This window comes from Ochotona princeps, chromosome 17 (assembly GCF_030435755.1).
Source record: "Ochotona princeps isolate mOchPri1 chromosome 17, mOchPri1.hap1, whole genome shotgun sequence".
In the NCBI taxonomy this organism is placed as follows: Eukaryota; Metazoa; Chordata; class Mammalia; order Lagomorpha; family Ochotonidae; genus Ochotona; species Ochotona princeps.
In genome coordinates, this window is record NC_080848.1 from 19,277,175 (window position 1) to 19,343,934 (window position 66,760).

Genomic DNA, 66,760 nt, shown 5'->3' on the forward strand with positions numbered 1-66,760 from the left:
CAGCTCTGGCCGTTGCAGCCACTTGGGGAATGAACCAGTGGACGGAAGATTTTTCTGTCTCTTACTGTCTGCAAATTGCCTTTCCAATAAAAATAAATAAATCTTTAAAAAAAAAAAAGCATTGGATCAGGGTCCATGTACCATGACCTTGTTAGAACTTGATTCTGTTTGCAAAAGACCCTGTTTCTAGCCCAAGTCACACTGACAGGAGTCAGGACCATGTCTGCTTGAGGGACACCCATTGTGAGCACGCACATTTCCCAAACAGGTCACAGGCCGGGGTGTAGCACAGTCTTTATTCGAGCTTGGACTGTCACAGCAGTTCCCAGCGCCGCCCCTGGAGGCAGCCGTGAGCAAAGGCAAGGGGCAGCCCTGCTCGGCAAAGGGATCCTGCTCGCCAGCAAGCAGGTACAGGGCACACACACTCTCCCACGCGGACACACTCACACCTGCTCATTTGCTCCCTGTTTGTTGGAGGGGTCTCATGCATGGGGTATCGGCTGAGCCGAGACGCAGAGGAGCCACTTGTAGGGCAGGGCACAGGGGCGGAAAGCTGCAGGCGTTGTGCAGTTTGGGGCAAAGGGGATGTTGGGATAGGATGCAACAGGGGACTGGCCGGGGGAGCAGGCACAAGGGGGGAAAGAGAAAGCTTTGCTGGGGCAGGGCGAGGAGAGCCGGAGCTAGAGAGGACAGGGCGAGAGAAAAGGGCTATGTCCACTCTCATTAATTAACTTGAACCTCATAGAACCCCGGGGTACAGAACGTCTGGGGGACATCAAAGGGGTCCCCTGTGTCCTAGGAAGGCACTGAAACGGGGAACAGCTCCTAGGAGCCGGAAGTCTCCCCCTCAGCACCCCATGGGGGAGCAGGGATGGGGAGAGGGTGAAAGAGCTTGCATGCGGCTGCTGGGGGCAATGAGACTGGGGAAGCCGGGATGACGCTTCTCCCTGGGGCTGTGCCAGGGCGAGGCTGAGACGCCAGCCTTCTGGCCAGCAGAGGGGCCACGGCAGCCAGGGCTGTCCTTGGATCTCAAGGGCAGTAAGATGGGGGGAGGCCAGCCTCACCCACGCGTCCGCGGCAGGACTGGGGGCAGGAGGAGTGAGGATGTGGGGCCTCCCGCCCCCGGGGGCCAGGGCTACCAGAGCACGGCCCCATCCAGATTCCCGTAGCCGGGCTCGGCCCGCAGCCTCCAGTAGGTGTTGTTGGTCACCCACCACTCCTTGCCGCTGCTGTCCGTCTGCCGCCTGGCGGGGAGAGGGCAGGGCGGCGTCAAGGGGAAGCCAACTAGGTGCAGGAAGGAGGCAGAATGGGGAAAGGGCGGAGCAAGGTGGCACCTGAAGAAGCGAGCCTGGTGGGCAATGTTGTTCTCCTCCATTACTCTGCGCCGGTCCCGCTGCAGCTGTTCAATCCTTCTCTTCTGTGCCTCGGCGGCCTGGATGTTCCCCTCTTCCAAGTACCTGAGAGACAGATGGCGTCAGTTGCGCAGGGACCCCTGGAGGGGGAGGCACCTGCTGTACCGCCTCCCCAGCCTGGGGTGCACAGCCCTGCTGGGGTGCGCTAACCTCTGGTCGGGCCGCAGCCGCGTGTCAGTGGAAGGCAGCGTCCGCTTCAGCTCCGCCGTCAGCTCATTCAGCTCCAAGGCAAACTGAGTGAAGCCGAAGTTTCGCTCATGGTTTGGGGGCATTGAGTCTGGGGGAAGGCAAGTGGCTGGGGCAGGTGGGCTGTCCACAGCTGCCCTCAGCCTCATCCCAGGCCTCCCGACCACTCCGCTTACTGGGTTTCCAGATGCACTGCCCAGCGGGCGGGGGACCCCGGTAGAGCCCCTCGTGCCATTTGCCAAAGAGGCGGTGGAGGACGCGGCCGCTGCGGCTGAACACGGTGCCCTGCACCTCGTGCACGTTGGAGCTCCAGTACTTGGCCTGGGGTAGGCAGGTGAGGCAGGGGCTTAGGGGGTTCCCCTGCCCTGCCCTGCGGGGGTGGGCTGAGGTGGGCTGGGCAAGGCAGGGCCTTGGGGGTTGCCCCGCCCGACCCCGCAGCAGTGGGCTGAGGTGTGCGGGGCTGCACCTTGCAGAAGGTGATCTTGCAGTGGCAGGAACTGTCCTGCGTGTTGCGAATGAGCACCTCCCCGTAGTGCTCGATCCAGCGCTGGCCACTCAGGATGTTGTGGATGCAGGATGTCACCTTGTTCCACTCAAAGTGGTCCCCAAACCTGAGAGGTATGGGACATAGGAAGGAAGGGGTGAGGCAGGGAGTGTCTCCGTGACCCAGTCAGGTTGTGTGGGTGAGGAAGGCTGAGCTCCTGGGCCCTGGTCAGCAGGGCAGGACTTGCCTCTTCATGTATAGTCCCCTGCATGAGGCAGCCATCGGACATGGTGTTCACTTCTCAAATCCCCAACGCCTCAGGAATGGGAGTAAAAATACAGACCAAGCTAGCGCTGTGGCACAGCTAGTGAAACCACCATATAGGTGCTGGTTTGAGCACCAGTTGCTCCACTGCTGAACCAGCTCCCTGTTAATGGGCCTGGGAAAGCAGCAGAAGATGGCTTGGGTCTCTACGCCCACATGGGTGGACCTAGAAGAAGCCCCTGGCTCCTGGGTTTGGCCTGAACCCCCCAGTTGCTGCTACCATTTGGGGAGTAAACCAATGGATGAAAGTCCCTTTCTCTGTGTAACTCTTGTCTTTTGAGTGAATTACACAGGACACCTGCCCCGAGTGCCACAGACCACAGCAGGTGCATTCACACCTGGCATCCTGCAGACTTGTCACTGCTCAGGGTGACCCATTGCTCTCAGTTGATACACAGACAGACAAGGTTCTGCAGCACCCCATCCTCTGCTCCTACAGAACCCCGACTCTCACTGGGGACTGCTGACTCCGAGATCCCACAGCTGACTTCTCAGTCAGTCTGAACAAGTTCTGTCCACTCTGGTTCTAGCCTCCACCTGTACAATGACTTCAGGAAGCGCTTTTCTGATGTGGTTTGTGACCCATGCATCTGGAAATCTGTTTAAGTGTCTCTGTGCATGCGTGTGTGTATCTAAATGTGTCATGTGTGCACGTGCATGTGTGAATGTATGCGCACATGTATACACGTATGTGCATAAATGTGCCACATGCACACATGTGTGTATGCATGCATGTATACTTGTGTGTGCATCACTTCAGGGCTTCAAATGCATTCCTAATGTGAGTTACAGCCCAGAAAGTACAAAGGCCACTAGGTCAGATGACCTTGACATGCCCTTCCTGCCTCACTGCTGTTCTAGACTTTTGGGCTTTCTTTTTTCCCAAGTGCTGTAAATCCAGGTGTAAGATGTCCAGTCACAGTCAAAGTCACCTCCTGCCCCTCTGCCAGTCAGCTGTTCACACCTGTCCCCAGCTCCAGGGGATGCCCGGCTACTAGTGCTCACCTGGGCAGGCTCACGTGGACTGTCCCCACTGGCACAATCTCCAGGGATTTGCCCCAGAACTTGTTCTTCCACTTCATGTCTGCAGTGGGGGTTGAGGAAAGAGAAGGATTGCAGAGACAAGGCCAGAGAACTTTCCAGGCCCTCCCCAGCTGCCCTCTACCCTGGCCCACCCTGCCCTCCCTCCAGCCTCTCACCTTGCCAGAAGATAAAGTTCTCTGACTCCGCATGGCATGCCGAGATGGGGGGATGGTGGGAAACCTGGGTGAGCAAAGACTTTGGCTGCCCTCAAAGACTGTTATGCCACCCACCACCACCCTGTTCCCCTGCACACCAGATCAGTTAGCTCAAGCTCTCTCACCCCTGTTGTCCTTAGCCACCGCCTGAATCCACCATCCCTCCCCTCCTCCCTCTGGAGCTGCCCTGGCAGCCTCTATTTCTCCAGCAACAGCGATGCCCGGGGCCTCCATGCCTGAAACCCAGCCCTCTTCAGCATGCTCTTCCCTCCCAAAGCTGATCGTCTCCTGGCAGCCCCTACACCAGCTTCCCCCGCACACACCAGTTCCGGCCTTGTCTGTCTTTGGAACAGCTCTACCTCTGGAACCTGAACCCCCTGTGTCCCACCGCCTGCCCTCCAGGCTGCAGCCAAGCCATCAGGGCCCTTGACTGCCCTACTTTCCTGTGGCCTGTTGCTCACCGACGCATGCTGGCTCCCCCTCCTTCCTACACATCCTCGGTCATTTCTCCCACTACTTGCCAGAAACACCAGCAGCAGCCTTCTCTGTGCACACCTTGCTCTGCACACACACACTTCCTGAATTCCCCCAGGAAGAAAGAGGCCCTGCAGACGCTCCCTCTGCAGCCACCTCCCCTATCCTCTACTCTCGGGAGTAGCTTGTGGACAGCTGGGTCCTGTCCACAGGACAGCAGGTCCTCCCCTGTGTGTCCACAGAAGTCTCAGCAAGCTCCTAATAGCCTCCCACATTTCAGTCCAGCACTGCCCTGCTTTGGTCCTCCTCACCAACCTTTGCTTTCAGGATTTACAACCAGAGACTCCAAACCCTCCTGCTCCCAGCCCACGAGGCTGTTTCTTGCTCTTCCAGCCCCATTGCTTCCTATCCCTAACCCAAGGTAGCTGTGCCTTCACCCTGGGCACCCCTCCCGCTCAGCTCAACCAATTCAGGACCTGGCTCAAGATGGCCCCCCCTAGAGCCCACCTGTAAATGAGCTCCTGGCCTCATTTCTGACCTCACAACTCCAGAAAAGATCTCTCGGGAACCCCACACCTTGACTGGAGCTCCTTTCAGCAGAACCGCCAACTCCCCACCTCACCCCACCCCTTCATGCCCAAGGGCCTGGCCCAGAAGTGACTGTCCCCACTCCTGTCTTACGCCCTGCCCCTCTGACCCCAGCATCAGTCCCTGCCCAGCTACCCCCAGCCCTCTTCTCCCTGGACCCACACCTGCTCGCTGATGAAGCGGAAGCCGCGATCGGGCCGCTCACACTCGTAAGTCTCCCCGAGGACCGGATTGAAGGGCTTGCAGCCTGCTCGGTGGTACGTGGAGGAATAGGCTGACACCGCAAAGGCGGCGATGTACACCTGCCGGGAGCGGGGAAAGAAGGCACAGAGCTAAGCAGAAGGCAGGGGCAAGGGGACAAGGCAGGGGTGCCAAGTGTTGGCTCTGGGGAGATGGAGCTTCAACAGCCAGGCACAGGGCTCCGGGCAGCAGGGACAGTTACCATGCGCTCGCAGGGGTCAGCAATGCGGCTGGCCTGGTCTAGCAGGTTGCTATACTCCAGCTCCTCGCAGAGCCGTTGCAGGGTGTTGAGCGGCTCATTGAGCTGCACCGGCATCGACACCTTGGACAGGTCTTTGCCGATGTTGTTGCGCAGAATGTTCCACAGGCTGACGTCGGCCCCTGGGCCGCTGGCGGCAGGCAGGCAGCGGCGGCGTGGGGGCCCCACAGGTCTCCCTGGAACACAAATCTCTGGGTGGGGGACACCCAACCACATCACTCTCCATGTAGACACAAGCAGGTTCCCAGGGGCCCCTAACTTGTGCATGTGGTGATGATGCGATTCTAACATAGCACCAGCTCTCTAGGAATTTGGGTGGCCATAGGGCCAAGAACCACCCAAAGAGGACAGCTCCCACTTGCTAGCCCCAGAAGCTTTCCCTAAGCCTTCCCAGAGTTCAGTGCCGGGCTCGAGCACCTCACCCAGGCCCATTGCTGCTCCTGGAACATTCCCCAGCTCATGGCTTAAACTGTTCTTAGCTCTGAAGTCAGCACCAGTTTCCATGGGGATTGCCTTGGCAGGGGGCTTGGGATCTGCACCCTAGCCTACCCCTGCCCTGCATGCCCCCCTGCCCTGCATGCCTGCACCCCTGCCCCGCCTGGCCACCCCCTGCCCCACCTGCCTACACACCTGCCCACCTGCCTACTCCCCTGCCCTGCCTGCATGCTTCCCCTGCCCACCCCTGCCTGGCACCTTTCTGACAGCGCTCGGCTCCCTGGAGATCCAGCACCTCCTCGGACAGGCTCGTGGTGACCTCGCTAGTACATGACTCTTCCTCCTCTGAGCCCTGGACCGAGACAGAGCATAAGCTGGGAAGACTGAGCCTCCCTGGGCACTTGGGCAGTGCCCAGGGCCTGGCGACAATCTGCCCAACTAACTCTTTAGTGGGAAGCAGAGGAGAAGATGTGGGGGCAGGGGCAGCTCTGAGTCCTAGACATGACCCAAGAGACAGCAGGCATCAGGGGTGTGCCCGCATTCAGGGAGGGGCAGGGCCTGCCAGGCCTCCCACAAGGGGCTGCAGAGACTGCAAGATCTGGAGTCTGGAGAGAGGGGTTGGTGAAGTGCACTGGGGTGCCCGGCAGGTGCTGGGCCTGGAGACCCAGCGAAGCCGGGCCACCAGCCCAACAGACGTGGACGTGCTCCTCCCGGGAAAGCAGCCAAGGTCGTGAGAAAGGGGGTGGGAGTAGGCTTCAGGCTCTGGTGTTCCCTGGGTCCCTCCACACTCCTCATCACTTCCCTCACCCTCACCTCATTCTCAGAAGAGCTGGCGGACAGGAGGACTTCACAGGCATCGAAGAACTCTGCGTGGGAATCAGCGAGGGACAGGATGCTGCTCTGGGACAACTGAGGGGTCAGCTCCCGACCCTTCATGTACAAAGCCTCTTGCTGCAGGGTTGGGGGGAGGCGGGAACCAGACAGGTGTCAGGCCCCAGGACCAAGCCTGGAGTTGGAGCAGGGCGCCACCTATTGAACAGGTCCCCTAACTGCAAACTATACCAGAGTCAGGGAGTGGGGAGGGAGGACCAGCCAGGGCCTGAAACAGCTGCTTACACTTCCTGGGCACTGCTGGACTCCTCAGGGCCCTCTTCCTAGGTCATCCCACCCAGGGGTAACACGCCACTTGGGAGGCAGGTACAGGTGTGCCCCACACTTCACAGATCGGGACCTGTGGAGCGGGATCTCAGAGCTGACAGGTGGAGTCAGAGTCACACCCACTGGGGGCGGAGCCACTCCTGGCCAGCCCACCAATCAGATTCTTCCTATTTCACTTTTGTCCCACACTTTTGTGTGGGATGACTATCCTTAGAGGTCTGACTTCAACATCCTAGTGCCCACCCACCATGACATCAAATATGTCTGCTTGCCAATATCTGGTGGCAGACGGTGGGGACCAGAAGTGGGCCTCTGTGTGTGAACCATTTTGCCCCAGACCCTGGTCCTCATCCCCAGCTACTCACCTCCTCGGGGTTGAGGGAACTGAAGGAATCCGCTGTGGTGTCGGAGGAGATGGACAGCGAGTGGAGGCGCCTCTGGCCAGCTGGTGCCTCGGAAACCTGGAGCAAGAGGGGTGCCAGGAGGGTGAAGTCATCCTCACCCCTGCTGCCTTCAGCTCCTTGGAGCCAGCCCTGCCTGCCCACCCCAGCCCAGGACCAGTAACCCTCCCCTCCCACCAGCCACATCCTCCCCCCGCCCCCCCCCCCCGAGCCTCACCCCCAGCCGTGACTGCTCTGAGCCCTGGTGCAGGTCCCTGAGTCGGTCACGTTCAGCGGTGAGGGCAGCCAGGACACTGCTGAGGGAGTTGTGCACTGTGGGAGGGGGAAGGGCAGGCCATCAGGGCCCTCCTTCCCTCCCACCTGCTCCTCACTGCCTCCCTCCCCTCAGGCTTGCACTCACCCTTCTGAGCCAGAGCCCAGAAACTACGCTGCAGGTGGGCGTAGTCGGGAGGTGGCAGCCCCCGGGGGCCTGCGACATCCCGAGACTCCAAGTAGCGACACAGGTTGGGGACAGAGCCATGCAGACGACCAACCTGGTGGGGGGTGTAGGTTGGGAATATGGGGAAGGGGAGGATCTGAAGGGATTACCAGGTGCCAATTGCCCCGCCCTCATCCCATCCCTAGCTGACGGCACCCCACCTCACCACCTCACCCGCCCCATGGTGTCGTCCTTGGCGAAGCTCTGTGTGCACCACATGCGGCTGCTCCGTTTTCCCTTCTTGGGTCTCTCAGTGGTCCCAGAACCCTGGCAAAGAGGGGCCAGGTGGGGTTCTCATTCCCAGGGCCAGGGCAGGGGAGGCACCCTCCTCCCAGAGCAGGAGAGGCAGGTGACCCCCCGTGGAGGAGGGTGCAGAACTCACTAGATGCACAGAGCCGGGACAGAGCCGTGGGCTTGGAAAGGGAGCAGAGGAGGCACTGGGTGGGGACATGGGGCTGCAGGGCCCTTACCTGGTGCGTGGGGATCACAGGGGCCGAGGGGATGCGGTGCAGGGACTCCAGGCTCTGAAGAAGTCTGTGCAGCTCCTGCAGCTTCCCCTGACAGGCCGAGAGCTCTGAGGGGGCCAGTGAACTGGGTGTTGCTCTCCTAACACCTGCCAGAGTCCACGCCCCCTTTCCTGGATCTTCCTTCCAAAGACTCCACCTCCAGCCCTGGTGACACTAACCCTACTCCCCACCTCCTGCTCACAGGCCAGACGCACTTGCAACCACCAGGCCCAGGCCAGTACTGCCCTTATGCCTCCTCAGGCCATTGTCATGGTCCCTCTGCAGGAAGCCAGCCCTGCAGCCCACGTCCCCCTGGCACTGATCTCATGTCTCGCCTCTGCTTTAGCCATCAGTGTCTTCGTCGCCATGAGTCCTGGCCCCATACCCATGGCGTCAGGCTCCCCAGGGTGGGACCCAAGTGGACTTGACCATCTCAGAGGCAGACACTCTCCCCTGCTGTTGCTGCTGCTAGACCCACCACAGGCACTCCCCAAAGAGGGGCTGTGCCAGGCACCCCTCACCATGAGAGCAGTGGTCTAGGCCATCGTTGTCCCTCAGCCAGGAGGACACCTTCTCCCGAGGCTCGACCCCAGGCAGGGCTGCAGTACTACCCGCTGGCGGAAGCTGGGTGCCAGGAACCTACAGGGTGAATCAAGAGTCAGGAAGGTGAGTGCCTACACAGCTGTTACTGGATTCACATCGCCTGTCCTTACCCCGGGGCCTACCTTACCTTTCGATGAGTGGTGCCGGGCAAGCCACGGGGCACATCCAGCCGCTGTGCCAGGCGGTGGGCACGCAACTGGGCCACCCAGCTCTGAAACAGGTCCTGGGATTTGATCTACAAAAGCCACGAAGTAGGGGGCTGTCTGAAGGGAAGGTCTGGTTTCCCAGAGAGCAAGCAGGCAGGGCTGGGTCCACTGACCAGCAGGGTCTCGCGTGAGAGGGCCTGGTCTGTGCAAAGCCATCTTGCAGGCAGGTGGGGCTCAGGTGTGTGAGCCCTTGGCTCTCTGCTTGTTCACGGAACAGCCCCTAGGGGTAGGTTTGCCCTTGGCTGTTTCACACAATGGGTACCTTGTCCTTGTCAAATGCAAGGGCAGACCCTGAGCTCCAGGTACTCTCCACCCCTCATGGAGCTTCTGCTCAACTGAAGAGCCAACATGCCCTTGTCTTCCAAGGAGGTCACCTTGAGGTGGTAGATATTGTCTTCCGTGTCAAGGTCAATGCGCTGGGCCTTTTTGTTGATGGACATGACCGACAGCCGGACGTCAATGGAGCCATGGAGCTTCCCCTTAGTGATCTGAGGAGAGGGCAAGGACAAGGAGACTGACTTTAGGTTCTCAGAGCCCCAGAGGGCTGGGCACAGGCTCACAGCAGTGGCCAAGTCCCACTATTGGCTCTAACCTGCCAATCACCTCCTAGGGACACAGCTCCCCACTATGTCCAGGCTCATTCTGGACTCTAGGGAGTCGCAGAGCAAGGCCCAGTGTCCCCACCTTCAGGAACCCAAGGCTGTCCAGGCCTGCGGCTTCTTCCCAGCACGAGCATGGGACAAAGTTAACACAAAACAAGGCCTTGTGTCTGGGGACCTTATTTTGCACCAGACATCGTCATGCATGTCATCTCCCCTGTAGGACAGCTGCCCTGGCCCTGGGTGATCCTTCTCTCCTCATCTAACAAACGGGAAACACTGGGGCCCGGGGAAGTACAATCACCCCCTCAGAAGCCTTGAGGTGAGCTGATTCTAGGATCCCAAACACACACAGCCCCTTGCACAGGCTCTTGAAATAGGTGTATATGACCAACCCACATCCTTCTGCAGCCTTTGCTTTGAGTTACTGAGGTCACTTGCTACCATGGAAGCACCAGATCCACAGTTGCCACATCACATTGCTTACGGAGCAACAAGAAAAAGTTTACGTGTGCTCAATATGGACTCACTATTTCCAATCCTTGGTCGATCAAACCCACATGGACCCACTCGAGATCCCATGACCATTCAATAGCAGGTGTCTCTGGGCGTCAACCCTCCCCCTGCTGACCCAGGGCCAGTCTCCCCTGCTGACCCCAGCCCAGGCCCTGACTCACGTCTTGCCGTGTAGTAGCATAGTGAAGGATCCCGTCTTCCAGCACGAAGTATCTCTGTGTGGTCCACCCAGATTGCAGACAGGAAAGGGGGTGTGAGGGAGGGCACAGTCCATACACCCTCCCCTTGCCCCATTATGCCCACAGGGCCCATCGCAGGGACTACCCTCGGCCTTGCCCAACCTACCTTGTGCCAGCCCTTCAGGGGCCACTTCCTCTTCTTGAGCAGTTGGCCCTCCTGCCTCTCAGGCCGGGTCCCCTCTGTCTCCAACTTGCTGCGTGGCTCCTCCAGCACCTCCCACAGCTCCGAGGCCTGAGTCCAGAACAGAGGTGATGGTAACAGGGGAAAAAGGAAGGGGGAGGGGTGAGGAACTACGCTTGCCCCCTGCCCCTGAACCAGGAACCAGGCCACCTGTCACCCCTGTGTCACTCTCAGACCTGCTGGACACTGCAGGGCTTCGAGGACTGAGCATTCTCAGTCAGGGATGGAGGGTCCCTCTCTTGAATGTCCATGTAGGAGGGACAGGCTACTCCTGGCTGTAGACACCGAGAAGGTGGAAGGGCAAAAGTGTCACCTGCTCATGAGGAGGTCCTTGGAGAGAGAGAGAGAGAGAGAGAGAGAGACTCCATTAGCATAGTCTCAGCTCTCGGCTTCCCTACCAGTGAGATTCCAGCCCGCCAACTACTTCTGCTTGCCAGCCAAGCCTTTCCAGTCTGTCCCGACAACACCCGGGGTGGATGCCCCTGCCCATGCCCTCCTGGTATGGCCATGACAGTAAGAGCTCCCAGCCCTACCTTGGGCACACCCTGGGGCTGTCTTGGGCAGATTACCAGGGGTGAGTAGAAGGTAAAACAAGGCGATGAAGGGTGAGGCTCCACAGAAAGCCAGGGGCTCTGTGCTCCAGCTGCCTCTAACGCCCTTTACCCCCAGCCCCCACCAACTGGCCTCCAGTTCCTAAGCTCCCTGCCCTGTTTGGGGAAACTGAGGGCTCCGTGCCACCTCCCCCCAAACACACCCTTAGGATTCCAACCTTAAACTCTCAGTTCTATCACTGCCCATGAGAAGTGCCACCCCCTCCCCCACCATACACACACAGAGGGCAGAATGCAGGGACACGGGGCAGGAGGAGGGGTGGCCAAGAACATGCTGAGGACTGCCCAGGTTATGCAGCAGTGTCCATGTCCATAGGCGCCCTTGGCACTGGCCCTGGACATCATGGCTCCACTGGGAGATCAATAATGCATGAAGCGGTATGTGTGTGTGTGTGAGAGAGAGAGAGAAAGAGAGAGAGAGCGAGCTGGGGGAAGGGACTGGAGGGGTGAGGCTAGCCCAAGGCTGAGGAAGCAACTCCATCCAGTGGAGCCAGCAAGCACCTGAGGAGCTGAGGCTGGGAGGGGACGGAAACGTGGCCGGGTGAGGGAGGCGGGAAGGTCAGGGTTTAGGGGCCCAGGCTGCAGGAGGCTGATCTGGAGGGTAACTCTTCCCTTATTTGCTCCTTGGAAGTTTCAAAACACCTCTGGTCCGTGGGCATCTCTGCATCTTGGTCCTGTGGGACCCTGGCTCCTGGCTGCTCGTGGGTGGAGGGGAAGGTGGAAGGTCTGGGCGAACTGGGCGGGCGTCCTCTCTCCACCTCCATTCCCGCCCTTGTCTCCGGAGGAGCAGATTCCGAGCCCCAGGTGGGAGGAGCCCTCCCTCCCCAGGAAATCAGTTGATGCCAGTGCAGCCCCCTTACCCTGGGGGCCGCTCTGCCTCTTACTCACCGGCTCCCTCCTGGCTGAGCGGAGCAGTGGCAGCAGCTGCTGCAGGAACCAGGAAGGAAGGAGTCGTTGGAGCCTCCCCTCTCTCGCCGGATCTCCCCACCTTCCCCTCCCCTGTCCCTCCTCCTGCCAAGCTCCGGGTGGCGGCCGCTCAGCTCTGCCCCCCTGCTCCCCGGAGGACTCAGGGCCGAGCAGAGCCACTGAGAAGCCAGCGGGGGTGGGGGTGGGGGGGGGAAGGCTGGGTAGGAGAGGCACGGTCCCTGGCTGGGCATGGTTCCAGATAGATCAGAGGCAGGGCTGGCCTCAAGCCAATACGGGTAGAGGACTTATTCAGATGAGCATGGCCTTGACCCTGGTGCATACCAGAAACAGCCATTTCCTTATTAACCCCCGCCTCTCATTTCACATCTGAAAATAGACTGCAAAATCTGGAGCCAGGTATCAGGTTGACGGGGAAGGGACGCATGTCCCCTCTGGGACACGGAAGTCTAGTACACTCAGCAGGGGCAGCTGAGTTCTGAAGACAGCTGTCCCGAGGCCCTCGCTGCAGGCTATGGTCCCTCACCCAGGTCAGGTCCCCCCAATGCGGCAAGACGGACCCCCAGAGCTGCTGGTAGGATAGGGAGCTGGCCTGAGCAATCACCAGCTAGCTGGCTGCCAAAAAGGGCCAGCTTAGCCAGCAGCGGCAGCCCCACTTCCCGGTTGGGCTGTTCTCTTCTGCTCAGAATACTACACTCAGTTACTCAATTCTAATTACAAATTGGCTCTCGAGAATGATCTTGAATTCATTCAGATCAATGTGACAGATTGGCAGTTTTAAGCACAATGGAGTGGTTTTCCTGGGACGTGGGATTTTATTGCTGGGGCCTCAGACATGGCCAGCGAGGTTTCTCACTGGTTCCAGACATGCCTCAGACCACTGGAACCCTTGCTACTTGATGCCCACACATGCTAGGTTCTGCGTCAGGGGTCCTCACAGCCTGTCAGGGATGTCTGTAGTCCAGGTTCACTTTAGCCCTGCTATGGACCACCCTGGGAGGGACCTCCTTAGCACCTGCCAGTGCCCAGGAGGCAGGCAGAGCCTCTGAGCAGCTCAGAGGGCAGTGCTGGCCAGCCCAGCATTTTAGTCACTTCATGGTGATGGAGGCTCCCTGGGCATGCAGCACAGGGCAGGCACTGTGGGAAGCTGGTCTTGGCCCGGGCCACGTAAGAGCTGCTGCAGATCATCACAGCAGGCTGTGCCTGCCCGGGACCAAGGAGGTTGCGGCACTGTGCCCAGGTCAGGAGACAGTGCCATGCCAGCCTGGAGCATACATCAAGGACACTGTTGGGCAGGTTCCAGCTACACTTCTGGCTTTGGACAGGCCTCCAAGTAGAGACCCCGGAATACCGTTTGTTTTCCCCCAGTCGCTGTGCCCAGAAGCACCCCAAAAACATACCCACAGACTGCTGGGTATGGCTTGAGCTGCTGTAAAAGGACTGTTGTGCAAAAGGTGCCATCTGTGGGTCAGGCACACAGGGAGAGAACACTGTTCCAGAAGGAAAGGGAGGTGAGGCAGGGAGGACTCTGAGTCAGTTTACAAGAATAACCTCAGACAGCAAGAGGGTAAGGAAAACGTTTTATTTGCTCATAAAGTCACAAGCTGAGAACAAAGTCCCAGTGACAAAATTCAGGGTAAGGTCTTCCAAGCAGGTGAGTCTGGTAGCCACCTGTGCTGCCATTCACTAGCTGTGTGACCTTGTGTAGACTCTGCCCCGCCCCCCAACTTCTTCTCTGTGGAAGGGGCCCAGTATTGTGCAGGGTGGAAGAACTGACTCACAGACAGCCCAGAGCCTGGTACTCGGCAAGCTCTGTAAGGGTGCCACTCCTGGAACCGTGACTTAACTGAGCCATGGCAGGCTACACGCACAAGGGGACTGGGGAGACACACGCAGCAAGGGACCATGATCGAGGGCTGCTGTCCTTGTCTTTGCAGCTCTGCTGGAGAGCTGAAAGTGCCTCTGCTCCCGTCGGGTCCCGAGTAGGGAAGAGGAAGACAGTGGCACAGCTGCCAGCCTCCCCTGAGCGCTCCGCATCGTGCCTGGTCTGGCACCAGCAGACGCTGTTATCACTCCTCACCCGGGGTTCTTCCAGGCCTCTGCGTAGCCAGGTGGGGCAGAGTCCAGGCATGGGCAGAGCAAGGCTTAACAGGCTGCCTAGGAGTCTGGAACAGGGTCAGGAGGGTCTGGCTTCCCACTGGAGGACACGGCAGAGTCTCTGTCGCGTTGCTGTCTGACGTAATGATCCAGCAGGGAGGTCAGCCGGGCAGGCTGGTGCTGTAGCAGGTGGTGAGTACGGGCCCCAAGGAGGGCAAGCCCTCCGACCAGCTCCGCCTGCAGCAGGGCCAGGCTGGGCAGCTTGGAGTAGTGGATGAAACCCTGCCGGCTGACAATGGTGTCATCGACGCAGCCACCTGCGAGGACACAGGGTCAAGCGGGCTCCTGCAAACCCCTCTCTTCTCTGAAAACAGCCTCACGACCCACCTGAGGGACTTGCCTCTGGGCCCCTCCAGTCTCCCAGCCTGCCCTAGCCCATGCCCATTCTGTCTGGGAACGACCCTTGCCCACCTTCCAACCCTTCCCTCAGAACACTTATGCGTGCTGATCTACTGGCCCAGACCCCCACCAGTCAGTATTTCCTGAAGTTTCTTGAAGACAGAATCAGGGACTACTTAATGGGTCCAGAGCTCCAGACTCACAGACGCATGGCGGTCACGGCTATACAACATCACCAACACAATGACCACCACAGAACTAGGCATTTAAAAACAGCTATGATGTGAATATTATGTGCATTTTAGCATGAGAAAAAAAATTTAAAAATCTGGGAAGGGGCGTGTATAGTAATCAGAGCTCCAAGGATCTGAATTTCAAGATGTGTGCAGGCTCTGCCACAGGATAAAGGCATCGTGTCTGCTCAGCATCTTTCACTTGGGGTGTCTGAAGTATCTCCCTCCACTGTCAGACTCCAAGTGTCTGACTTGTCTCTCTTCCCCTCTGCCTTCTCCAGTCTTCCTGCCAGTGGCCTGGGATGGTGAGGGGGGCAGGTGTCACGGCGACATCACTGGCCTACAACAGACATGCTGCTTACTGGGGCTCCACCCAGGACAGGATGTTCCCTCCCAGATGCCCCCAGGCTGCTGCAGCACAGCTCCCCCCAACCCCTGTCCTGCTCCCCGCAGCTGCAGGGGTGCTCGCTCACCGAGCAGCGGCAGGAAAGGCAGCGTCTTCAGGATGCGCACCATCTCCTTGACCTTGGGCTCCTCGCTGACCAGCAGCATGTTATGCCCCACAAAAAGGGGCAGCAGGTTTTGGTACTTGGACTGCTCCAGGAAAGGCTTCAGGACCTGGGACAGCAGGGAGAATGGTTTTGGGGGAGGGGGGGAGCAGGAGAGGCTTTCAGGATGGACACAAGTGGCAACTCCAGGGTCCCCTCAACCCCCAACTGCACATCAGGCACCAGGCGAGAGGGGGAGGAGGAGCGGGCAGCACCACACTGCAGAAGTAGCCCCCGAGGTGTAGGGGAGAAGGGCATCCTTGCCAGGGTCTGCCCTACCTGGTTGGGGAAGACCTTCACCAGGATCTTGTGCTTGCGCAGCTGGTGCCGTAGGAGCAGCTTGTCCTCAGCGCTCAGAGGCACGTTCTGGCAGACGGCAATCATCCGGTTGTCCCTGAACACTGCTGCTACCTCTCGACGCAGGAGCCGGACGAGGCCTGTCTCCTGAAGTCAGGACAGGGGATGTCAGCTGCCCACGATGCTTCCCGGGGAACAGGACAGGGACAAGCAGAACAGGTGGGCCCTGAGCTGAGCCACATCTAAGCACCCCTGTTTGTACCTGCTCATTTTCCTGGGTAACCAGACTGGAGGGCAGTGCTCCCCAACACTGTCCCACAACACTGTCCACCACCTACTTCAGTCTGACACTGTCCTCCTGCTAAATCAGCTTATCAGTCACAAGATGGCTTTCTGTAGCATGACTTTAAAACTCACCTTTTTTTTTTTTTTTTGATATTTAGTTCTTTGAAAGGCAGAGTTACAGAGAGAAGAAGAACACAGAGATCTTCCATACACTGGTTTGCCCCCAAATGGCCGCAAAGGCTGAAACTAGGTGCCAGGAGCTTCGTCCAGATCTCTCGTGTGGGTGCAGGAGCCCGAGCACTGGGGCCATATTCCTCTGCTTTCTCAGGTGCATTAGTGGAGAGCTGGATTGGTGGTAGAGCAGCCAGGACTTGAATTGGAGCCCATGCGGGATGCAATGGCCCCAAACTGTCACATTTTCAGAGAGTAAGATTCCACTTCCTTAAGGCAATGTTCCTCAAAGTTGAGAAGAACCGGAGAATATACTTACAGACCTCCATCAACACTGTTCTTTTTTTTTTTCTCTAAAATTTATTTATTTTTACTGGAAAGTCAGATTTACAGAGAGGAAAGACAAAGAGGAAAGAGCTTCCTTTCATTGGTTCACTGCCCAAGTAGCCACAATGGCTGGAGCTGAACTGATCCGAAGCCAGGAGCCAGGAGCTTCTTCTAGGTCTCCTACACAGGTGCAGGGTCCCAAGGCTTTGGGCCATCGACTGCTTTCCCAGGCCACAAGCACGGAGCTGCAGGGATTAGAACTGGCACCTATATGGGATCTTGCGTGCATTCAAGGTGAGGACTTCAGCCGCTAGGCCATGCCTCTGGGTCCGAAATCACAGATTCTAAAGTTCACTCATGAACAGCGCACCACCTAGATGCTCTGGTGCTCTCCACCAAATTCCACGGAAGTGCTAACATGAAGATGCATGAAGGGAAGACACACTGCTGTGCTCCACTTAGGGTCTGGGTCTGCCTGCCTACTACGGGAGCCATTGGGCACTTGCGGCTTTTTATACAGAAACCAACTGTAATCACATATGATTAAGAATTCAGTTTCAGGCCTGGCGCAGTAGCCTAGTGGCTAAAGTCCTCACCTTGAACACGTCGGGATCCCATATGGTCGCCAGTTCTAATCCTGGCAGCCCCATTTCCTCTCCAGCTCCCTGCTTGTGGCCTGGGAAAGCTTCGAGGACAGCCCAAAGCCTGGGAACCCTACACCCGCGTGGGAGACCCCGAAGTTCCTGGTTCCTGGCTTCGGATCAGCGCAGCACAGCTGTTGCGGTCACTTGGAGAGTGAAACATCGGAAGGAAGATCTTCCTGTCTCTCCTTCTGTCTTATATCTGACTTTGCAATAAAAGTAGATTAATTAATTTAAAAAAAAAAAGAATCCAGTTTCTTAGTCCCACTAGGCTCATTCCAAGTACTCAATGGACACATATGGTGAGTGGCTACCACACTGCACCACATAGGAAGAGACTTTCCATCATTCTGGAGAGTTCCACCGTGTGCTGGTCTGGATTCTTCTCTCATGATGAGGTATTATGTACTACTGGGTTAAGAAACGATGAAACAATACCTCAAGTAGGAAATTTCACTCAACGACACCTTATAATCGGAATTGGAATGAGGATAAGTAATCAATTTTACCTGGGCAAAGCTAAGTGCCATAAAGGAGGCCCAGCTCGCCAAGCACCCCTCAGCAGACTGTCCCTTCTTTTTTTAAAAAGATATATTTTTACTGGAAAGAAGGATATACAGAGAGGAACAGAGACAGAGAGGGAAAGCTTCTGTCCGATGATTCACTCCCCAAGTGGCCGCAACAGCCCGAGCTAAGCCGATCCGAAGTCAGAAGAACAGAGCCTCCTCCAGGTCTCTCACGCGGGTACAGGGTCCCAAGGCTTTGGGCCGTCCTCAACTGCTTTCCCAGGCCACAAGCAGGGAGATGGATGGGAAGTGGAGCCACTGGGATCAGAACCAGCATCCATATGGGATCCCAATGCGTTCAAGGCGAGGACTTTAGTCACTAGGCTACCACGCTAGATGTGGCATCCATTTCAAACGGGCCTTGTTTTCATGGGAGAAAATCAAGATTGGTGTTTTCCCATTTGTCCTGAAGGAATCGTTGCTGAACGACAGCCGTCTCTTCCAGCAGGGTCTGACATCTCAGCCTGTACCTGTGGATTGTTTCCTCACGCTCCAGCCTCTGGCAGGAGAGGCCTACTCACCACAGCTGGTGGTGGGCCAGTCAAGGGGCCAAGACAGGCAGTACCACAGGCAACCCAAGCCAGGCCACAGCACCTGCTGTAGGGGCAGGCCCACCAATAGCTTTTGGTTATCAGCAACTGGCATAATCTTTCATCTCATGTTGGCTTCAGACACATCAGGATCTCCTATCTCAGGGACCAGACCTATGAGAGTGTGGTCCGGCCTTGGCACACAGGGTTAAATAACCTACACTGCTGACCCCTGTGCGAGGAACTCAACAACATCTCAAAGCAATGATAAAGGTGTGGGGGCTACGGCCACCAGCACTGAGCGGAAGTTCTCAGTTCAAGATAGCGATTCATTAGATGAGACAGAGAGCGTTCCTAACCTGGGACAGGCAAGCCCTATACCCTGACCAGCAGGAAACAACGACAGAGTGATGAATCTGACCCTTCAGCAACCCTTAGATTGAGCTGGAAATCTCTGCAAGGGAATAAAATCGGACAGCTAGTTTAAGGTCATGAGCTGGGAGCTACATCCCCGATAGATCCCGCCTGCCTACCTATCAATCAATGACCTCGCTCCAGGAAGCACTATTTGGGATCTGGTGTGGTATCATAAAACCATTCCCCTTCCCAAGATCAAATCAAGACTGGTAACATGGAAGGACGAGCTCTCTCTTCCCACACAGGGAAAGGCAGAAACACTCCCTCTCTCACCTTTCCCCTCCAGATCCTCTCCAACCCTGAACATACCCCCATGTGTCTGTGATCACCCCACCTTTTAAATAAACACTAATAATAAAAACCTATAATTTATTAGGTACGATAATAACAGGACCCACTAAATTCATATATTCACTTTTTGTTCTTTTTTTCCCCCCAAGAAGCAAAGTGATAGACAACGAGAAACAGGCAGAGAGCTCCCACCTGTTGGCTCACTCCACAAATGCCTACAATGCCCAGTAGTGGGCCAAGCCAAAGCATCAGCCAGGACCTCAGTCCAGGTCTCCCGAATGGAGGTGAAAAGCCAGTACCTGCTAGCTCCCAGTGTCTGAATGAGCAGGAAGCTGAAGTCAGGAGCTGAACCTGGATACCCTGATGCGGGACACAGGGGTTTTCATTGTCAAGCCAACTGCCCACCCCTTTCTGTTCTCTGTAAAGGACAGAACATGTCTCTCCTTCCTCTAGAAGAGGAAATCCTGATTCCTTAAGGAGAGATTCTGCGTGGGCAGCTTTCACACACACAGTTTTGGATACACGTGAAGAATGAAGGACATGCAGGAGCCTGCCTGATGCATGCAGCCCAGACAGCAGTAGTCAGTGGTGCATTCACTGCAAGGCACCTGCACCTGGAGGCTGCTTTTGTGATGCCGCCTGTGACGCATCCCACATGAGCACCGGTTCAAGTCCCAGCCGCCTCACTTCTGATCCAGCTCTCTGCTAATAGGTTTAGGAAAGCTAGAGAGGACGGCCCAAGTGCTTGGACTCCACCACTCACATGGGAGACCTTCAACTTGGCCCAGCCCCAGCTGTTGTAGGGTGGCCTCTTGCAGGTCGATCAATGCATGAAAGCTCTCTCTCTCTCCCTGTCATGGTGCCTTTCAAATAAGTAAGTAAATATTAAAAATTACAGTACCTGGACCACAAGACCAAAGCACAGGAAGTGACTCAATAATGTGGAGACTGTGAAGTCTTACTTCACTGCAGTCAGAGAAAGGGTCACTTGAATCCACCATCCCACTACCAGGCTGCGGGCAGCTAGCCTCCTCCTTACCTCCTTGGGGGGGCTGGGAGGGAGCGGCAGGCATCTCGGGTGGACAGCAGGTTTAGGGGCGATATACTCAGTCACAGCCATCAGCTTCTGCCGTTCAAAGTGCATCACACGACGGTGGCGGGTGACAGCCTTGGAGCCGTGGCGTACAGTCTGCAAGGTGGGCAGCCAGCCTGCAAGCAGAGAAGTCAACATGGCGGGAGGCAATCTCCCTGGAAGCACTCACCTCCCGCTGGACCGCTGGACTGAGACCAGCATGGGCGGGCAGAGCTGGATTCGGGACACGGAAACACCTGGCAGGACCCTGGGTGAGCCCAGGGCAGAGACTTCATTTCTTGAGGCCTCCGTGTCTCCAAGCTCTTGTTATGTGTGGAAATGAGAGACAAAGGAGGAAACACTTCAAACACAGAATGTAAAATTGAGAGGGTTGCGCCAATTCAATCTTTTTTTTTTTTTAAGATGTATTTATTTTCATTGAAAAATCAGATATACAGAGAGGAAGATCCTCTGTCCGCTGATTCACTCCCCAAGAGCAACTCCAATGGCTGGAGCTGAGCCAATCCAAAGACAGGAGCCAGGAGCCTCCTCTGGGTCTCCCACGCGAGTGCAGGGTCCCAAATCCTTGGGCCGTCCTCGACTGCTTTCCCAGGCCACAGGCAGGGAGCTGGATGAGAAGCAGCGTCACTGGGATTAGAACTGGTGCCCATACGGGATCCCAGCATATTCAAGGTGAGGACCTCAGCCACTTGGCTAGCATGCCAGGCCCAAGCCAACTCAATCTTAAACATCAAACAGTAAAGATTCCAAGTTTAGAGGCCATACCGTGTGCTGCTAACACTCAACCTCACCAGAAACAGCCACAGACAATATGCAAAGAGGCTGGATTCCAATAGAATTTTGTTTGTAAAACCCAGAAAACAGTCCTGATGTCACATGCCAACCTTGCAACCAGTGGCTCTTGGGAAGCCTCATCCCTTAGCCAGCTGGCAATATCAGCAACCAGGAACTCCTACGCACATGCAATGCCAAGCTCCATCCTGGACCTGAAAGATCAGAAACCCCGCAGGGTGGCCCTGCAGATGTAGTACAAGCCAACCCTGTCCACCCCTACCCCACGCCAATGCACAGTGAAATGTGAAAGCCACTTCTACCCACTGTTCCCAAGGGGGGGAACAAACGCTACCCTGCCCTCACAGGTCTGTCTGCAGGCAACACCAGAGAGCAAGGGGGCTGGGGGACAAGCACTCCAAAGCACTGAGTCAAAGCGGTCCCTGAACCCTCCACGCCAGGGCCCTCCTCGACGGCTTTTCACTGTCCACCTTTACCAAGCCAGGGACGGGATCTCAGGAGAAGCTTCCGCAAGGTGGTGGCTCCAACAGAGAGAATCGCGGATACCCAGCCAGGCAGAGCGGGATTCTAATCTCTCTCTAGCCATGGGTTTGGCCGGACCCTCAGCTCCGTCTGAAATTCAACTACCTGAGCCTTCCTCATTGCATTCGGTACTCGGGAAGACCCAGACGAGATGGCGCAGGTGAAAACACGAATGGCCCCTTGCATCCTAACATGTCTACCGCATTGGCACCTGGGTGGCACTGGCCCTGCTCGGTGGACACGGTCCTGCCCCGTCAGGTGTGTACACTTTAATAAAGCAGGACCGACGACCAAAACAACCAGCGGAACAAGCAAGCCGCTGGGCAGAGGATGGGAAAGGCAGGCCCCAGAAGGTGACAAATGCTGAGACCTTCCGAGGGAAGGAACCGCGAACAGACACTGTGGTTCTGGACGTCCCGGCACTCCGCACGAGCTGAGGAGGCGGGCGACCCGGCAACCGTGGCCAGGGAGGTCACGGGAAGGGAAGAAGCCGAGGAGGGAAGACAAGGACGAGGCGCCATGAGGTCAGGAGCCGCTCCTTACCCGCCCGGGCCAGGAGACCCCCTTGCACGACCGCAGCCACGGCCGCCGCCATGTCCACCGGAAGCACAGCCCGGAGCTCGGCGAAGCGGAAGGAGCTGAGGATTGTGGGACAGCGAGAGCGGGGCCGGAAGTTGCGGGCTGCCCCGACACCCGGGAAGAGCGTAGTCCGCATGCGCCGAGCGAGGGGCACGTCGGAGCCCGATCTAGCCCCGCCCACCCGGGTGTCCGGTCTCCTAGCAACGACACCAGCCTCCTGGAAATCGCTCCTGTCACCCACATCCTCAGCCCTCCACCTCCAGACTTTCCACCTGGATTCACTCTTGTCTTCTCCCTCCTTCGGGCGCCCTGGGTTCAGGCCCAAGCCGTCCCGGCTGCCTTAGGTTAGATGATGTCGGGAGGTGAGTAGGGAGGCGGGTGGGTGGGGAGAGCGGTGGAACAAAGATGGGGTCCGGCCTCCTCTGGTCACGATGGGACTCACCTGTACACAGCGAGGCCCTGCCGGAGCAGCCCCGAGGAGTGTCAGGAGGTGGGCGGCGTGTGCATCAGTGAAGCCCTCATCACACGGCGGAACCTGAGTTTCCCTGAAGATGAGCAGCTGTCCGAGAGGATGTGAGTGCCTAGGGCAGCAGAGGAGCGCGGGAGGAGTGGAACCCGCGGCGCCCCGTCCACTGGTCAGCTCGCCTCAATCTCTCTGAGCGGACTGCTCCCCTCATTCCCAGGACATGGGAATGCCCAGCTGAGAGAACTTCCTTAAAAGTCATAACATTCTGCTGGCCCGCGCCGTGGCCTTGCAGGAACCCACCTCGACTCCCATTCCCGGCTGCTTTTTGGTCACTCTTCACACCTTTACTCCTTACTCCTGAGAAAAAGCGAGACAGAGAAGAGAGAGAGAGAGCGCCTCATCGGCTTCTGCTGGGAGTTTGTTCAAAATGAAGAATCCCAGGTTCACCCTGGGCCCATGGAATCAGAATCTGCAATGTGTGTGTGTGCTTAAGAGTTATTTCTTTATTTGAAAGGCGGAGTTAAATAAAGGGGGAGAGACAAAAACAGAAATTTTCTAGGTGCTGGTTCACTTCCCTGAGGGCCTCGGTGATCAGGAGCCAGGAACCTCTTCTGGGTCTCTCACGCGGGTGCAGGGTCCCCAGGCTTTGGGCCGTCCTCCTCTGCTTTCCCAGGTGCATGAATAGGAACCTGGACAAGAAGTGGAGCAGCCGGGAATCAAACTAGCACCCATATGGGATGTCAGGACTGTGGGCCGTGGCTTAACATGTGATGGTACAGCCCAAGCTCCAGAATCCGCCAGTTAGGGACCCCAGAGGAATCCCTCTGGGCCGTCGCCATGGTTCCCACATGCCGCTTCCTCTTCTCTCAATGTGACCCTTCACAGTGCCCTTAACGGCCAGCCAGGCCTCTGGGGCAAGCCTGTCTCGTGACCTGGACACCTGAGTTAAGTCACTCAGCTGCCACCCCAGCCTGTGGGAGATCACAGGAGTGACACATCCCGTCCCCTCTGCACACAGATTCCACACCCTGGCCGACCTGCAGACCGTCCGCCTGGACCGGGAGGGCATCACCACCATCAGCAACCTCGAGGGCCTCCAGAACCTTCACAGCCTCTACCTGCAAGCGGTAACGTCTCCCCACACCCCTTACCCTAAGTCCCCTTCTCTGCACACTGAGTGTGCATCTCCAGCTCAAGCTCTCTACTTCCACCCCACACCTGTCATGTTCTATAGCTCAAGCTCATTGCCCGTTCCAAAGATGGAGTACACTGGCCCCTCTACATCCCCCAGACCCTTGTCGGCTGCTCCTCAGCCTGCCCTGGGTTACACACACCCAGCTCCCTTGAGCTCTGCTCTTCCCCTACCCCAGAATTTACAACTCAAATTAGGACGTGACCACTGTCCCCTCTGTGTGTGCCAGCCACTGCCAAGGCCTTTTCCCTTCCCTGTGTGGCCCCATGGTTCCCTGCTCCAATTCTCAGGTTGTCCTGTGGTTGTATGGGTTGTGTGGTCAGAGAGCCATCTGTCCATCAACTTGGGCCCGCCCCAGGCTCACACGTGGACGAAGCAAATCTGCTTTGCCAGGGTGGCAACACCCTGCCAAGGAAGGGGGGTGTCCCCCTTAGAGGATCTCCCCCGCCCGACCCACCACAGCTGGCTTCCCTCATCTCGGCGTCTCTTCCTGTAGAACAAGATCCAGCGGATTGAGAACCTGGCCTGCGTCCCCTCCCTGCGGTACGTGGAACTGGGGCTTAGGCAGGGGAGGAGCTGGCACAGCTTGGCAACACCCCCAAAGAACTGCTTCATATCTCCAAGCCTGGCTCCTTGGCAGGCAGGGGCGCCAGAGGGCTCTGCAAGTCCAGCCCTGCTTCCTTCACCCCCAAGGTGTCCTGTGCCCCGCTTGTCACCCAGCTGCCCGGCTCCCTTCTCCCAGCTGATCCCAGTTCACCCCGTCCCTCCCCTCCAGCTTCCTGTCTCTGGCAGGAAACCGAATCAGGCAGGTGGAAAACCTCCTTGGCCTCCCGTGTCTCCAGTTCCTGGACCTCTCTGAGAACCAGATCGAAACACTGAAGCTGGGTAGGCATGTCTGTGCCCGCATCTCGTGCTGGCATCAGTCCCCCTACATGTCCACACCACAACCCTGCGTCATCAGGGACCCCGGGGGCTCACTGAGGGCTGGTGGCAGGAAGGCCAGTGACGTGCTCAGGCCCTCTCTGCTGTGCACAGAGGAGTTCCCGCAGAGTCTGCTCATCCTCAACCTGACAGGCAACAAGTGCACTACCCAAGATGGCTACAGGTGAGATGGGGCTGAGTGAGGATGGAAAGGTGCTGGCCCAGCTGCACCACCAACTCCTCAGGCCTCCCTCTCAGCCTCCAACCAGGAGTCCCGGTCCAGGATGCCCAGAGGAGGCAGCCCAGAGCTTTCTAGGGCTGTCCCAAGTCCATGTCCTTCCCAGGAGCCGCTGCTTCCAGGCGTGTGAGGCTGAGTCCGCTGTCATTGCATTGCGCCCCCTCCTGGACACCACGGGTATCCTGTGCACCCTCCGCCCTGCAGGGAGCTGGTGACCAAAGCCCTCCCGCTGCTCCTGGACCTGGATGGGCAGCCTGTGTCAGAACGCTGGAACTCTGATGAGGAGCAAGCCTCGGGTGATGAGGACGAAGAGTTCCCGGAGCTGAGTGGTCCCTTCTGTTCAGACCAAGGTGACCATGACAGCTGCCATGTACCGTGTGTAAACACCCCACCCATCCCCAGGGACCCATTGGCACTGGCCCTGCTCTGGGGACATAGGGGTGGTTGTCTGGGGAAGTGCATCTAGCTCAGATCTGCACCTGGGCCAGGTGTCAACAGTTGCTTCCCTCACCTCCACCCCACCTGCCTCAGGTTCCTCCAAACTAGGGATGGGTGGGAGGGGGGTTCAGCCGGAGGGGGCTTCCTCCTGAGCCCAGGGCCCCTCGCAGCACCCTGGCTCCTCCCAGGCTTCCTCAAGGAGCTGGAGCAGCAGCTGAGCAGACTCCGGGAGCACAGGCAGCAGGCAGCGCTGGCAGACCACCTCCTGAGGATGGAAATGAAGCCCACCCTCACCAGCCTGCCCCCGCAACCCCCAGGAGTCCCCATGGCTGGGGACAGCAGCCCCTCTCCCATGCCCAGGCAGGGGAAGGAGACAGCCCCTGAAGCCCCCACCTCATCCCTGGCCTCCTCTCCCACCAAGAAATCCTGCCCTCTGATACCCAGGCACCAGCCCAGCTCCCAGGCAAGGAAGGACTCCCACGTGACCACAGCCCCCAAGATCTCCAACCCCACTAAAACCGTAACCAAAAGGGTCAAGAAATAGGTGGGCCCCTCCCTGCCATGTGAGTGAAGTGTGGCAGAGGGGCCCCTCCCAAGGGCCCCACCCAATAAAGTGTCTCAGCCAGGAACTCACCAAGACCATGCCTCTGTGTCACCTGGGGCATCTGGGGTCTGCGGGGCAGTGGGGGGGGCAAGGGGGAATTACAGGGACTGCCAGAGACAGGCACAGCATGGGTCCCTACTTGACCACTTGGCTCCTGAGTGGGCAGCGAGTGGGCACCACTCCTAAGGATGCCATCCCAAGTGGGCACACCTCACTGCAACCCCCGGGGAAGGCCTTTTCAGGCCAAGCCAGGGTTCAAACCTCGTGGTCCTCACTGTCCCCAAAAAGAAGGCAGCTTTGAAAAGGCTCACTTCCTGTCCCTGGGGCCCCTGCCCAACCTCCATGACTAGGCCCTTCACCCACTTCCCAAGAACCCGCTGCCCATGGGCCCAGTGCGGTGGCCTAGTGGTCAAAGTCCTTGCCTTACGCACACTTGGATCCCATATGGGTGCTGGTTCTAATCCCGGCGGCCCCGCTTCCCACTCAAGCTCCCTGTTTGTGGCCTGGGAAAGTAGTTGAGGATGCTGCACCCGTGTGGGAGACCTAGAGGAAGCTCCTGGCTCCTGGCTTCAAACTGGCTCAGCTCCAGCCTTTGGGACCACCTGGGGAGTGAACCGTCAGATGGAGGATCTTCCTGTCTTTCCCCCTCTCTGTATATCCACCTTTCCAATAAAAATAAATAAATCTTTAAAAAAATATAAGAAAAAAGAAAGAACCTGCTACGCAGTGGGACAAGCTCAGGCCCTGTGGGCAGCTCAGGCCTGCCCTTTGCCCTCATTTGGCTTCCCCACCCCCACCAGCCTCAGAATCAAGTTCACTGAGCAAGAAATCAAACCTTTATTAAGGTCCAGGCCCAGCAGCCCAGTCAAAACACAGCTGCAGGCTCCGCCTGAGCCCCATGCCTGGGTTCTGGGCCCGTGCCAGGCGGGCAGGAGCTCTACACTCATGCGTAGGCCTGGCCCTCTTTCAGCACAAAGGCCTGGAAGAGGCCAGCCAGTTCCTGGGTTGATGGGCTCCACTCGCCAGCCAGTAACCTCCGCATGGCCTCCAGGCCTTCCTGCTCCAAATCCCGCTGCTTCTGCCAGAGCTGCTGGCCGGGACCCTGCAGGCAAAGGCCGAGGGGGCTCAGCCAGGAGTCAGGGCCTCGCATGTCCTCTCACACTGGCCGTCCCAGCAGCTGGCCTTGAAGAAAGGGGTCCCTGTCTCCAGCCCTGGAGGCTCCCGCATCACCACCACTCCCCCAAGGGCTCCTCCATCAAGAGCAGGGCAGGTGTGTGCCAAGCGGAGTCCCTATCCCCTGGTGGGGGTTGTGGGTGGTAGGGGTACCTGCTGGCTCTCCATCAGCTCCAGGGCCGCCTGGTGTCCCCGGTAGAGGCTGTGCCTGCGATCCACCTGAGCCTGGAATCGGGGCAGGGTCCGAACAGGGTCCTGTGCTCCAAAGGTGGGAGACAGCACCTGGGGGGACTGGGCTACCCCCTGTCCGAAGATGAAAGGTTTGAACACAGACCTGGTGGGCCACAGATGGAAGAATAAGGTGGTTGACACCTCTCACCTCCTTGTCCCTCCCCAGTACACACACACCCCTCCCTCGCCTTCCCCGGCCTCATCCTGCTCACCTGGATGGGTCTGGTGTAGCTGTGAAGAAGTGCACGCAGGGCTGTGTGGGGTCCCGGGGCAGGATGGATACCATGCTGGCCGTGGTACGGAAGCCTCCGGAGTCCATGCAGATGCCACTCTCCTTGTTTCTGAGGATGTCCATCATCACCTCGGCCGTGAGGGTCCCTGCCAGGGAGGGGAGGGTGAGCCAGCCAGGAGGGGAGGCGGAGGGAAGGGGTGAGCGCCTCCTGGCCCACTCCCCACCGCCACTCCGGACCTTGCTGTCGCTGCAGCAGCTCCCGTCCGGCCCGGAAGCGGGCCTTGGCGGCCTCCATGCGCACAGGCTGCTGGGTCAGGGAGAAGACTTGGGCAAAGTCAAAGGCACCATGCCCGTCCCACCAGCCCTGGGCCCTCGCGTGAGTCCGCAGCTCCGGGTGCTCGGCTGAGATGTCTGTGCCAATGCTCAGCTGGTTGGACAAGTTGCGGGCCCCCTCTGTGGAGGACATAGAGGTGTCATGATGCACCTGCTCCGTGCTGGCACTGGGTGAGGCCTGAGGACATGAGGGTGACCAGAACAACCTACCCTGCTGGAGCCTACAGGGGTAAGGTCAAGGGGAGATGGACAAAACATGGGTGAGCATCTTGAAGGAGACAGGAACCCAAGCACCCAGAGGCATCCAGGAGGGCTTCCCAAAGGAAGCAGCTAGCTGGCTGAACCGTAAGAATTCAGCAAGTGAAGGGAGCCAAGAGCTCCTGGGAGGTTTACACCTGCATCCATCCAGGGCCACCTGCCTCAGGGACGTTGGCCTGATGGGGTCCGAGTGGGGAACACCTCTGCGAGGCAGGTCCTCACCCTGGATCCTCTGCACGGCCCACAGCCTCCCGGCCGTCTCTAGCACCCATGCCTCAGTACGGTCAGCCATCAGGAAGGTGTTGTGGTAGCAGAAGGGCGTGGGGTCCTCCCGACAGCTGCCCCCCTGTCCGTAGCGCTCCAGCAAGTCTGTGATCACATGCCAGGCCTCCCGGGCAGAGCTGCTCCGCTCAAGGGCCAGCCTGGCAAAGAGAGAGAGCTCTCTAGGGCATAGGATGGGGGTGGGGGTGGGGGTGGGACAGAAGTGCCAGCAGATAGAAGAGGTCCAGAGAAGGTTGGTGGCAGGCCACAATCACACAGCACATCCATGGGCCAGCGGCCTTCCTCCGAGGGTCCCCACAACCCCTACTGGGGGCTTTTGTAGACTGAGCCTCTACATGAACATGTGGTTCATAACATTTTACGTCTCGGAAAGCCAGCTGGGAAGCCGCTGCCAGGTTTTGTGGACCAGGAGAGGTTCCTTAGCCTGCGCTGATGGAAGTGGGAGAAAGAGGGGGATGGGGCATCCCTCCCCCACCCATCCCTGGGCAAAGCCAGCAGAGCAGGACCCTGAGAGCCAGGGTCAGGGTGGGGATGGGGAGCCTGGAGCCAGAACTCTGCCCTCAGATTTCCTGTCTGTGGGGTGGGGCCCATACCTGAGCAGGTCCATGCCCAGCAGGGCTTCCCCCTCGCCCACTGGCTCCTTGGTCCATACGGCCTCATTGCCTATGCAGACACCATGCTCGTTGGCGCCCATCTCAGCCCCCCAGAGCCACGAGGGACGGCTGAGGACCACGGCGTGGGTCTTTGTCACCTGCTCCACCTCAATGTAGGTGCACTAGAAGGGAAGGAGGGAAGAATCTGCTCAGATTTCACTTCGCGGAAGGTCTCGTTCCCATTTCACAGATAAGGCAGCGGAGGCCCACTGAGGCTAGGTCTAGCAGCCTCCTAGGTGTGTGTGAGCGAGAGGGCAGAGGGAAAAGGTCCCAGAAGAACACCTCCACGTGCCCCTCCTCCCAGAAGCAGGCCGGGCGGGCGGGGGGGGGGGGCTTCCCCACCTGCAGCCGGCTCCCGGGAGCGTGCGTGCTTGCGGGCACAAACACCACCTCCTGCACCTCATCCCGGGGTCGGTCTGAGTTCTTGGCAAAGATCACAGCTGGGATGGCCGAGGCTGGGGGCACAGAGACAAAGCAGTCGCAGGAACACGGAGTGTCCGGGCTCGGCGACGCCATCTGGGCAGAGGGGTAGGAGGGGGCAGGGCTTGAGTGTCTCCCTCCCAGGCCACCTCTGCCCAGCGCTGGCCACAGCCACCCGCGTAACGGGAAGACCCTGCAGTGGGTTCCGGGAGGTCCAGCACCACCCACACGCGTGCACGAACCGAGGCATTCACTGTCCGCCGGGCTGCAGGCCTGGGCGTCGTCAGCAGCTACGAGGGTCCTGTCCCTGCTGGAAGCCTTGGTCCCAAGGGGCAATCGTGGCACCCTGTCTTGACTCTGGCCCTAAGCTCACCCGTGCAGGCCCAGAAGCCGCCGCACTTCCGCTCACCCTTGCTCGGCGCCTCCAGCACGGTCTGCCCCTCACATTCTGTCCCTCCGAGGCTCCCCTAGCTCACTGCCCGGCGCCGTCGCCTCGGCTTCGGGTCAGGTGCGTCCCATTGGGCAGCCGCTCCCAGGTGACCGGGAAGGCCTTTGGCCCCGGGGGCGGACGGCAACCTGCAGTTCCCGCGCTCCCCACCAGGGCGCGCGCCAGCACCGCCTCTTGCAGCGGCTTCTCGCAGGTTCGCCGGCTGCCTGCCCTAAAGGGCTGAGGCGAACCCGCGCGCTCCTGCAGCGGGCTGGGTCGGCGTGGGGCAGCCCGCATGGAAACGGGGGTATCCGGGGATGCGCGGAGATTCAGGAAGAGCCTCAGCCATTTTTAAGCTTGGCTTGGATTCCTAAGGGGCAATCCCGGGCTGGTGGCGCCTCTGTAATGAGATCTGCGGAGCAGTCATGGGGACATGTGCGGATAACTCCAGTGAATGCACTGTTTATCTTTATTTTCATATTGATTTGAAAAACAGAGATGCAGAAGGAGACAGATAGAGCTTCCATCTCGGGATCCTTCCCCCCCACATGTCCCCATGGGAGCCAGGAACTCTATTCACCACTCCCGCGTTGCAGGGTAAGGAGGACGCGGGTCGCAGGTGGGTGTGCAGGGAGAAAGAACCCAGTCCTTCAGCCACTGTGTACCTCCTGCAGGAAGCTGGATCAGAAGAGTGGGGGCAGGAACCGGGCCAAGGCTTAGTAAGTTGAGCCTCTGTTGTGCTGGCATTTCATATGGTCATCAGTTCAAGCCCCAAGTGTTTCACTTCCCATCCAGCTCCCTTCCCTTCGAATGCTCCTGGAAAGCAGCAGAAGACGGCTCAAAGCCTGCGGCCCCTGCCGCCCGCGTGGGAGACCTGGAAGGAGCTCCTGGCTCCTGGCTTCAGACTTTCAGCTCCTGCAGTCGTTTGGGAAGTGAACTACAGTCTACCTTCCTTTTTGTTGTTGTTGTTGTTTTTTAAGATTTATTTATTTTGATTGCAAAGTCAGATATACAGAGAGGAGGAGAGACAGAGAGGAAGATCTTCCATCCGATGATTCACTCCCCAAGTGACAGTGCTGTGCCGATCTGGAGCCAGGAGCCAGGAACTTCCTCCAGGTCTCCCATGCAGGTGCAGGGTCCAAGGCTTTGGGCCGTCCTCGACTGCTTTCCCAGGCCACAAGCAGGGAGCTGGATGGAAAGTGAAGCTGCTGGGATTAGAATCGGCACCCATATGGGATCCTGGTGCATTCAGGGCAAGGACTTTAGCCACTAGGTCACCGCGCCGGGCCCAAGGCGAGCAGTTTAGCCACTAGGCTACTGTGCCAGGTCCTACAGTCTACCTTTCAAATAAATTTTTAAAAATAAGTCATCTCTTTCACTGTAAAAAGAATTTGTTTGCTTCTCACAATTAAGCAGTATATCAATTCATCCTTATTCAAAAGGTTGTAAAGTTGAAACAGAAACCTGAAATTGCTTTAGTTTTACATTTTAAAAAATGCTAAAAGGAGAGTACATGCCAAAAAAAAAATAAGTTCTAAGATGTTAAAGCATAAACTTTGTAGTTATGGGATCTACTCTTTGGTCCCCAAAGCCAACACAACAAGAAGGCTCCTGCCCACTCACACCTGCAACTAGAGTGAAGCAAAACAGGGACCAGGAGACTGAAATGCAGCCCCAACTGCTCTAAGCAGCGTTCACATGGTTTAAGGGGAAAGTTCCTCGTGTCAGCAGTATCCTCCACAGTTCCACTCCCTCCGCCAAGAGTGAATCCCACAGCTCAGCCCTCTGCCCAGTACCCCTCTGCTGGCTAACAGTCTCGGTGGGCTGTCCCGGCGCCCCACAAAACAAAGGGGTTCCCAGCCACTGTCTTCTTTGGTGGCTCTGAGCATCACCAGCACTAATACTTGATTAAAAAAAAAAAAAAAGCACCGAGCAACTGGGAATTGAACAGCCCCTCAGTCACCTGGCCACCACACCTGCCCATCATGAGTCTCTCTCAGTTTTCCATGCCCAGATCTGTCACCCCTGTGGCTCAGCATCGCACTTAGGGTATCACCAGTGAGATTCCTTGAGTTGCTTCCTGAATTGATTTAGGGCACATTGACACTGCTGGGTTCTATCATTGACTTTGGATCCTCTGATGTTTGCTGTATTTCCCCCCTAGTTCTGACAAGTTTTTGGGTGGAATTTGGTTCCTAAAGTTCTTTTCCAGGCAACAGTGCCAGGATGCTGAGTGGTCAGGTATGGAGGCGAAGGCTGCGTGGGATGCAGTGCTGGGAGGTTTGTGAGGTCCCCCTTGGATGTCATTCTCTGAGGGTGCTGGAATCCAGGAGCAGATATCCCCCACTACAGGCAGGGGGAGGCGCCACTCCCGCACAGTCCCAGGCTGCAGTGCCTAGCCACCGAGTCACCTTCCCATTTCTGATTCCTTTCACCCCGAGGAACTCTACTGCTAAGGATCAACCCAGATGTTCCTGTGTCGCGGTTCCCTCCTGGCCACTGCAGGACTGTCCCGCCAGGGCGCTGCCTCTGAAGGGTCAGAGGTGGCCTTAAAATTTTGGGGGGGTTAGGGACAGGCCAGCCCGGCAGCATTGCCAGGGAGCAAGGGAGCATCAGGGCCCCACCAAAGGCCCCCGCTAAGAATGCAGGTCAGCGGCGGGGAGGAGCTGCCGGGGAGGAGGGGCGGCCTGCCCTGCCCAGACAGGCCTGGCCGGCCCGCGGCTGCCCTCCAGTCCCTGGGGGCAGCAACGGTGGGTGGGAGGGAGAGGAGGGTCATCAGGCTCTAGGGTCTGACTCCTTAGAACCAGGAAGACAAGAAAGGCGCCCAGAGGAGTCGGGCTGGCTCGAGGCCTCAGGCAACCTGCTGGTGTCTCCACTCTGACAGGCTGGCAAAGCCAGGACTGAGGGAGACCAGCAATTGTCTCCCCCCTCCGCCCCCCCCCCCGTCCGCAGATCAGCCAGGTTCCTTTAAAAACCCACGATAATTTTGCTTTTTTGTTTGTTTTAAAGATTTATTCTATTTATTTGAAAGACAGTTACAGGGAGAGGGTGAGAGGAGAATCTTCAAATTTGCTGGTTCACTTCCCTAACAGCTACAAGGGTAGGGAGCTAGGCCAGGCTGAAGTTAGGAGCCAGGAGTTCCTTCCAGGTCTTCCACGTAGGTTGCAAGGGCCCAAGCACGTGGGCCATCTTCTGCTGCTTTCCCAGGCTATTACCAGAGAACCTGATTACAACTGGAGCGGCTGGGACTGGAGCCAGCGCCCATATAGGCACCACAGATGGCACTGCAGATGGTAACTTTACTCACGATGCCACAACACCCCCATACACACACACACATCTTATTCTCCCCTCCCAAAGTGGGCCTTAAACTTTGTGCCCCAGAATCTCCTGGGTCAAATGATAAGATGGGCTTGAGAAGTTGACTTAGGGTTACACAGGAGCGGGGGAGAGTGGGGAGGGGGAGCAGCGAGCCATGGAAAGTCCAGTGGGGGAAAAACAAGAATTTTGGACCTACAGAGTGAAAGAACTCACTCAGGCAACTCTGCCCCTTTGGAGGACCCCCCCACACCTTCCACACTCCAGAGCTCCAGGTTCCCCCGAGGCTTTGAACTCGCTTGCTGGATGAAACAGCAACTGACCACAAGTCCTGGACAGCCTGGGAAAGTGTGAGCAGGTGGGGGAAATTCTGCCCCTTTGGTCTGGGGGCATCAGCAGCGTGCGCTCCCGCTGGGCCAGGGGCTGTTGGCACGCACGGCGGTGGTTGTGTAACTGGCCGGGTCTCTAGCCAGGAGTGGCAGAAGAGCCCTTCCCTCGAGCTTTCCAGCTGGGCCGGTGCCCATCAGATAGCTAAGCTGCCTTTCATCGCCTCATCCCTGATAGGGATCGTCCTGAGTGACGAAATCACTGTCAGTCACCCCCACTTCGCTCGCAGCCAGCAGGACACGGGCAGACACACCCCCACAGGGGCGGGAGCCCATAGCCTGGCTGGCTGTGGGAAGGAAGAGTCAGGAGTTCTTAACAGGGGAAGAGAACTTGGAGCTTGGAACAGCCAGGATGTATCTAGAACTGTCTGGTCCCAGAAGGTAAAGGCGGAGGGAGGGCCTCTCTCCTTAAGTACCAACCCCCTTCAGGGTAGGGTCCACCCTCCCTCCCCCTCCAGAACCAGTCAGATGGAGATGAGGCGCCCCAGGGGCTGCAGGATCAAAGGGAGGGGTCCGCCCTGCCCTGCAGCTCTGGCCTGGTGCTCCCAGGAGCTGGAAGACAAATGAATCAACAGAGATGCACTGATGACTTTATTATTGCATAAAAAACACAGGCTGTCTCTCCCTCCTCCTACCCCCAAAAGTGGGTTCACAGCAGTTCAAGAAAAAAAAATTCCTACATCTTCCTCTAGGGAGGCTGCCTAGCAGGGCAGGCAGCCAAGCCACCTAGATCTATAGAAGTGGGCAGCAGAACACCTATCCAAAGCCCCGACCGACCCGCATACCTTAGAGCTAAGGACCTCTACAGGGAAGTTGGGGGGATGGCTACGTGACCCCCCAACACCCATGTGGGAGTTCCCCTTAGGATGGTCACTGGACCAGGCTGCCCTGGTAGCCACAGGGAGGGGTGGCTGGTTTCGATGGGTGGAGAGGAAAGGTACCTCACACCCATGGCACCCTCCTTTCTCTCCCACCCCCCACTCCCCAGCTGGCCAGGCAACCTCACAGCCTCAGCCCACTCCCCTCCTGTCCCCAACCCTCTCTGGAAGGAAGGATCTGGCTGGCTGGGGGCACAGAAGATAAGGGAAAGAGAGGGAATGGGGAGCAGAACATTACTTCTTAAACTACCCCAGGCTGCAGGGGCGCCCGCAGGGAGTCTTTGTGTCCCTTTGAAGAAAGGCCCCTTTCCTACACAAACGTGTTCTCCCAACCAGAACCCAGCCCCCATTTCCCAGTCCTCGGACCCCCCCTTCCCCGCCCCAGCATCCCTCCCTACTAAAGCAGGAACAGACACTGAGGGTGTGGGCCCCAGATTTCAGATGGAGTGAACAAGGTGGGGTCTCAGGAGACCCCAGGCTCAGTAGAGAACACACACACACACATGCACACACACACACACACAGGTGCACAAGCCATGCACACACACATATGCCCTAATATTAAATAAAACACCCTTTGCTTATAACTTAAAAATCAATACACAGCTAATCCCTGCAGAGGGTTCTGGGTGGAGAACCGGCAGCAAGGACGGGGGGAGGGGAGGCCAGAGGGACACTTCAGGTGGGTAAAGCCCCCAGCCCCACCCTCCCCCAGGATCAGCCCCTCTCCTGCCCCCACTCCCAGCAGCCCAATCATCCCCGTGTATGTGAAGGAGAAGGGAGTGAATGGGGACAGCTCCCCGGGCAAAGAACCCCCTCAGTGGGAAGACACCACCCCAAGAGATGGACAGGAAGGAGTCCCCTAAAGTACCCTCTGTGGAAGAGGGAGGGGGCAAGGACCCACCTCAGGGGCTTCGGCTGGACACCCCCGAGGGCAAGGCAAATGCTGGGGACATCAGGTAAAGACCTACAGCCACTCCAGGGCAAGGGCAGCTGGACTACCAAGAGTGATTAAAAAAAAAAAGATCAAGAGTTAAAGACTGGAGTCGGGGAGGAAAGCTCCCATCCCTCCTCCCACACACCCCTTTCTCTCCTTTTCAAGGGGGCTTTGCCTGCTCCCCGCCCCTCCACGCACACCCCATTCTGCCCTTTGTCCCACAGCTCTGGCCTGGACGTTATAAGGAGGGATTCCAATCTTCCTCCCTGGCTCCTTGGGACCGCGTCTGGACGGTTAACACGGAGGCGCATCCAAATTCCTACAGCAACAACCTCCGAACCAGACAGAGGCGCCCCTCAACACACACAAAGACACACACACACACACCCCAAGGGGACCTCCTCAGCCTCCCCGCACCGCTATCTCAGCTCCCCCTAGGGAAACCCCAGGACTCAAGCACTGGAAGGGGGTGAAAGGCGCCTCGGGCGGCTCCGAAGGCGCTTTCCTGCCCGGGTTCCCAGGCACTGTTGGAGCAAACGAGTCCGGACAGCTGCCCCGACCCCAACCCGGCGCTCCGCGGCCGCCTTCCCCTCCCGCCTCCCCAGCAGCCGGTCAAGGGAAATGGCCCGGGCGCGTGCAGGGAAACGGAACGGCGGCGCGCAAAGCTCCTCCCGGGCGGGCGGCATCCTGTCCCCGCCCCAGAACCCAATACTGTCCCTTCAAGCGCCCTTCTCCCCGTCGTCCCCGGATCGCTCTTCCGCACAATAAATAAGCGCCTTCCCTTCTAACTCAAGCCGGCCCCGACAACGACGTGGGCCTTGGGGGTTTTGGGGAACGGCAGCAACCCCCCCATTCGCCCCGAACTCAGTTGGAGGGAGCTGTGCTGCCCTCGGCCTCCCGCTTGCCTTTGCCCCCGGGGGACTCCACAGCACCGCCAGCCTTGCCCTCTCCCTGTGCCGCCCCGGCGGCGGCCGCCTCCTCCTTGGCGCCTTCGTGGGTTTTCATGTGCTTGGCCAGGTGGTCGCTGCGCATGAAGACGCGGCTGCAGACGGCGCAGGGGAACTTCTTGGTGCCCGTGTGGGTCTGGAGGTGGCGCTGCAGCTCGTCGGAGCGCGTGAAGCGCTTGCCGCAGAAGAGCCAGTTGCACACGAAGGGACGGTCGCCGCTGTGCCAGCGCAGGTGCGCCTTCAGGTGCGACGTCTTGGCGTAGGCCTTCCCGCAGCCTGGGATGTGGCAGTTGTGCAAATGCTTCTTCTTGCTGCCGTCGGGTCCGCACGGCGTTCCCAGTCGCTCCGCCTCCAGGCAGTTGGGGCAGCGACACACGGTTTGGCCCGAGCTGCGCGGCACGGACCGCCGGGAGCCTTTGGGCCGGGTCGTGCCGTCCAGAGTGGACTCCAGCCCTTGGGACTCCGGGGCAGCCGCTTCCAAGGCCTTGGCCCCGTCGGGGGGCCCCAGGAGGTGCTGCCCTCCGGCGGCCGGGAGAAGGTGGTGCGGGTGCGGGTGGGGCGGCGGAGCGCAAAGCTGGTGGTCTCCGACGTAGCCCCCCAAACCGGCTTGAAGTGCCCCGGGGTGGCCAGGCGAGGTGAGCGCGCCCTGAGTGTGGGGGAGGTCCATCCAGCTGGTGCCGGGATGGAGGTCCCACCACGAGCCGTCTTCTGTGCCGGGGTGAGTCGGCCGGAACCACGATTCGTAATGGTGGGACATGTCTGGCTGCAAGAGCTTGGAGAAGGGTCCCGGGGCCAAGGGACTGTCGCTTTCCAGGTCCTCGCAGGTTACCCGCGAGGAGGCCCCCGGCAGCTCATAGCCCTGGGAGAAGTCCACCTCCGGGCCCAGCGGAAGGCTCTGCAGCTCCCCGGGCTGCAGCGGGGATGGGTAGTCCCCGGCCTCGGGGCTCGTATGGCCCTGGTACGTTTGCAGAGGCTGCAGGTCGAGGCGCGGCGGAGAGCCGTGCGGTGCGTCCGTGTGTTGGCTGCCGAGAGAGCCGCAGACAGCGGTTAGCATTGCCGGGATCCCGGGTGGAGCGGGGGACAGGGATGGTCAGGGGCACCTCAGGTGGGACCTAGGGGAAGGAAAAAAGAAAAGTGAGGAAAGTCGCCCACTTTGGTTCCTGATCTGGATTCGCCACCCCCCTCCACGGGAAGAGGGCATTTACAAATGCTGGTAAGGGTTGAGAATGGGAGGTGAGGGCAGAGGAGAATGGAGAGCCACTGTTTGAAGTGACCGCTCCCCTAGGACATCCTGGGAGCAGAGCTGGTCCCAGGCACCTGCAGGGCACGGCTGGTGCCAACACCAAGCATAGCACACCTCCAGTTAGCCCTAATGCAGACCCGTGCACCTGCCTCAACAGCCAACTCGGCACCCTGCTGGCTGGTGGGGGTCCTCTGCTGGTGAAAGCAGAGCCTAAGTGGTTCCCGTCCTTCAGAAAGCCCAGAGCCAATCCTGAGCTGTCACCAAGGCCCAACCTCTCCCCTAATACCCAGCTCTCTTCCAGGCCTGGTTGCCTAGCCCCCCCACCCCCATCAAATCCAATCCCACACTTGGCCGTCGCCCCTTTCCTGCGGGCAGGGACCTCACCTCCCTGGGCTGCAGCCGCTGTTGTATCAGTTTCCTTGGAAGTTCCCCACTCCCTCCCTGCTGCCCAGAGCAAGTCAAATCCTCTTCTGTCTCCCGACCCACCCCAGTGCCAGCCCACTCTCTGGCTGTCACCCATGCCCTTCCTCCGAGCCAGGCGGTAGGAGGAACAGGAAGTCAGGAGCAGCTGGGTCCCTCAGAGAAGGGGGGCAGCCACAGAACAGCTTACCAACAAACTCAAAGATCCAATGCCACCCCCTTCAGGGGTGCAGGGTCAGAGTGTGCAAGAGGAGGGCAGAATTGCCCAGAATCTACCAGGGGGTGCAATCCTGGCCGGCACAGGGTGGAGGGGGCGATCCCCACCATGGTGGATCACCATGAGTGAGTGGAGACTCACGGAGCCAAGCTGGTCCTCTCACTTTACAGATGACCAGCAAACTTGGAGCACTAACTTGAGCGAGGATGCTGCCAAGAGTCAGTTCACAAGGACTGTCTTCCTCCGCCCAGCCTAGAACCCCAACGAACCAAGTCTCCCTTCGGAGGGGGAGGAACCAAAGCCCCCCCTCCAGGAGTCCTCCACACACCTCCAGGAGTCCCCCCCCCTTAAAGCCTGGCAGCTCTGGTGCCTTGGTGTGCCAGGCTGGGCCTTCTCTGATGGGGGGATGGGACAGAAAGGTCCCACACTTAGGACCCCACAGCAGGGCTCCGCTGACCCCTTAACCCCTTCTGCCTCCAGGACCAGGGTGGTGGCCCTGGTTGTCTGGGAGAGGCAGGGAGAGAAGGGCTGGGGCGCCTACTCAGGCTCCGGCTGCCTCACCACAAGAAAGGAGCCGGGGTAAAGCCGCAGGAAGGGAGCCCCAGGCCGGGGCGGGGCGGCCCCCAGTAGGGACGGGGCGGGAGAGGGGAGGCCTGGGACCCTAATAGCTCTTGGCGCCTGGGAACTGCCGCAGGGACTGGGACGCCCCAGGCTCGCAGAATGGCCTCTCTTGACCTCGGAGCGGAGAAGTGCGCGCAGCACAGACTGTAGCAGTGGCCTGCCCCGAGATTTCAAGAAAGAAAAGGCCAGGACGCCTCGGCGCCTCCTGCTCCCTCCCAGGCGAGGGTAGGTAAGCCAGAGATAACCCTGTGGCCCATCCCGCCGGCGTTCAGACGCTCCAGATGCGCGCACTCCCAGTTCGCAATGTTCCAGTCCGCCAGTTGTCCCCGTCGCTCCAGTTTCCCCAGTTTCCAGCCTCCGCTGTCCCTCCAGTCTCTCTCTCTCTTTCTCTCGCTCGCTCGCTCTTGCTCCCGCTCTCGCTCACGTTCACCCAGTCTCCCTCCATCGGTGCCCTGAGTCCCTGGGATCCCGGAGGACCACCCCGCTCCCACCGCTACAGGAGACTGCCTCGCGTAGGGAGCGCATTATCCCCCTCCCCTGCTCCCCGGAGAGAATCCGGGCAGTGCGACTCCCCTGGTTACCCCGGCCCGGGCTCGGGGCTCCTACCTGGAGGCTGCGCTCGGGCTCCGGGTGCGGCAGGCTGGACACCTAGGGACGCGCGCTCATGGGCCCTGGGCTCTCTCGCGGCCAGGGTGGGCAGCAGCCGAGGGTGCCGGGTTGCGACGAGACCGGGCGGCGGCCGAGGAGACGCTGAGAGCCGGCGGGAGGGCGGAGGCCAGAAGGCGGGCGGGAGCCGGCGAGCAAGCGAGCGAGCGAAAGAGCGAGCGAGGCCAGCTCCGCCCGTGACTCACTCGCGCTCTCTGCCTGCATCCTCTCCCCTGCGCTCCTTTTTCCCCCCAACTCGCGGCCCCGCCCACCTCACCTGCTGCAGCCTTTAACCCTTGCGGGCTCGGCCGGACGGGAGGCCCAGCCTGGCCCTAGAGGTGGGGGCGGACGGCGGGGGGAGCGGGAGGGCTGGCCAACTAGGACGGTCCCCTCCGCACCCTGGCTCCTCCTCGTCCCTCTCCAGCCCCCTAGGCGAGGGGCCCGGGCGCGGTGTTTCCCAGGTTCTGAGAGCCGCCCGTCCTGTCGGGTGAAAACTGCCCTCGGGCTGCCTCTGTCCGGCTGGGGACGCGGGACTCTGGCCCTGGCGGGGGTGGCGGGGGCGAGAGGAGGAGGGGCGTGCCGAGGGACGGGGGTGGACACTGCACCCGTCCGTCTCCAGGCGCTGGTGGCCTTCGTGCTTCTTGACCCACCTGCACGGGCGGGACCGCGATAGCCCGCCACGCAGAGAGGACTCCAGACCCGGCGGCGGCCAGGCTTCACCATTGTCCTCGTCGCTTCGGGTCACTGGCCGCCCCCCTCCCCTGCAGGTCCCTCACCCCGTCTCTCACGGTCCACTTCGCCTTAGCGGGCAGCCCCTGCATCCGCTAAGACCTCATCGCCCAGACCCCAGACCCGCTCCTCTCCTTTGCGGAGTGCTCGGCCCACGGCGGATAGATGGGCCGGATCCCCGTACCGATACCCAAAGCTTGGGCCTGGTGGGGCACAGAAATGGCGCGATCCTTCTCCACCACTGCCTGGTGCTCACCTGAATGTATAAATAAACCCCAGGTTCCTAACGGAGGGTCTGTTTGGATTCTGGAGAGAAAAACAAATACACTTACACTATGCGGCACTCGGGGTAAATTTCTGGGTGCCGCTGTCGCCCCCCCCCCCCCCCACGAGCTGGGCCGGGTTGAGACGCACCGCTGACCCGGGTGGCAGGTAGGAGCGTCCCCTCCCTGTCCTGCTGGCCTCGGCTCCCTGGTGTCCCGAGGCTCCTCTCCCGGCTCGGGGGTCGTTGCCCCCACCTCTCTAGATGCCCACCCATTTTGGGGCACTGGGAAGTCTGATCAGTTTCCCTATTTCTTTGCTTTCAGGGGTTGGCTTTCTCCGCGTGTTTTGCTATCTACTCTTTCAGGTTTCGTTTGTTTTTTTTTCACAGGCGATTTCGTTCGGCCGGACTGGCGTTTAGAATGATTTCATCTGGCCACTCCAGCCCCCCTGTTCCACTGCTCTGCTTTATCCGCCCGGCATTCCTGTTGGGGACTGGCTGATTGTAAAAGGACTTGGCAGAACTCAATGAGTCGTGGTCCCCCACCCCAAGCCCTAACGGGCACACGGCTTGGACACATTCTTCCCCCAGAAGTGGGGTGGGATTCATCAACAGCGCTCTCTGATCCCAGAGCTGGACAGGGTCCCCAGAATTTCAAGGAATTGTACCTAAAAATTTCTAGCCGCGGAGGCAGAGGCGATGGGGAGAGACCTCTCTGATCAGTAAATCAGATCCCTTCAAGTGCTAGTTGGTTGTGTTCAAAAGGATGCTGGCAGGTGGGGGGTGGGGAGCCTAGGAGTTCACACGTCTGCATTCCAGCCCCCCCAACACACACACCCATGCACACACACACACTGGGTTGCTAAACCAACCCTGGGCAGTCAGGTCGCACCAAACCTCACCTTGCTGGTGGGTGAAGTGGGAGGAGGAAGACCCCCTACCCCACAAGCATGTGGAAAGTTGGACGGTCCCCTGGACCTGCAGCCCCGCTGGGTGTTGGGGTTTTTTCTCATTATGCAGCTTTCTTGTTTCCAGGCATTTGGGGGTCCTGCCTGAGATGGTGATTCCCAAGAGCAGCTGCTCAGAATCTTGGTTAAACTGACCTCTTTCCTGTTTATCAGCATGCGGGGCTCACTGTGCAGATGCCGGCTCACAGCCACCACTGCAGTCCCTCACAGAGCCCCCAAACCTGACTCAGGTGACTGGGAACAGATTCAATATGATCTGACACAGTGGCAGTCCTGCCTCCTCTTCCCACCTGCCCACTGTGGCCACGTCCACTTCTCCTACTGCTCCTAGGATGCTGGGGTCTGCCTCCCTGCCTTGCTCCTGTTACAGGCGCCAGATTGCCTTATCTTCTCATCGCTTTGCATCCCTGGAAAGCAACAGGAAAAGGGAATCCAGCCCCAGGAGAGCGGACACCATCATGGCTCGGCTCATCTTCTCCCCCCACTCCCCGACCTACAGCCACCTGGGAGTCCCAGAGCACAAATCCTTCAGTTGCCTGTAGCTCCTCGGGCAAATGAGGAAATTCAACAGAACGGAAGTCGGAAGTCGTCTCAGTCTCTGGGAGCTCTCAGCTGAGATGCCCTGCTGGCCTGTCTGGATTTCTGCCACAATGTCATTGCGGTTCTTTCAGATTCTCTCCCTCGACCTGTAGGTCCCTGCTTCCAGCCTCTAGGGTCCCCTACTTGCTAGACATTTTCATGCTGAATGGTGCCATGACCAGATGTTGATGTGATTGCCACAGTTTCCACATCCCTGTTGCCCCACAAGCAGGGATCAGCCCAACACTTGGGCCATCTTTGCACAAATAGCAAGATTTCACCCACGAGTGTCCCCCTCCCATGCCTGCCATCCCTCATCTGGAGTTTCGTGCAGTTAGGCTCCAGTACCTGTATCAGCCTCAGTAGACCAACATTTACTTACAATGCACCTACTACGTGCTGGGTCCTTTACACAAATAACTCTACTTCTCAGGAGCACACGGCAGAGGAATGATTCTTCCCATTGTACAGAAAGAGGAAGCCAAGGATTGGAGGACTTACATGGCTCTCCCAAGATGACAGAGTGAGTCCAGCTCCATGGGGTTGCAAGGCTCTGTCCAGTTTCATTACTACAGAGGCAATGGCCCTGGAAATCCTAGCTCTCTACATCCTCCAGGGGACAGGGACAGCATTCCTAGATCAAAGCCATGCACCATCCTGCATCTAACAGGACCAGCCGGGAAGGTCGCATGTGCCACTGCAAAGGGCCGCCAGCCCTTCCAAATCCCAGCTGTCCTTAGCATCTGTGTGGTGGGGGCATCAGGGCTGGTAGTCTATGCAGCTAGTCTAAGCCCTCCATGTTGCTGATGTAGACACTGAGTTCCAGGCCTTGGGAGAATAGTTGCGAAGCACATGGCAAGTTAGCAGCAGAGCAGGGGCCAGAGTCCCCCGCCTACCTCCTAATTCCTGAGCTCTCCCTCATCATTTTTCTGCACCAGCAGGCACCTTGAAGGACCCAGGCTGGTGGCCCTGGATATGAACATGTGCCACCTATTTCTTCTGACTCACAGGAGAACCAAGCAGAGTCCAGAGCTGGGGTCAGATCACTCGTCCTATTGCAGCACTATGCTGGACACTGATTCTATTATAAGCCCCACCATCACAAGTATCTGCCATTGCTTTCCAGTCTGGAAGATGATCCCAGCTGTGGGAAGTGCACCTGTGTGTGCATCCACAAATGCGTGCGCATGTCATGCATAAGTGCACCTGGGGGCTGCAGTGTAGGGTGCATGTCTTCTCTCCTATAGCTCCCTTGCTGCCTCTGCGGATGTCCTGCCATCCAGGACACCCTCCAGGTGGATCTGCTGACCTCTGCCCATCCTTTGTCTCTGAATGGAGTCCCTCCTTCTGGCTGGCATCTCTCGCCCACCCTGCCCTACTTCTCTTCAGCCCAGCCCAGGCCAAAGACCTGTTGGGGGTTCTCTTTGGTACTCCATGAAGACCCCTGCCAAGATCTCCCTCTTATCCCTCCCTACCAGGTGAAGAGAGCCAAGACACCCTGGTTACCCCTTAGAGTGGGGGGGTGGTCCTGATCCAGGGTGGAGGTCCCCGTGCCTCTCTTACCCGTCCATGGAGCCCAGAGCTGGCAGCAGCAGTGAGGGACGAATGGGGATGATAGTGAGCTAGGCTTTATAAAAGAGGCGACAGTCAGAGCCAGAGGGGGAGGTGAGAGTCGGGATGCTGCCAAGTCCTCACGGCCTCGGAAGCTTTTAGGATAATCCAGGAAACAGTGGCCCCCGGCTCTGCTGGGGGAGTGCTGGGGGTGAGAGCAGAGGCTCTGAGGGCTGCCAGGAAAGGAGGATTTCCACAGCAGGAGGCATCTGGGTGTGGGGGCTGTGGCGGTGCAGCAGGACTTCCTGCCTTCCCCAGGGTCCCCTGAAACGGGGCAGCAACACAGGGACTCTTGGGAGTCTGGATGGAGGAAATGAGAGCCTTGCCAGGGGAAAGGGCTGGAGTGGTGAGAACAATCCAAGTGGCATCCATCCACTTGTGGGGGGAAAGGGCCTGTTTTTCTGAACTCACACACACACACACACCACACACACCACACACACTCAGACTGCTTCAAATCCATCCTTCCCTGCACAGCACCCCACCCGGGGTTCCATGGGGCTCCCTGGTCCTTGGTATTCTTTTTCCAGGCGTTCACTTCCAACTGGGATCCTCCTGGAGGATCCAACCTCATCTGCATTTTGGACCTGAGATTTCTTGTTGCCCCATGGGGACAGGGCCCTGTTGCTGGCTGGGGTGCAGAGCCAGGATGCTTGGGACTGCAGGAGCCTGGGGAGACCAGGAAGGTGGCCTGGAAAAGCAGAAGGGCCCTGGAGGTGGATTTAGGTGGCGCCGCCACATCCCCCACTGCGTACAGGAGCCTAATTTGGGGGTGGCTCTAAGCTAAGGCAGACTAGCTAACAGGAGCATGTCCTGGGGCGGACAGAAACAAAGACCAGGAAGGAGAAAGGAGGTGAAACTGAATGAGACTGCTTTCCCAGAGCCCTCTGCCCCTGGGAAGTTCTGACCCACATAGGAGAGTGGCCTGGGGACGGCTCACCGGGTGCATGGACACCTCCAGCGCCTGAGGCCCTTGGCATTGAGGCCAGGCCCTGCTGTGCAGGCACTGAAGCCAGGTACCCTGGCTTGCATTCAGGCTGTGCTGGGGAACATTCACCTCCAAATTTATCCTATTCCTTCTCCTCCTACACCTCCAGCAATCCAGAGACTGGGGATTCCCAGTTTCTTCATTAGTTTTTCAGTAATTATCTTGTAAAGGTCCCGACAGGTCTTTCTTCCCATTTCCGAGATGAGAACATCGAGGCCCATCAGAGGAAAAAGCTTAGCAGAAACCCACCCAACAAACAAGAGAGAGAACTCAGTGGTGGGGGGTTTGCAGGCAGAGCAGAGCCCCCGGTCTTCGCCTGGGAGAATGGGGCCAGCACAGCGCCTGGCCCCCCACCCTGGGGGGTGGGGCGGGGAGGACCCAGGCGTCAGGGATGAAGCAGGCTCCAGGGAGGGGCTGCCCTGCCCACCCCACCTTCTAGCCCAGAAGAGCAGAGGGGGGAAGCAGCCCCGCAGACCACACAGGTGGAGTAAATAATGTTAATACGGGAGCATTATCACCAGGGCATTTCCTCATGGATAAATGTCTCAAATACCAAAGGATGCCTCCAAATTATAGTTAATTACAGAGTTGATTTGCATAAATTATAAGGTGAGCATACAAATTCTTTCAATCGGTTCCATATGCTTAGGTAGCAGGTCCAGTCCAAAAAGATGGGTGAATCTTGGGGTGGGGGCCATTTGGGCCCCAACCTGTGGGCTCACACCCTTTTCCTTCCCTAGCATCAGTAAGGGGTTTTGCAGAATCTGCCTGGCTCTTTGGGCGGTGAGCTCCAGGAGACCCCCTTTCCTCTTCCACTTGCACCTCCCAACACTGTGCTCACCAGCTGGGCGGGGAAAGACGAGATAGGAGCCAGCCAGCGCTGGGTGCGGGGTGGGGGTGGGACTCCAGAGGCCCGGCCACTGGCCTTCCAGCAGGAAGCGGGGCTGGATGGCTGGCGCAAGCCAAAGATCTCTGGAGATTGGGGTGGACCTCTCTGGCTGGCTCTCAGCTCCCCAGGAGCGCCCCCTGCAAACACCCCCCACCACCACCCAGCTCAGTCCCGGAGCCAGCCCTGGGATCCCAGGTTTGATGTTGCCGCTGCGGCACCTTCCAGGTGGCTCCTAGGCGGCTCAACTCCCAGACTCTTGTCTCCACTGCCTGGGCCCATTTCCTCTGCCCTCGCCTCCCAGGCCCCCGCCTCCTCCTCCCCCCACCCGGGCTGCTAAGACTCGGCTTCCTTCTGCAGCTCTCTAATTTGTCCCTCCCTCCCTCCTACCCCATCCTCAGGCCTCCCCTCCCCCTCGCACACTCCCAAATCTCCTCCCCACTCAGGTCTCCAACTCAGCTTTCCCTTTCTGACTATCCAAGCAAGCGCTTTCTGCTGCCTGGGCTACTCTGCTTTCACTCCCAGCTTCTCGAGTATTGTCGGCTCTGTTTTCTCTGTACAAACTTATTCCCAAGGGCAGAGGCTGCTGGCTTAGCTTGGGGCAGGAGAAAGGGCTGGAGCAAGTTCCCCCAGGTGTGGGCGGGCCACCATTCAACTCCATCTTCTCATCTTTGAATCTAAAGGGAGACTGGGGGCAGGGAGGGATAGCGAGGAAAGAGCCTAAAACGGTGCCTGGTAATTTTGTTTAGTGAATGAATGGAGATGGACATGTTGTCTGTGAAGATTCTAAGGAAGTGCCAACTTATCAGGAATTGCTTTTTGATAAAGTATTTTGGGGCCAACCTCGTGGCACAGTGGGTTAAATTGCTTCCCGTGGTGGCACCATCCTATTCCGTACTGGAGTGCCAGTTTCAGTCCCAGTTGGTCTCTAATCCACTTCTCTAGTAGCACACCTGGGAACTTAACAGGAGCTGGCGAAGTCCCTGGGCCTCTGCCATCCCCCTGGAAGTCCCAGATGGAATTCCTGACTCCAGGGCTTTGTCCTGGCCCAGCCCTGGCCTTTGGGGCCATTTAAGGAGATAATCTTAGCAGATTCTTTTTTTCAATTTTTCACTGTTTCTCCTAGTCTCTGTCACTGTGCCTTTCAAATATATAAAATAAACTCTGAATAACATTTTTAATTCCCCCCTTTCCCATTCCTTTTTTTAAAAAAGATTTATTTATTTAAAAGTCAAAATTAAATAGAAAGGGAGAGTCAGAGATCCTCCATCCATTGGTTTACCCACGCCTCGGATTCCTAAAACAGCCAGGCAGGGCTGGGCCAAAGCCCACAGCCTGGAAATGGATGTGGGTCTTCTAAGTGGGTGAGAGAGACCATGTACTTGGGTTTGCCTCACAGGACATGCATGGAAATGGAGCAAGGAGGCTCATGTGGGATGCAGATGTCCCAAGTGACTTAAAGAATTTTTTTTTTAATTTTGAAAGGCAGACTTACAGAAAGAGGAGAGACAGAGAGATCTTCTATCCACTGACTCAATTCCCAAATGGCCACAATGCCCAAAGCTGGACCAATCTGAAGTTAAGAGTCTGGGATTTCTTCTAGGTCTCCTATGTGGATTACAGGAGCCCAAGGACTTGAGCCATCCTCCACTGCTTTCCCAGGCCATAAGCAGCGGGCTGGATCAGAGGTGCAGCCAAGACTCAAAAGTAGTGCCCGTATGGGACGCCACAGTCAGAGGAGGAAGAGGCTTAATCTATGGTGTCATGGGGCTGGCCCCCCAAGTGGCATTTTAACTGCTGTACCAAATGCTGCCCCAGGAATTACTTCATTAAAAAAAAAGTCAGATCATATGTGTACACCACACACAGAGAATGATTTTCCATCTGCTGGTTTGCTCCTCAAATCCTGCGACAACCAGGGCTGAGTCAAGCCAAAGCCAGAAGCCAGGAACTCCATCGGTCTTCCACATGAATGACAGGGACCCAAGCACTTGAGCCTTCGCCAAAGGAACTGGGACAGGAACTGGCTTTCAGACATACAATGTGGGCATCCCAAGCAGCAACTTAGTCCACTCACTACAGCCCAACGCTGGCTCCATGAATGCCGTCTAGATTAATGATCAGGTTTCCTATGGGCTTTTGGCATAGGCCTGCCCACCCCCCTGGGCTATCCTACAGGCTAATAAAGATCAATCATCCTAAATGGCAGTGTCTGGCCTTTCCCCATCTCCAGCACATCATCAATGAAAGTCTTGGACTTGGTCTCTATCAGATTTGCAGACATTGCTGCCGCCCAGCCTCTCCCAGCCGAGCACATCAGATGTTTGTCAGACACACCTGACCCTACTTGTGCTCCAGCTGTTTCCACCCCTGCCACCCCATCTCCGCCCAGGGGAGGCACATCCGTGTCCTGCAGGCTCCTGGCAGGCAAGGTGCTTTCTCTAGGAAGTCACCCCTTATCAGCTCATCACTCCCTCGTCCTCAGGAATTCCTTAGCACTTATTGCTTCACGCCTGTTTCCATGGGCTGTTGCTTTTTTAAAATTCATTCAGTTGAAGGGCACAGTGACAGAGAAAGAGGGAGGCACACATACACAGGGATGCAGCAGAGAGAATAGGAATCTTCCATTCACTAGTTCACTCCTCCAATGCCTGCGAATAGCCAGGATTGGATCAGTATGGAGCCAGGGGCCAGGAACTCCATCTAGTCTCCCAAGTGAGTGGCAGGGACCCAAGCTCTTGGGCCATCAGTTGCCGCCTTCCCAGGTGCATTAACGGGAAACTGGATCAGAAGTGGAGCAGGGGCGGGTGCGTTGGCTCAACCAGCTAATCCTCCACTTCCAGGAGGTGGGATCTCATAAGGGTGCTGGATTGTGTCCTGGCTGCTCCGCTTCCCATCCAGCTCTCTGTGTGTGGCTTGGGAAAGTAGGACACAAAGACTCAATGCCTTGAGACATAGTACCCACGTGGGAGAGGAAAAGAAAGCTCCTGGCTTTGAATCAGCTCAGTTCCGGCTGTTCAACCTGGAGTTACCTAAGCAGAGATTCAAAGAACCAAAACCCCAGAGGTCCCGGCTGGGCAGTCAGCAGGCGGAGCCTGGCACCAAATGGCGCACTGACCGCCCGGGGACAGCTCAACACATGCACGTGGTGGCTGGCGTCTGGGATCCAGGCATGAGACGCTTTGTCTCTTCATTTTGTTTATATATAGGAAAGTCGGGATATATATCTCTCTCACACACACACACACACACATATGGAAGAGAGACAGAAAGAAAGATCTTCCCTCTACTGGTTCACTTCCCAAGTGGCCACACAGCTGGAGCTGAGCCAATCCAAAGCCAGGAGCCAGGAGCTTATTCTGGGTCTCACATGGGTATAGGGTCCCAAGGCTGTAGGGCTGTCCTTGACTACTTTTCCAGGACCCAAGCAGGGAGCTGGAAGGGAAGTGGAGCAGCTGGGACATGAACCAGTGCCCATATGGAATCCTGGTGCATACAAGGTGAGGATTTTAACCATTAGGCTACTGCGCCGGACTCAATAAAAACATTGGGAAAAAAAAGAAAAAAGGAAAGAAAGTGGAGTAGCCAGGACTTGAACTGGCACCCCTATGAGATCCTGGTAACCTTCTGTAGCACTTCGCCAACCCCTGGTGGGAGTGGAAGAGAAGAATTCTGATCTTCCCATCTAGTGACAGGCTCCTTGTACGCAAGGATACGAGGACTGTGGCCTTTTCTGACCTCATAGCCTCAGCCTGGTGGCTTTCTTTGGGAAAGGGATGGCTAAGTCCCGGGCAAGCCAAGTGAAATAGAGAAATGTTTCCCTGGCATTCACATTTCCAGAAGCTTCTAGGTTGGAGATGGTCACAGTGAAGGCAGAATCCTGGATCCCGTAGGAAGATACTGCAGGGCCCTCGAAACCTGAGGATCCACCAGGAGAAGCAAGCACAGGAGCCCCATGATGCCCCCAGCAGGCCCTGAGTGTGTGACAGAGGTGGGAGGCTGCAGCAGGGTGACTGGAACATGCAAATTTGGGGTGCATGGCTGAGGGAGAGTGAAGCCCCCAACTCTGCTGGGAGCAGAGTTGGAGGTTTAGGACAAAAAGAACAGAGCCAAAGTGGGAGCTGGGAGACAGGTCTGGCTGGTGGCAGCCATGCTGAAAGCAAAAGCAGAAAAAGCAGGAATATTTGATAACACGTTTTCACCTCCAGGAGAAAATCCATATTCTTGGGTCAGGAGTTATATATATATTTCTTTAAAGATAATTTATTTAGGGCCTGCACAGTAGCTCAACAGGCTAAACGTCCACCTGCAAGTGCCACCATCCCATATGGGCACTAGTTCATGTTCTAGCTGCTTCACTTCCCATCCAGCTCCCTGCTTGTGTCCTGGGAAAGCAATGGAGGATGGCCCAAAGCCTTGGGATCCTGTACCTGCATGAGAGACCTGGAAGAGGCTCCTGGCTCCTGGCTTTGGATTGGCTTAGCTCCAGCCATTGAGGCTCTTTGGGGAGCAAACCAACAGATGAAAGAGCTTTCTCTCTGTCACTCCTCCTCTCTATTAATCTGCCTTCCCAATAAAAATAAATAAATCTTTTACAAAATTATTTAAATGAGTTGAGAAGCCCAGAGACAGAGAGAAAGCTTCCATCTGCTTGTTCATTCCTCAGATGTCTGCAGCAGCCAGGCTGGACCAGGCTAGAGCTCAATGCACACCAACCATGGGGATGGCAGTAACCACCTGAGACATCATCAGCTGCGGGCTGTCCAAGTCTGGATGAGCAGCAAGTTGGAATTGGGAGCAGACCTAGGACTTAAATCCAAATATAGACCGTAGGCATCCCAAACAGTGTCCTAACTCATACTGACCAGGACTTTAAGTCCCATTCCCCTATCCCACCTCCCCATTTCGGCTCATCTGTCCAGCCACATCCTTGGCCACCACCCAGGGTTCCAGCTACAGGGCCTTCTGCCCTGTCCTTGTATCCACTCACATTTATACCTCACACTGTCCCCAGTGTGAAATGGTCTTCCTTCTTACTCTGTCAGATGAGCTTTTTTTTTAAAAAAAAAAAAAAAAAGACTTATTTTTATTGCAAAGTCAGATATGCAGAGAGGAGGAGAGACAGAGAGGAAGATCTTCCATTTGATGATTCACTCCCCAAGTGATGGCAACGGCCGGTGTTGAGCCAATCTGAAGCCAGGATCCAGGAGGGATCCAGCAGGGTCCCAAGGCTTTGGGCCATCCTCGACTGCTTTCCCAGGCTACAAGCAGGGAGCTGGATAGGAAGCGGGGCTGCTGGGACTGGGATTAGAACCGGCGTCCATTTGGGATCCCGGTGTGTTCAAGGTGAGGACTTTAAGCCACTAGGCACCGCACCAGGCCCCTGATGAGCTTTTATTGATCCTTTGAATCAGAAATGCAGTGAGATTGACACTGTCTTATGTGTGATATGATGAGTTGTGTGTGTAATGTAGGTGTGTCTGATTGTGAGCTTCATGAGGGACTGGAATGCTCTGTCCATCTTGACGCCTCCTCCCCAGCATCTCCTGCGGTGACAAGCATGAAGCTGCCTTGGACTGAACGGCATCCTTGGCAGGGGAGGGAGGGCTGCCAAGGCAGAGGCTGGCGGGTCCTCAACGATGCCTCTAGTGCCACATCTAGAGTTTGCCTCATGGGTGTCAAGGTGTCACACCCCAAATGCACCCTGATGCTAGGCTCAGTGCCCCGTGGGGGTCAGCACATGGAGGGAGGGCCTGCATCCTGGCCAACCGGGCATTGCCACCAACCTGCCACCAGGGTCATCCCAAGGAGCTCCAACTGGATGCCACAAGGGGCAAAGTAGAGTGGGTCTGGGTATCAGGACCTGGCAGGCAGAATTGGCCAGGCAGAGAGGAGGGCAGGCAGTGCCCTGGCAAGGGGGCCGGGCTCATTGTTGTGGTCTGTCTGGGAGATTCCTCCCCTTTTTAATTTGCTTCCTGATTGAGGGGTTGGCTCTGCCTGCCCAGCTCCCCCGTCATTATCTGCTGCCGGTGGCTCAGGTGCTGGCGAGCCTGGCGTGGCCCCTGGGTTATTACCTGGAGCTCGGGGGTGGCAGAGGCTGCCCCTCTGGCTGGGGTGGGGGCCTGTCTGGAATCTACACTGATCCAGTCATCTTTCAGGGCAGCCATCTTGGTGGACACACTCGCACGGTCGGGTGCTACTTTTGGGGCAGACAGGTGGGTCTCTATGGGGAATGGAGGGTACAGTTGGGGAAGTCTTCATGGTCTAGAAGAAGCTTCATCCACCAAGGAGCTTATGGTGCTGAAAAGGGACCCTGTAACAGACACACCTTGGGTGGTCAAGAACTCAAAGTCTAGGTTACCTTTCCAAGGCCACTGATAATTACTAGAGTTAGATATCGAGAAGAATTTCCCAGCCATGTGAGAAAGGAGCAGGAGAGGGTGGTGAGGCCTGAGATTCTCATCCTGCATGTTGCCTGGTCTTTTGAAGGGTGTGGAAAGCCAGGAGTCCTGGAGGGCAGTGAAGTGGCCTTGATCTATGAACCTGGAACAGTTCCTGCCAGTCATTCGGGAACTCCTCCTTGTCCAGTGCCCTGGAGCCTCAGACGTCAGACCTTTCTACCCATTGCCCTTAAACTCAGCTTGGAAACTCTGGGGGAGGGCATGTTCACCTCTCCCCTGTCTGAGTCCCCTCATCACCATCCTCCACCCCGCACACACACACATACACCCACCACCAAGCTCTGTCCCTTTCTTTGCCTCGTCCATGGCTGGGCCTCTGGGCTTCATGGACAGGTGATAATATCAGGACAAACAGGAAGTGCTGAATTAGAGACACAAAGTGTGTTGTTTTAGTGGGCGCCCAGCGCCAAGAAGCGGTGCCAGGTTGGCAGCTCTGGAGCTGGCGTCTGTCTGCTCCCTGTGCAGCCAGCTGCCCTTTCACCCCCTCTGGCAGGACCAGGGCAGGAAAGCTCCCTGGAGAGAGGAAGGCAGGGTGGAGATGTTGGGTGGAGATGGGGGAGCGTTTTGGAGGAAGGGCTGCCCCCATCAGCTGAGCTCCACATGGAATCACCTCTGATGGATCTGGGCAGCCAGAGTCATTCCACAGCTAGTGTAAGTGCCTGCCCTATTCTAGGCACCTGCTGGGCTCAACACTATCCCCCTGCAGCAGCAACATTATCCCTGGAGGCTTATGCCCACAGTGCTGGGGAGGTTTGGTCCATCTCTCTCCTCCCAGGGATGCTACCCGCCCGGCACTCTCTAAGTGCTCTGTGGTTTGGTGGGATGGATGGATGGGAGGATGGATGGGAGGATGGATGGGAGGATGGATGGGAGGATGGATGGATGGATGGATGGATGGAGGGATGGAGGGATGGAGGGAGGGATGGAGGGATGGAGGGATGGATGGAGGGAGGGAGCGGTGGAAGAGGAGGCGATGGTGGGGAGAAGCATCCTTCCAACAGGCTCAGTAGGGGCTCCCTGCTCTTGCAGCCCATACTGCATTTCGCCACCAGCACACTGTCCCTCCTGCCAGGGTCCTTCTTCCGGTCCTATCCTTGCCCAAATGATTGCCTTAGTCTTGACACCAGGATGTGACCAGGGTCCAATCTCCATTCTGGATGTCCCCAGGTACTTGGAAGCACAGAGGACGGTCAGGACACATGGGCCATCCATGTGGGAATGCCCCCTAGAACCATACTCCCAATCGTGGAGGAGCTAGTGGCCTCCCAAGTCAGCCCTGGAGCCCATTGCTGTCCCTGGCCTGGTGTGCAGCTCCTCTGCCCTGACCCTCCTCCTTGCTACCTGCCAGCGCCAGGTGAGGGTTCAGCCTCTGTTGTGGCTGAACCAGGAGCCACACTCCACCTTGTTCCTGTGGCTCCATCTCCCTATCCACACCCAAGAGGTGAGATCCTGCGGCGGTTGGCAGCTGACAGGCCAGCTTCGATTCACGCCAACAGCTTGGAAGCTGCGGTAATTAGAAGGAGAGCGGGAGAGAGCAGAGGGGAGGAGAGTGAAGGGCAGGCTCCAGGGAGAAACCTTCTCCTCCTGTCTGCCGCAGGGCAAGCTACTTCAAAAGAATTCGTTTCGCTCTTGTGAAACTAAAGACAATTTCCTTTTCTGTCATAAAACAAATTATTGCTCATCAGGAGCCCTGGGCTGGTCTCTCTGCTGAGAGCTTGCTCCTTGCTCCTTGTTCCTGTGATGGGGTGGCTGGGTGGGCAGGAGGCTAGGGAAGGAAATGGGGCCTGGTGCAAGGAGGGGGTTGGCTGGGAGGGAGGCCCCTGAGCAGGGGCAGGGAGGGGGCATGGCAAGGTGACTGTGCAAGAAGCTGCACTGGCTCCCCAAGCCAGCCTCCCCTACTGACCCGGGAAGGGGCCCTGGGATTGGCCTCAGAGCCACCCTGGAGGAGGTACCACCTTCTCCTATGGGCACCTGCTCATGGTGTGGATGGGAAGGCCTGAGGACCAGGAGTGGGATGGGGCCAGACAAACTGAGGGGCTTGGGAGGGAGCTCATTCATTCTTGGGGTGGATCCAATATTAGAACCCAGTGGATGCTTGGCCAGGTGGCTTTCCTGAGGGCTCTTGTAATTCTGGGCTTTCCCGGGGGTGGCTAGAGCTATGGCAGGGCAGGTAGGAGTCCAGAAAGAGAAGCTGGGGTGCACTTGAAGGAGTGCACCCTTCAGCCTTTAAGGAAAGCCCTCCCAGGCCCTTTACCATCTTCTCCTGCAAAGGAACAATCAAGAATGTTCTCCTCCTTCTCTAACTCCCAGCCCAGGCACAGGGGAGAACACCTGTTGGCCATTCAATTCCTGTTGGCTCTTTCTCATCACCTCCCTGAGAGAGCTGCCTTCACTGCCTACGCCACCCTCCCAGCCTGGTCTCCTTTTATCTCTCTGGCCAGCAAGGCAACTAGCAAGGGTTCTCTCACTGGGGTGGGACTTAGGCCACATCTTCATGGAAGTCCTGGCTTTCCTTAGCAAAATCAGACTCACCTGGGGAAGACCTTGGCTGACTCTGGTGGAAAGAAGTGGACCTTCATTGGGAAAAGATGGGGCAGAGGAGGGAGGGAGAAGTGAGGCCGGCCAAGGGACTTTCTGGAAGAAGAGGGCAAGGAAGACACGCAGAAAGGTGTTTGGGATGGATAACCCAAGCCACAGCAGTCTTGGTGGCAAAGTAGAAGACAGACCCAGGCGGACACAGCATTGTGCCGCCTGGGAAGCAGCTGGGACCCTCCCCCCACTGCCACTCACACACTGCCCATTGCCTACATTCTGGAAAGTGGGGGCGCACTGTCTGGCAACATCCCCCCTGAAAGCTTGTCGTTGTGTCCCTCCACAGTTCCTCCTCTGGAGGCTTAGCATGGAGAAGGGTAGCAGGGAGACAGGGGGCAGCTGCCTTGCTGACGGTGGCTGTGAGGGAGACAGGGAGGAGGTGAGCAGAGGGCAGGGCTGGGAGAGGATCGTGTCCGGGCGAAGACTCCGGCTCATCGGCCACGCCACGCTGGGAATCCGAAAACCCGCGGTGGGAATGGGCTGGGCTGGCAGCAACAAAGGATGAAAGGGAGGTTATGGGACCAGCTGAGACGCACACACCCACCCCGGACGTACGTCAGTGGGGGTGACCTCACTGCACTGCCCAGTGGAGTCCCCCTGCACCCAGCCCCGCAAAGGGGATGAGAACATGGGAGAAGTTGGTTTGGCACCCCCAGGCTTGGCTCATCAGGATGCGCTTGGGGAATGTCATTTTTCAAAGATGGGAAGGTCTGGAGGAGGGACGCAGGAGTGCGAAGAGAAGGAAGGAAGGTGGGGAAGCCGTGATGTCATCGGTGACACCCAGGATTGACTGTTCACACCTGCCTGAGGATCTGACAGCGGAGGGTAGGACCAAGGCTGGGCCTCAAAGGTGGAAGGTTTAGGATAAACAACAAGACCCTCTTTGCTTTGGAGTGGTGGAACACTTAGAAGCTGAGCAAAGGTTCCTACAACTAAGCCTGGCCTCCCACGTAAGGGGACACTAACACTTCCTCACACAGCCATTAGTGCCCAAGCATCTACCACTGAGCTCTCACCTATCAGCAACGTCTCCCCCATCTGGGCTTTCAGTGATGGACAGGAGGGTCCCCATACAGAGGAGAGTGTCCCATCTCTGGCCCCCAGTCTCAAGGCTGGGAGGAAAAACAAAATGCTGGGCGCCCCTGTTCTTTGTCCAGAGTGGAATAAGCAGTCAGCTGAGGACAGAGTTGGAGCCGGGGTACTGCCTCCTGCTTACCCCAAACAGAACTTGTCGGGCAGCGACACCTGCAGCTGGGCCCCCGGCTGCCCTGCGCAAGCAGAACAGCAGCAGCTCCTTCACTATGGAGCTTACACATGATGCCACACATGTAGACCCTCTGCTCACACAGGGGCTCAGCAAGGACCCCAATACAGTCAGGTGCCACGGTTATGCCTGGCTCTACATGGGTGCCCAGAGAGGATGGCAATGCCAGCACACATCCATTCCGAAAGTTTTGCACATGGGGCCTCACACACTCATGGAATCTCCACACACACTCTCCACTCCCACTTGGATAGTCAGGTTGTGTCATAGTGGATACCTACCACATCCCAGGCCTGGCCAGGACAAAGACACATCAACATGGTGCCTCTGAGTGTTGGCAAGATGATGGAATCCGAAAGCAGATTGCGACAAAGTAGAGTGTTAGGTGCTGGGAGAGCAGAAATAAGCACCAGGTACCGTGAGGATTAACTCACTCTTGGGGGGTGGTTACAAGAGCATATCCACATACGTGGGCAGCCAGGGCAGAACTTCCGGAAGCAGGCCTAAGTGCTCCTGGCCTCCATTATGGATTTGAGCTTTCTCCCTCAGTTACTCCCTAGTGCACCTGAACAGCTCTCCCAAGGTCAGCTGGCCCTAGCAGTCCAGATTGTACCCCCCAACCACACACACACACACACACCTTCCACCTGCTGCTCCCCACGCCCTCACTCCCAGGAGACAGGGCCACTGGTCATCAAAGGAGCCATAACTGGCAGGTGCTGAGGCTGTCGCCAGGAACTTTGGAATAGGCAGAAGAAGGGAGGGAGAGGAAGGGTTCCTGAGGCAGGGGGCTTGGGAGTTGGTACAGGGGGGAAGAGGGAGGGGGCTGGCTCCAGTGCCCTCTCCTCCGCTCCGCAGGTGTAATTAGCCCTGGCAGATGAAAGGGCGTCTTTGAAAGCGGGCGAGATCCTTGTCTGTCAGCAGGGCGCTCTGGGTGGCATCGGCAGCTTATCCTGAAACCACACACGGCACCAGAGCCGGGCTGTCTGGGCGCTGCCCTGGAGGTGGGGAAGCAGACCCCAAGGGATGGGAGCCCTGGCTCCCCACTCCCCCAGAATCCCAGCCCTGGGGTACCCATCTCTCTGGGCGGCAGCTTCTTAGAGCAGAGAGGGTTCCAGTACCCGCCAGTGCCTCTCCCAGCAGGGCTGCTGCCCCATCCCTGGGGCTGAAGGGACAGGGTGCTCTTTCTCCTCCCTGCCAAACTGGACAAGAGGCCAAGGACAATGGCCTGAGGCAGTCCTTTCATCCTCAGATCTCAAAGCGCCATCTAATGAACCCCGCCCAGTTCGGGGACTTCCTCTGGAGTCCCTTTGGAGGGGTGTGGTCTGGGACCAGCCAGTTCCCAGATCCCAATGTGGATAGGAGCTCCCAGAGAATAAGGTCTTCCAGCTCTCATCCTGTTTGGCATCTGGAGAGTCTGGAGGACCAGCTGGGCAGCTGCTGATATAGAACTCTGCAGGGAGGATCTCAGGGGAGCCTGTGTGAGATCCCCAGAGGGGACCATGTCTGGTTTATCCATCCTTTCCAGCACAGATGGATTCGATGACCCTTGCACATGTGCCAACTACAGGGTACTGGATGTAGGGGAGAGCACATGATTCACCATTCAGCCTTTGTAAAGCCCCAAAACAGGCCCCCAAAGGGGTGGGTGAACTCCTGCTTGGGACACCTGCATCTTGCTTTCTCCAGTCCTGGATATTGTTCTTCTGATTTAGCTGCCTGCTAATGCGCTTGGGAGGCGGTGAATAATGCCCTAAAAGCTTGAGTTCTTGCCACAGACATGGGAAACCCGGAGGGAGTTATTCTCCTGGCTTTGACCTGGTCCAAGCGTGGCTTTTGCAGCCATTTAGGGGAATGAACCAACAAATGTCCCTCTCTCTTTCTCACTGTTAGTCTGCCTTCCAAAGAAATAAAAACTTGGAAATGCTCTCTCCTCCCCCGTATTCAGATCTATGCTGTTAGAAGTCAGAATGGAGATTCTTTACCTGTGAGGGGTTTAGTGACAGAAAGGGTGTACAGTGGGCACTGTACAGTGGGCACTGGGGGTAGCGACCACATTCTGGTCCCTGAGCTCTATTACTTAGGCATGTGCTCTTGGTGAAGATCCATCCAAGTTTTTTGTTGTTGTTGGTGGTGTTTTTTTATTTTTATTATTATTTTTTTAATTTTTACTTTTCATAATACAGTTCCATAGGCCCAGGGATTTCCCCGTCCACCCTCCCAGATCCATCCAGTTTTATGGCTGTGGTTTATGTGCGTCATGTAATGTTACAACACTTGTCCATATGTGTGTCATGGATCAATAAATATTTACATTGAGGACAGCACGGCGGGGCAGTGGGTTAAGACACCATTTGGGACTATCTCATATCAGAGGCCAGTTGCAATCCCAGCTACTCCATTGCTGGTCCGGTTTCTTGTTAATTTGCCTGAGATGGAAGCAGAAGATGGCTTAAGAGCTTGGGTGCCTGCTACCCACATGGGAGACCTGGTTAGAGTTCTGGGCTCCGGCCCAGTACTGGCTATCTGCAGGCATCTGGGAAGGAAACCAATAGATGCAAGGCTTCTCTCTCTCAATCTCTCTCTCATGCGTGTGCACACACACACACACACACACACGCACACTCTTTCTCTCCTTTTGCTTTTGGAGCTGGCTCTGTTGTACAGCTGGTGAAGTCACTGCCTACAGTGCTGGCATTGTATATGGGTACTAATTCAAGTCCCAGCTGCTCTACTTCTGATTCAGTGTTGCCTGCTAATGACTTGGGAACACAGCAAAGGATAGCCCAAGTACTTGAGCCCCCACCACTCACATGGGAAACCCACATGAAGCTGCTGCTTCCTGGTTTCAGACTGGCTGTTGCAGTCATCTGGGGAGTGAGCCAGCAGATGGGAGATCTCTCTCACTCCCTTTCTCTCTCTCGGTAACTCTGCCTTTCAAATAAAGAAGTAAAAGTTTAAAATCAAGAGAGAAATCTTTCAGAGGGAAAACTTTTTGCATGTTAAGGCAAGATCTGACTTTATTTCCTTACATCTGTCTCTCTCCTCAGCTAAAAGCTTAGTTCACTCCAGCATGAAAGCCTGATAAGGCCAGATTCTTGGAGAATCTATGTGAGTGTCTATGTGAGTCAGGAGGAATATGAAGCTGTGCAAAGTCAACACGCTGGCGCAACACCTTGCACCCCACCCCCCATGTGCCGTTCCCTGTCCCCCACTCCGGAACCTGCCAACCCCTTACCTGTCCAACACTGTTAAAAGCCCCTGCCAGGGGAGCCAGTGAGATGGGAGGTTTTCCTTGGCCCTACTTCTTCTATCAGCTTCTGACATCCGTTGCAAGTGGGGTCCCACCCTCTCCTCTCCCTGTGGTCCACTCTGCCCTTTTCCTTTCCTTCCTGCACTTCAAGGTCTATACAAGGCAGTGAGGGTGAGCTGGAGGGGTTTGGGGAAGGAGCCAGTGCTCCACCCCGGATTCGCCAGATCACATCCTGCTCTTTCCGCCTTTGGCCTCCCAGGAAAAGGCTGAGAGACACAGCTTTCCTCTGCTGCTGTGGGAGGAGTGGGAAGAAGGGCTTGGAGCTGGACTTCCTGGTAGCTGGTGTGTGTGTGTGTTGGGGGGTCTGTGTGAAGGTCTTGGAGGAGGTAAGGAAACAAGCAAGAAGCCAGAGGGGGAGATGAGATGCCATCTGGTGTTCGAAGCTTACTGGGCTTTGGCAGCAAGGAACTCCTCCCAACATGCATGAACACGATGCCCAAGTGTGTCCTCGCTGCTCCCCAGAATCCACAGCCCCATCAGACATTGAAAAACTGCCTGACCTTTGGTCTCATCAGACCCCCCCCCAACCTTTTCCTTCTAATGTTTATTTATTTGAAAGCCAGAGTTAGAGACAGACAAACTTCCATCCACTGGTTTACTCCCCAAATGGCCACAATAGCCAGGGCTGAACCAGGCCAAAGCGAGGAGCCAGAAGCCAGGAGCTTCATCTGGGTCTCCCACATTGGGTACAGGAGCCCAAGCACTTGGGCCATCCTCTGCTGCTTTCCCAGGAGCATTAGCAGAGAGCTGAACTGAAAGTGGAACAGCTGGAACTTGGATGGGTTCCCATAGGGAAAGCCAGGCATTTGGACAGCATCTTAACGTGCGATGCTACAATTCTGGCCCCATGGGGGACCCCCTTTCTGCTCTGAACTCAGTGAGTGTCCCCCTGGTAACTTGCTCTCCACTGATGTGATGATCACCATCACCTGGAGTCTAGAGCGCATCACCTTCCCTCCTTTTGGGGAAAATCCCAGCCCCCTCCCCTAGACTCATCCTCCCCAAGTCCCTTCTTTATGGAGAAGGATGTGATTACTTCTGATCATCCTTCCAGCAAAAGGAACCTTGGCTTTGCTCACCTATTGTATCATAAGCATCCACAACCACGTCTGGAGCTCTGCAAATACCTATGGGTGAGCGAAAGATGGGTGTGTGTGGGAAGTTCCTCCTTCCTCCATCCCTGTTGCTGCCCGTTGTTCTGGCTCCCAGAGAGAGGTGTTGCCCACAGCCCTCAGTCACTACATAGCAGGTAGCAGGGACCTGCTGTGCACCTGTGTGATTGCCTTTTCCCAAGGGTCTCCGTGTCTGCCAGCGGCTCTGATTCCTCCTTTCCTTCTCTAACTCAGGCTCCATTCAATGTCGATGGTTCATTCTCCAGGAGGGACCCAAGAGTTAATGTAATGTGACAAGAACAGGAGGCTGATTTTCTCTGACTAGAATTCTATGTGTCCATTCAATTTCTTCTTCCTATATGGGCACTGGTGCAAATCCCTTCAGCTCCACTTCTGATCCAGCTTCCTGTTAATGCACCTGGGAATTAGCGGAGGATGGTCCAAGTCCTTGGGCCCCTGTACCTACATGGGAAATCCAGAAGCTCCTGGCTCCAGGCTTCAGACTGACTCAGCTCCAACCACTGTAGCCATTTGGAGAGCGAACCAGCAGATGGAAGATCTCTCTGTGTGTCTCTCCTCTCTCTGTACCTCTGCTTTTCAAATAAATACAACTTAAAAAAAAAAAGATTTATTAATTCTGTGAAAGGCCAGGGGGTGGGGTAGAGGAGAGATCTTCCATTTGCTGTTTTATTCCCTGCCCAAATAGCCACAATGGCTGGGTCTGCCAGGAACCAGGAACTCCATCTGGGTCTCCCACATGAGTGACCTGGACCATCATTTGCTGTCCTCACAGGCATATTAGTGGGAAGCAGGATCAGAAACAGCAGCCACAGCTCTGAGCAGTGCTCCCATATGGGATGCTGGTGTCACAAGTGGCATCTTCAGCCAGTAAGTTACAAAGCCACACCCTTGGTCTCCATTTTTGTCTTTTATCTCCATTTCTCTCTCTGTCTCTTTGTCTCGGTGCCTTTGCTCCCACATCATTGCTCCTGCAGCCCAGGAGCCCCCTTCAGTCTCCCTTTGTCTCTGGGGGCTCCCCTCCTGGGGGCAGCTGTGTCTCAGCCTTCTCCCTCTCACCTGTTTTTCAGCGCACAGGTAAACAGGTGGTTGAGAAATAGAAAAGAAAAAAAGAGGGAAAGGAAGCGCGAGTCGGTATCTTCTCCCAGGTATCAGGGTCGCAGGTAGTTCCAATCCTAACTGGGAACGAGTCCGGACAGGTGCAGCTCCTGTCCCCCGCATTGCGCAAGGCCAGGCGCGTGCCCGGAGTCCCATCTCTGCGCGGGTCCAGGGCCAGCGTCCTCCCCTCCCGGAGAGAGACCCCCGGTGGGACTGCTCCACCCCGTACCCCCTCAAAAGCCGGCATGCGGGGGTAGGGGACAGCAGCAAGGTTGTTTGCCGGGAAAGGCCAGTCTGGGCCGTGGGGGGAGCTGCAGGCCGGAGGGTGAGTAAGGCCCCGCGGACGCAGGAGGCTGTGGCGGCGGCGGCGGCGATGGGAGGAGGGTAATTACGCGGGGAGGCTCTCGCCACAGCACGTCCCCACAAATGAGAGGCCCCGGGCCCCAGACACCACACAACAAAGCAGGAGGCAATTATTTGGCTCCAGTGGGAGGGGACAGCCCTTTGCCGGCCCACTGCTGTTCAGCGCCCCGGCCTGGGCTGAGGGCGCGGCAGGTGGGGTGCGGGGAGGGGAAGGGACCACTCTCACCAGCTCCAGGGCCAGGGCCCCGAGGGACTCCAGCTGGTTGCCCTCAGAGAGGGGTCGTCCGGGTGCGCGTGCGAGAAGGCAGAGCCGTTGGGGGCGTTCAGCCAACGTGGAGCCTCCCACCAGGACTGGGGAGGCATCCTGGGCATCTCGCAGGACAGCGCTCAGGGCCCGGGGCCAGACCTCGTCAGGAAGGACGCAAGGCGCTTTGTGGGTCCTTGGGCAGTCAGTGGCCAACATGTTAACCACCTCCCCTCGCCCGCGTCTCCAGCTGTGGCCACACTACTGGCAACCTAGAGGCTCAGAGGCAGGTGGGGGAACCACAGAATAGGGAACAGAAGCCAGGGAGATTCCAAAAGACACAGCCTGGGCCCGGCAGCCACGCAATTAGTATGCAAATTGCATGCAAATTCCTTATCCGCCCCTCCCCCCAGGACCAGACCCATTTGGGAGAAGCGCAGGTCGGATCATTTGGGGTGGGGTGGGGGCGGGGAGCCAGAGCCTGCTGGCCTCTCTCTCCTTGCACACCCTCCTAGCCCCAAGGGAAGGCTAGGAGCCAGTCTGACCTATGCCTTGGAGTCTCTTGGGACCTTCCTAGGAAGGACTTTCCCTGTCTTAAGATGAAAGAGCCCAAAGTACAGATGGGGAAAAAGAGGCCTTAAGAGATTAAGGGACTTTCCCGCACTCTCACAGCCCGCCTGGAACCTTCTCCTAACAGCCCTAGGTCATCAGCGCCTGCCAGCAGGGGGAGGAGGCCAGGTTGCAACTAGGAGCCTGGAATCTGGTCTCGGGTTCCTGCTTTGCCTGCACCCTGCTGCGTTAGGCTAGAATGGGTCGTTTCCCCAGTTGGATGGCCAGCCTTCTGGGATCCGAGCCTCGGGGTGCCACCAGGAGCCCTGGCAGCTAGCAGCTTCCTCCCTCATCCCTCCCCTTTCTGTTCCACGCCCAAGGAGAGTGATCCCCAACCTCTTTTTTTTTTTTGGTTTTTGTTTTCAAAATCCCGCTGTAAGTTTCCTGGGGGACACTGCCCCTCATTTACCCTGCTCCTTTGCGTCAGGGTCCCCTCAGTCTGGGAAAGACCCTCGGCTTGCCCTCAGCATCTGTCCCTGCGCCCCCACCCCACCCCTTGTGCCCCACCTCCACCCCAGGCTGGAGGAGGGGCACCGCGTCTCCTTCATTAGAGTAGGGGCTTCCAAGCAACATGGGCTGCCTTCAGGGTGATCTGTGCCTCCACTGTCAGATTAGAACCTGTGCAGGGCCTGGGTCCTTTGCCTCCCCCACCTGCCCCACGCCTGCGTTGAGCAAGAGCACTTGCACACAGTGGAGGGGGCATGGACAGGCTTCCCTACCCTGGTCTTCCCTTTTGCTGATTCCTCCTCAAACTTCCCCCACTCCCTCCCCACAAACCTGAGCACCCACCACAGCACCTTCCTCTTCTGCCTAGAAGTAGTTCTTCCTCTTTCAGAGAACTCTGGCTTGGCAGCGGCCTGCTCATCCTCTCCTAGTCCTGTCTCCTTCTTCCCTCTGTAGGGCCTCAGGGCAAGTATTTGCCATTTCCCAAGTCAGTGCATTCCAAGTGTTGGCTCCCAGGCTCCCTGCTGCCCCAAGGGGCCTGAGAACCCAGCTCATCCTCTTCTTTCACTATCAGAGCTGCCTGACCAGCCCCAGAAAGCCTGCAGCTGGCTCCCCAGCGCCCCTCTGCCTAAGGGCTGCCACACCCTGCCACCCCAAGGCGCCTGAAGTCCTCCCATCTGGCAGCCCTGGGGTACAGCTGCAGGTGTCTTCCTCCACACCCTCTCTGTCTTCACCTCAGGGAGACTGTCCCTTTGCCAACCCCCACAACTCTTTGTTTGCTTAGCACATTTGTTGATGGAGCCCAAGCTAATTTATTGCAAACAAAATACCAAGAGGCAGCCACTCTGGAAGGGCAGACAGCCTTGGTACCAGAAGGGATTTCACACCTGAAAGACTGTTGCATCCTGGATGTGGTTTGAGGAAGCTGGGGCTCAGAGAATGGAAGGGGGCTTGCTCACGCCTTCCTGACAGGGGTCCCTGGACTGGCTGAGCTCTCTTCTTGCCCTCAAAACAGGAGCCCTGCAGCCCACCTTGTGGGATCTGAAAACGACCTGAGGGGCCTCGCCTGTCCCTGAGAGAGCTCCCCACTCATCTGCAAGCTGCCTCGAAGTCTCTCTTTCTGACATATTGCCTTCCAAATAAATAAATGACTAGCATTGTAGTACAGAATGCCACATTACTGCTTGGGATGCCAACATCCCGTTGATGTTGAGTTTGGGTCTGGCTGCCATGCTTCAGATCCAGTTCCCTGCTAACGCACCTGGAAAGGCAGTAAGATGGCCCTTGTGGGAGACTCAGATGAAGCTTCTGGCCCCTAGTTTTGGTTTGATTCAGCCCTGGCTGTTGCAGGCATTTGGGGAGGAAACCAGCCCCTGTGTGTCTCTCCACTTCTAATGTTCTACTTTTCAAATAAGTTAGCCAAACCATTTAATAATTAAATAATTTTAAAAGATGTATTTATTTTATTGGAAAAGCAAATTTACAGAGAAGGAGAGACAGAGAGAAAGATCTTCCATCTGCTGATTCACTCCCCAAATACCTGCAATGGCCAGTTCTAAGCCGATCCAATGCCAGGAACTTTTTTTGGGTCTCCTGTATGGGTTCACAGAGTCCCAATGCTTTGGGCCATCCTCTGCTGCCTTCCCAAGCCTTAAGCATGGAGCCGGATGGGAAGTGGAAAAGCTGGGACATGAACTGGTGCCCACAGAGGATCCCAGTGCTTGCAAGGGGAGGATTAGCCAATTGAGCTATAGCATCAGACCCTAAATAATTATTTTATTTATTTTTTAAAGGAATCTTTTTTTAAAGATTTATTTATTTTTTATTGAAAAGTCAGATACACAGAGAGGAGGAGAGACAGACAGGAAGATCTTCTGTCCGATGATTCACTCCCCAAGTGGCTGCAATGGCTGGTGCTGTGCCGATCCAAAGCTAGGAGCCAGGAACTTCCTCCAGGTCTTCCACATGGGTGCAGGGTCCCAAGGCCTTGGGCTGTCCTCTACTGCTTTCCCAGGCCACAATCAGGGAGCTGGATGGGAAGTGGAGCTGCCGGGATTAGAACCGGTGCCCATATGGGATCCCGGCATGTTCAGGGTGAGGACTTTAGCCGCTAGGCCACGCCACCGGGTCCCCTAAATAATTCTTTTTATTTTATTTTATTTTTTAAAATATTTTATTAATATTAGAAAGCCGGATATACAGAGAGGAGAAGAGACAGAGAGGAAGATCTTCCATCCGATGTTTCACTCCCCAAGTGAGCCGCAACGGCCAGTACGCGCCAATCCGAAGCCGGGAACCAGGAACCTCTTCCTGGTCTCCCATGCGGGTACAGGGTCCCAAAGCATTGGGCTGTCCTTGATAGCTTTCCCAGGCCACAAGCAGGGAGCTGGATGGGAAGTGGAGCTGCCGGGATTAGAACCGGCGCCCATATGGGATCCCGGGGCTTTCAAGGCGAGGACTTTAGCCACTAGGCCACGCTGCCGGGCCCCCTAAATAATTCTTTTTAAAGAACATTTCTGTGAATGCCATGTTCAGCTTAAAGACATGTGACACTGGGATTCTGGTTGACATTCTGACAAGATCACCTTAACAGAAAGCAGAGACTCGGGATCTCCTGGCAGTTCTGAGGCTGTTGCAAAGGGCAGAGGAGGAGGCCTGAGTGACAGGAGGATTAGCCAGCCTGGAAATGCAGTCAATTAATGGCTGCTTACTGAATTCTTACCATGTCCATGGCACAAGGCTGGACACTGGAGGGGGGTAGAGCATGAGAGTGGGTGCGTCCCAGCTTGAGTTACACCATACAGATTGCTCGTGAAAACCTAAGATCCCCGGGCCCAGCCACGTGGTAACCGCAAGTTAAGCCTCCACTTGTGACAACAGCATCCCAGATGAGCACCAGTTCACATCCTGGCTGCTCCATCGGTTTGCCTACTGACGCACCTGGGAAAGCAGTGGAAGGTGCTCTGAGTCCTTGCACCCCTGCATCCATGTGAGACCCAGACGAAGGTCCAGGCTCCTTTCTGGCTTCCTCCACCTGGGTCAGCTGTGGCTGCTGTGGCCACTTAAGGAATGAATCAGAGGATGGAAGGTCTCTCTCCCTCTATCACTTTTTAACTCTGTCTTTCAAATAAGTAAGTCTTGAAAAACACAACAAAACCTGAGTTCCCAAGCCCTTCTGGATGAATCAGGTCAGTGCTTGGGGTCCCAGGAAGCTGCATGTAGACCAGCACTGCCTCTCCCTTTTCACGCTAGCAGGTGCCCTGCTTCTCTCAGAATCCCCAAATCCAAGAGCGTTTGGGAGGCAGCAGGGCAGGGAGGGCGCAGGGAACAAGAGTCAGCTGGGGGAGCAGGTGACACGCAGGGTCTTCAGCTCCTGGTGCTCCAGCACCACCACGGGGCTGCCTGGCTTCCTCCACCATCACAACCTTTCCTCCCTGCAATCTCTTGCATATACCCTCGGCCTCCACAACTGTTGTCTCTGGGGTCCCAGGGCTCCTTCTCCTGAGTCCAGAAGTGAGCCCTGGTGGAAGAAGTTGGCAGAACCCCCCTGAGGCTACAGTATATCCCACCCTCCTGCCCTGGCTCTCAGGAGACCTGCTGGAGTCAGGCTGGAGACAGAGGCTGAGAGAGGAAGGGGTCTGAGAAAGCAGAGCTGGAGGTGGAGAGGCCTGGCGAGGGAGAGGCTGCCCCTCCTCCCCTCCAGCACCCGCCTGGCTTTTGCTTGGTGGGGGGGGAAGGGTTGTGGAGACATCTCCTCTCCCGGAAACTCCAGGCCAGACAGATAAACACAGTTGGAGGCAGAGACTCGGCTGCTTTATTTATGGGCCGGGTGACAGGCCCTCTCCTGTCTCAGAGTCACTAATCTACCGGGCGGAAGAGACACCCACCC

At 57.2% G+C, this 66,760-nt stretch overlaps 5 protein-coding genes across 10 annotated transcripts; 1 reads left to right on the plus strand and 4 right to left on the minus strand.

The window, feature by feature from the left end:
- Window positions 1-640: 640 nt before the first annotated feature.
- OSBPL7 (oxysterol binding protein like 7) lies at window positions 641-12,138 on the minus strand. 2 transcript variants are annotated; one of them, XM_058675977.1, is made up of 23 exons: window positions 12,027-12,136; window positions 10,704-10,857; window positions 10,453-10,578; window positions 10,269-10,322; window positions 9,367-9,480; window positions 8,914-9,021; window positions 8,705-8,822; window positions 8,148-8,251; window positions 7,852-7,944; window positions 7,600-7,732; window positions 7,417-7,511; window positions 7,164-7,259; window positions 6,454-6,591; window positions 5,899-5,992; window positions 5,149-5,396; window positions 4,871-5,008; window positions 3,606-3,669; window positions 3,412-3,490; window positions 2,065-2,209; window positions 1,775-1,919; window positions 1,563-1,689; window positions 1,335-1,457; window positions 641-1,244 (listed from the first exon to the last, which is right to left on the minus strand). In XM_058675977.1, the coding sequence occupies exons 2-23, from the start codon at window positions 10,776-10,778 to the stop codon at window positions 1,136-1,138; spliced, it is 2,526 nt and encodes an 841-aa protein (XP_058531960.1). In that variant the 5' UTR covers window positions 10,779-10,857; window positions 12,027-12,136; the 3' UTR covers window positions 641-1,135. The 2 variants fall into 2 exon arrangements, 1 of the variants encoding a protein (XP_058531960.1); XR_009246938.1 differs by lacking the exon at window positions 641-1,244 and having other exon boundaries at window positions 1,563-1,645; window positions 12,027-12,138.
- Window positions 12,139-13,618: 1,480 nt separating this feature from the next.
- On the minus strand, window positions 13,619-21,959 carry MRPL10 (mitochondrial ribosomal protein L10). The gene is made up of 5 exons (XM_004591115.2): window positions 21,815-21,959; window positions 19,904-20,073; window positions 15,619-15,783; window positions 15,265-15,409; window positions 13,619-14,476 (listed from the first exon to the last, which is right to left on the minus strand). The coding sequence occupies exons 1-5, from the start codon at window positions 21,864-21,866 to the stop codon at window positions 14,220-14,222; spliced, it is 789 nt and encodes a 262-aa protein (XP_004591172.2). The 5' UTR covers window positions 21,867-21,959; the 3' UTR covers window positions 13,619-14,219.
- A 179-nt stretch (window positions 21,960-22,138) lies between these two features.
- On the plus strand, window positions 22,139-25,744 carry LRRC46 (leucine rich repeat containing 46). Of its 3 annotated transcripts, none has more exons than XM_058676063.1 (8): window positions 22,139-22,212; window positions 22,303-22,423; window positions 23,335-23,443; window positions 24,005-24,051; window positions 24,284-24,393; window positions 24,544-24,613; window positions 24,872-25,017; window positions 25,276-25,744. In XM_058676063.1, exons 1-8 carry the CDS (start codon window positions 22,200-22,202, stop codon window positions 25,647-25,649), a joined length of 990 nt encoding a protein of 329 aa, XP_058532046.1. In that variant the 5' UTR covers window positions 22,139-22,199; the 3' UTR covers window positions 25,650-25,744. The 3 variants fall into 3 exon arrangements, with proteins under 3 accessions (XP_058532046.1, XP_058532047.1, XP_058532048.1); XM_058676064.1 differs by having other exon boundaries at window positions 25,294-25,744; XM_058676065.1 differs by having other exon boundaries at window positions 24,301-24,393.
- Window positions 25,745-26,522: 778 nt separating this feature from the next.
- Window positions 26,523-29,675, minus strand: SCRN2 (secernin 2). 3 transcript variants are annotated; one of them, XM_058675579.1, is made up of 8 exons: window positions 29,546-29,675; window positions 29,214-29,387; window positions 28,812-28,993; window positions 28,159-28,358; window positions 27,583-27,798; window positions 27,326-27,491; window positions 27,036-27,216; window positions 26,523-26,811 (listed from the first exon to the last, which is right to left on the minus strand). In XM_058675579.1, exons 2-8 carry the CDS (start codon window positions 29,385-29,387, stop codon window positions 26,653-26,655), a joined length of 1,278 nt encoding a protein of 425 aa, XP_058531562.1. In that variant the 5' UTR covers window positions 29,546-29,675; the 3' UTR covers window positions 26,523-26,652. The 3 variants fall into 3 exon arrangements, with proteins under 3 accessions (XP_058531562.1, XP_058531563.1, XP_058531564.1); XM_058675580.1 differs by having other exon boundaries at window positions 29,534-29,674; XM_058675581.1 differs by lacking the exon at window positions 26,523-26,811 and having other exon boundaries at window positions 27,049-27,185.
- Window positions 29,676-36,097: 6,422 nt separating this feature from the next.
- SP6 (Sp6 transcription factor) lies at window positions 36,098-37,296 on the minus strand. The gene has a single exon (XM_004591113.2). The coding sequence runs from the start codon at window positions 37,236-37,238 to the stop codon at window positions 36,102-36,104; it is 1,137 nt and encodes a 378-aa protein (XP_004591170.1). The 5' UTR covers window positions 37,239-37,296; the 3' UTR covers window positions 36,098-36,101.
- Between the last annotated feature and the right edge of the window lie 29,464 nt (window positions 37,297-66,760).

Excerpts from the sequence above, each read along its gene's own strand:
- SCRN2 (XM_058675579.1), bottom strand. The coding sequence starts at position 29,387 with ATGGCGTCGCCGAGCCCGGACACTCCGTGTTCCTGCGACTGCTTTGTC. Across the intron at positions 28,994-29,213 it reads CTCCCGGGAGCCGGCTGCAG|TGCACCTACATTGAGGTGGA; the intron begins GTGGGGAAGCCC and ends CTTCCCTTCTAG. Across the intron at positions 27,217-27,325 it reads GCTACACCAGACCCATCCAG|GTCTGTGTTCAAACCTTTCA; the intron begins GTGAGCAGGATG and ends GTGGCCCACCAG.
- LRRC46 (XM_058676063.1), top strand. Across the intron at positions 23,444-24,004 it reads ACAGCCTCTACCTGCAAGCG|AACAAGATCCAGCGGATTGA; the intron begins GTAACGTCTCCC and ends CTCTTCCTGTAG. Across the intron at positions 24,052-24,283 it reads GCCTGCGTCCCCTCCCTGCG|CTTCCTGTCTCTGGCAGGAA; the intron begins GTACGTGGAACT and ends CCTCCCCTCCAG.
- MRPL10 (XM_004591115.2), bottom strand. The coding sequence starts at position 21,866 with ATGGCGGCGGCCGTGGCTGCGGTCGTGCAAGGGGGTCTCCTGGCCCGG. Across the intron at positions 15,410-15,618 it reads TGAAGGTCTTCCCCAACCAG|GTCCTGAAGCCTTTCCTGGA; the intron begins GTAGGGCAGACC and ends CTGCTGTCCCAG. Across the intron at positions 14,477-15,264 it reads GCCTTTCCTGCCGCTGCTCG|GTGGCTGCGTCGATGACACC; the intron begins GTGAGCGAGCAC and ends GTGTCCTCGCAG.
- SP6 (XM_004591113.2), bottom strand. The coding sequence starts at position 37,238 with ATGCTAACCGCTGTCTGCGGCTCTCTCGGCAGCCAACACACGGACGCA.
- OSBPL7 (XM_058675977.1), bottom strand. The coding sequence starts at position 10,778 with ATGGACATTCAAGAGAGGGACCCTCCATCCCTGACTGAGAATGCTCAG. Across the intron at positions 1,920-2,064 it reads GCAAGATCACCTTCTGCAAG|GCCAAGTACTGGAGCTCCAA; the intron begins GTGCAGCCCCGC and ends TGCCTACCCCAG. Across the intron at positions 1,458-1,562 it reads CGGCTGCGGCCCGACCAGAG|GTACTTGGAAGAGGGGAACA; the intron begins GTTAGCGCACCC and ends TCTGTCTCTCAG.